The sequence below is a fragment of the Tachyglossus aculeatus genome, chromosome 8, assembly GCF_015852505.1.
Source record: "Tachyglossus aculeatus isolate mTacAcu1 chromosome 8, mTacAcu1.pri, whole genome shotgun sequence".
Taxonomy (NCBI): domain Eukaryota; kingdom Metazoa; phylum Chordata; class Mammalia; order Monotremata; family Tachyglossidae; genus Tachyglossus; species Tachyglossus aculeatus.
Genome location: NC_052073.1, coordinates 22,719,231 through 22,790,861, shown reverse-complemented (window position 1 = coordinate 22,790,861; position 71,631 = coordinate 22,719,231). Strand labels below are relative to the sequence as shown.

The 71,631-nt window shown below is 45.4% G+C and overlaps 2 protein-coding genes across 8 annotated transcripts; both read left to right on the top strand.

The window, feature by feature from the left end:
- The first annotated feature begins 1,706 nt into the window (after window positions 1-1,706).
- Window positions 1,707-3,663, top strand: ABHD16B (abhydrolase domain containing 16B). Its single transcript, XM_038750497.1, has one exon. It carries the CDS (start codon window positions 1,982-1,984, stop codon window positions 3,386-3,388), a length of 1,407 nt encoding a protein of 468 aa, XP_038606425.1. The 5' UTR covers window positions 1,707-1,981; the 3' UTR covers window positions 3,389-3,663.
- Window positions 3,664-19,010: 15,347 nt separating this feature from the next.
- Window positions 19,011-53,818, top strand: TPD52L2 (TPD52 like 2). Of its 7 annotated transcripts, none has more exons than XM_038749869.1 (9): window positions 19,011-19,105; window positions 29,189-29,331; window positions 32,666-32,814; window positions 37,203-37,262; window positions 43,798-43,899; window positions 47,930-47,956; window positions 49,432-49,476; window positions 51,065-51,113; window positions 51,972-53,818. In XM_038749869.1, exons 1-9 carry the CDS (start codon window positions 19,087-19,089, stop codon window positions 52,065-52,067), a joined length of 690 nt encoding a protein of 229 aa, XP_038605797.1. In that variant the 5' UTR covers window positions 19,011-19,086; the 3' UTR covers window positions 52,068-53,818. The 7 variants fall into 7 exon arrangements, with proteins under 7 accessions (XP_038605797.1, XP_038605796.1, XP_038605798.1 ...); XM_038749868.1 differs by lacking the exon at window positions 37,203-37,262 and adding an exon at window positions 34,261-34,320; XM_038749870.1 differs by lacking the exon at window positions 37,203-37,262 and adding an exon at window positions 34,261-34,320 and having other exon boundaries at window positions 49,435-49,476; window positions 51,972-52,067.
- The last annotated feature ends 17,813 nt before the right edge of the window (window positions 53,819-71,631 follow it).

The window sequence follows — 71,631 nt, the reverse complement described above, 5'->3', positions numbered from 1 at the left end:
AGCTATTACAGCAGGGAGAGGCGAAGATGGGTGGGGGGGACAAAATCGATAAGAGTAATAATGACGATGGACTTGGTTAAGTTCTCACTCTGTGCCAAGCACCGTTCTAAGCGCTGGGGTAGATACAAGGTCATCAGGGTATCCCACGTGGGGCCCACTGTCTTCATCCTCATTTTACAGATGAGGTCACTGAGGCCCAGAGACGTGAAGTGACCTGTCCAAAGTCACACAGCGGACAAGTGGTGGAGGTGGGATTAGAACCCATGACCTCTGACTTCCAAGTCCGGTTTTTCCATTAATAATAATAACAATGGTATTTGTTAAGCACTTACTATGTGCAAACCGCTGGGGTAGATACAAAGTAATAGGGTTGTCCCACGTGGGGCTCACAGTCTTCATCCCCATTTTACAGATGAGGGAACTGAGGCACAGAGAAGTGAAGTGACTCACCCAAGGTCACACAGCAAATGGCAGAGCCGGGATTAGAACACTCGACCTCTGATTCCCAAGCCCGGGCTCTTTCCATTAAGCCATGCTGCATCTGATGACCCCCAGGCCAGAGAGGGGTCGACTTCCCCCAATTGGCCTGGTCCCGGGGGCTAGCGAAGGACTTTGACCTGTCACTGCGGGAAAAGCTCCGGGTTCGAGTGCCCGCCTTATCTTCGCTGGGACCCCCCTCATTAGGGGGAACCCCCCCCCCCGACTCCCCATCACCCCACCCCATCAGCCAGTCCAAACACAATGAGAAAAACGACTTCACCGTGGTCATCCCCCTGCTCCAGGGAAGGGGAAAAGAGAGGGGCTGCCCTGGAGGGGATTTTTGGAGACCCTCCGGGGGTGGGGGGTCGCCCCCTCTTCGGGGGAAAGGCGTGGGATCCAGCTCAGGGAAACCCAGACGTGGGAGTCCCCAGGGACAGCCGGCCAGAACCCTAAAACGCCCTTCCTGATTAACTCAGGACTCCTAGACACATAGTGATGGTATCTGTTAAGCGCTTACTATGTGCCAAGCACTGTTCTAAGCACTGGGGTAGATACGAGATAATCAGGTTGTCCCACATGGAGCTCACAGTCTTCATCCTCATTTTCCAGATGTGGCAACTGAGGCCCAGAGAAGTGAAGTGGCTTGCACAAGGCCACACAGCTGACAAGTGGCGGAGTGGGGATTAGAACCCACATCCTCTGACTCCCAAGCCCAGGCGCTTTCCACTAAACCACCTGCTTCTCTAATCTGACCCTCCTCCACGGGTATGGAGAGAGAAATAACTCAGCCCCCTGGTATCCAGGGCGGGTTTCCTGCGTCCCCTCCGGCTCGCGGCCTGTGCTGAATGCTGGACGAGGAGAGAAGCAGAAGGCCAGAGGGAGAGATTGGGTGGGTAGGGAAGGAATCACTACTTCTGGGACCAGGACACAAGGCCCCACAGGTCCTCGAGCCTGAAAAAAGGAAATGGAGCACCACCTTGGTGCCGGATAAATTTGGGAGGGAAGAGTGGAGCCTCCGCTTCTCACTCCAGGCTTGGCCCTCTCAAATTTGGGGGAGCAGCTGAGCCCCGCAGCAGCCCCTCCTCCCCCTACCAGCAGTAAGAGGGGAGGGAGAGTGTCCCCGGCCCCTCCCCCCAGACTCAGTACCACCCTCCCAGTGTTGCCTCATAAAGCCTCCCCCCTCCCCAGAGGGCGGAGGTCACCGTGGAGATGGCTTCGTTCTGCCATTTCCCCGGGGCCCTCGCTGGGCACGGGTCAGCTCGCGGGGGCCCTTGACCATCTGGTGCGAAGGATCTTCAATGACGCTTCTTGACCTTTGCCTTTTCCCGAGATCGGTTCAGCCTCCTCCTTCTCTCTTCCCTGGGCCGGGCCTTCCCCCGGCTCGGCCTCCTCCTTCCCTGGGCCAGTCCACCCCCCCTCGGCCTCCTCCTTCCCTGGGCTGGTCCACCCCCCTCCGCTCCCCCCCAGGGTCCAGAGCCGCCTATGGACCCCGGGGTCCCACATGTGCGTGATCTGTTTTGTGAAGGCGCTGGTCCACGTGTTTAAGATCTACCTGACGGCCAACTACAGCTATGACTTCAAGAGCTGGCCCGTGGACTTCCGCTGGGACGAGATCAACAGCAACAACAGCCGCCACCGCGCCCTGACCTGCGCGGCCGCCGCGGCCGGAGTGTGGCTACTCCGCTCGGGCTCGACCCTGCTGACGGGCCACAGCCGGGCCGGCCGGGGCCCACTCCTCTGCGGCCTGCACCAGATCAAGGAGCTGCCGGGCCAGCTGGCCAGCTACATCCTGGCCCACTCGTTCGGCCGCTGGCTCATCTACCCGGGGTCCATGTGTCTGATGACCAAGGCGCTGCTGCCGCTGCTGCTGCAGGGCCAGGCCCGGCTGGTGGAGAAGTTCCAGGGCCGCCGGGCCAAGCTGGAGGCCTGTGATGGCAACGAGATAGACACCATGTTTATGGACCGGCGCGGGCAGCCGGGCCCTGACGGGAGGGGCCGGAAGCTGGTCATCTGCTGCGAGGGCAACGCGGGCTTCTACGAAATGGGCTGCCTGTGGGCCCCGCTGGAGGCCGGCTACTCCGTCCTGGGCTGGAACCACCCCGGCTTCGCGGGCAGCACCGGGGCGCCCTTCCCCCAGCAGGATGCCAATGCCATGGACGTGGTCATCAAATACGCCCTGCACCGGCTGCGCTTCCCCATCGGCCGCGTGGTGGTCTACGGCTGGTCCATCGGCGGCTTCACCGCCACCTGGGCCGCCATGACCTACCCGGACCTGGGCGCCCTGGTGCTGGACGCCACCTTCGACGACCTGGTGCCGCTGGCCCTGAAGGTCATGCCCCGCAGCTGGAAGGGGCTGGTGGTGCGGACCGTCCGGCAGCACTTCAACCTCAACATCGCCGACCAGCTGTGCCGGTACCCGGGCCCGGTCCTGCTCATCCGCCGGACCCAGGACGACGTGGTCACCACCAAGGCCCCAGACGGCACCGGGTCGCCCAGCGAGGTGGAGGGCAATCGGGGCAACCGGCTCCTTCTGCGGCTGCTGCAGCACCGCTACCCCAACGTCATGGGCCCCGAGTCGGTGGGGGCGGTCGGCCGGTGGTTGGGCGCCGCCAGCTTGGCCCACGAGGAGGAAATGTACAGGCGCTACCGAGTGGACGACGCCTGGTGCCTGGCCGTCCTGAAGGCCTACAGGGACCGGACCTGGCAGGACGGTGGCCCCGGCCGCTTTCCCTGGAGTGTCGGGGAGGCCTTGCCCCCCAAGAAACGTCGACAGCTTGCCCTGTTCCTGGCCCGCAAGCACCTGAAGAACGTGGAGGCGACTCACTGCTGTCCCTTGGAGCCAGAAGAGTTCCAGCTGCCCTGGACTCTAGACACGGGGATAAAGACGGGGACCGAGGGACAGAGATAGGGACCGTGGCCGAGAGAGAGAGAGAGAGAGAGAGAGAGAGAGGGACACAGACAGCCGGAGGGAACCAGAAGAAAAGAGCGGGACTTTCCCTCCTTTCCCAACGAAACCCGACCCACGGTGGTAGTGGTGGTTTTATGGGTGGGCATCATTTGCGTGTGCCTACCCTTTGTCTAGTACGTGTCCCGTTTCCCCACCCACTCACCCACAACCCCATACCCAGTTGGGGCTTCAGTAAAACTGCCACCGCAAGCACCAGGGCCTCGCCTGGAGTTTTCTTTCTTTGAGGAGGAAACGGGAGCGAAGGGAAGGAACCGAGGGGAGAGGAGGGAGAAAGGGAGGAGGAAGGAGTGAGACAAGGGCGAGGGAGAGGGGAAATGAATTCGTTAATGATGGTATTTGTTAAGCACTCACTGTTCTAAGCGCTTGGAGTAGCTATAAAATAATCAGATTGGGCATAGTCTTTATCCCACCTGGGGCTCACGGTCTTAATCTCCATTTTACAGAAATAGGGAGCGAAGGGAAGGAACCGAGGAGAGAAAAAGGAAATGGGAAGGAAGAAGGAGTGAGGCAAGAGAGAGGGAGAGGGGAAATTAATTAATTAATGATGGTGTTTGTTAAGCCCTTACTCTACGTCAAGTACTGTTCTAACGTTGGGGTGGTTACAAGCTAATCACACTGGGCACAACCCCTATCCCAAATGGGGCTCACGGTCGTAATCCCCATTTTACAGATGAAGTAACTGAGGCCCAGAGAAGTGAAGTGACTTGCCCAAGGTCACACAGCGGACAACCCAGGTCCTGCTGACTCCCAGGCCTTTATCTACCAGAGACTAAAAAGACCACGCTACGATTAATGGTTAAGTGAAGAAAAAACAAGAGGTCTCGAGTTTGATCATCACCATCATCATCATCATCAATCGTATTTATTGAGCGCTTACTGTGTGCAGAGCACTGTACTAAGCGCTTGGGAAGTACAAGTCGGTAACATATAGAGACAGTCCCTACCCAGCAGTGGGCTCACAGTCTAAAAGGGGGAGACAGAGAACAAAACCAAACATACTAACAAAATAAGATAAATAGAATAGATATGTACAAGTAAAATAAATAAATAGAGTAATATGTATGCAAACATATATACATATATACATATACGAAGCCACCCGGCTTCGGTCAGCTGTCCGGGATGCCCAGGTGGCATGGCGGGCAAGGGTCCTGCTTTTGTCACCGGGCCACCGAGGGACACACAGAAAGCCCGATGCTTTCTGAGGCAGTTGGGAGGCCTCAGACAGTAGCCGTGGGTGAGGGCAGAGAATTGGGGACTTCCCCGTGGCGAAAACCGGAGTCCCTGTCCCGAGGAGGGAGGGGTGGGTGATGGACCACAGAATTCTGGTCTGGGGGAGGGGAGAGATAAGATGAGATGAGATGAGATAAGATAAGAACTGGACTCGAAGATAAGGTATTTGGGGAGGGCTTCTGGTTTATAATAATAATAATGGCATTTATTAAGCACTTACTTTGTGCAAAGCACTGTCCTAAGCGCTGGGGAGGTTACAAGGTGATCAGGTTTTCCCACGGGGGGTTCACAGTCAATCCCCATTTTACAGATGAGGTAACTGAGGCCCAGAGAAGTGAAGTGACTTGCCCAAAGTCACACGGCTGACAGTTGGCGGAGCTGGGATTTGAACCCATGACCACTGACTCCAAAGCCCATGCTCTTTCCACTGAGCCACGCTGCTTCTCTATGCTTCTCTATGCTTCTTTATGTCTCAAAGGATACTCCAGCCGTGGAAATGAAGCACAGAGCAAAAGGCCCGTAGCTTAAAAGAAATCAGTAGCGAATTTGTTGGAAATCAGGCAGAGGGGCTAAAAGATCATTCACCCACTGCCCTCTGGAGTCTAAATAGGGAGGGGAGGCAGGAGCAAGGGTCTGAATTATGTTTAAGTCCCCTCTAGACTGTAAAGGTGTCTACCCACTCTGTTATATTATGCTCTTTCAAGAGTTTAATAATAATAATAATAATGGTGGTATCTGTTAAGCGCTTACTATGTGCCAAGCACTGTTCTAAGCGCTGGGGGGATACAAGATGATCAAGGTTGTCCCAAGTGGGGCTCAAAGTCTTAGTCCCCATTTTACAGATGAGGGAACTGAGGCCCAGAGAAGTTAAGTGACTTGCTCAAGGTCACACAGCTGACAAGTGGCGGAGCTGGGATTCGAACCCATGACCTCTGACTCCCAAGCCCGTGCTCTTTCCACTGAGTTCTGCACACAGTAAGTGCTCAGTAAAAGATTTTAGAAAATGACTCTCGCAAGTGACTCTCCCAGCCCCAGCTAAGGAATGGTTTTCTGACCCCTCAACTGAAATGGTTGAAGAGCGAGCGGGTCATCTTTGCTGACCAGTGTGTAGGCTGCAGGTATTCGGGAAGGTATAGATGGAGACAGTATATACAGAATCTGCTCTGAGGGAGGAAAGGAAAGGAATGGATTTATTTATTTATTTTACTTGTACATATCTATTCTATTTATTTTATTTTGTTAATATGTTTGGTTTTGTTCTCTGTCTCCCCCTTCTAGACTGTGAGCCCACTGTTGGGTAGGGACTGTCTCTATATGTTGCCAACTTGTACTTCCCAAGCGCTTAGTGCAGTGCTCTGCACCCAGTAAGCACTCAATAAATACGATTGATTGATTGATTGATTGATTAGGCAGCAGGGAAGAGGCAGCCTGGTACCCCCAGTTCTGATATTGACACCTATCTACTTGTTTTGTTTTGTTTTTGTCTGTCTCCCACCTTCTAGACTGTGAGCCCGTTGTTGGGTAGAGACCGTCTCCTTAGGTTGCCGATTTGTACTTCCCTAACGCTTAGTACAGTGCTCTGCACACAGTATGTGCTCAATAAATATGATTGAATGAATGAATAAAGAAGGATTGTGGCTTAATGGAAAGAGCACGGGCTAGAGAGTCAGAGGCCGTGGGTTCTAATCCTGCCTCCGCCACTTAGCCTTGTGACTTTGGGCAAGTCACTTCACTTCTCTGTGCCTCAACTGCCTCATCTGTAAAATGGGGATTAAGACTGTGAGCCCCGTGTGGGACAACCTGATCACCTTGTATCCACCCCTGTGATTAGAACAGTGCTTGGGACATTGTACTTCCCAAGCGCTTAGTACAGTGCCCTGCACACAGTAAGCGCTCAATAAATACGACTGATTCATAGTAGGCACTTAACAAATACCATCATTATTATTATTAATATCTACAGCAACTCGGGGGAATCCGATTTCTGACTCTCAGTGGTTTCACCAAAGCTATTACAGGGCCGGGTGAACCTATCCGCCTCTTCTCCGCCGCCTAAACCATCCCCTGACAGTCTCAAGCAGGTGGCGGGAGGGAGGGGAGGTAGAGGAAATAGAGGAGGGGGGTCTGCCCTAGAGTTCCCCGAAATTCACACAATCAGGCACCCCCACCGATGGTATCAGGGTTCCTGTCCTTCCTCCCCTGCAGAAGGATTTGCAGGTGGATTCTGCCGCCCTGGTGCCCCTTTCCCCTCCTCCTTTTCCTCCTCCTCCTCCTCCTCCTCCTCCTCCCCAACCTCTTCTCTTCCGCTGATCTTTCCTTCCTGAATCAGAAGCAGGGTAGGGCGGAGACGCCAAGGGGTAGGAGGTGGGAGGAGGAGATGGAAGGATTCAAGGCCCAGCTTCTTCGTGACGCTACTGCCCTCTTTCCCTCGGTCGGACACACGACAGAGGCGCTGACCCTTCCTTCCCCGCAGCCTTTTCAGGCTCCTGCTTTATTATAATCATAATAATTATGGCATTCGGGAAGGAGAAGAATAATAATGGCATTTATGAAGCGCTTACTATGTGCAAAGCACTGTTCTAAGCGCCGGGGAGGTTACAAGGTGATCAGGTTGTCCCACGGGGGGCTCACAGTCTTCATCCCCATTTTCCAGATGAGGTAACTGAGGCACAGAGAAGTTAAGTGACTTGCCCAAAGTCACGCAGCTGACAATTGGCGGAGCCCAGAAGCAGCGTGGCTCAGTGGAAAGAGCACGGGCTTTGGAGCCAGAGGTCATGGGTTCGAATCCCTGCTCCACCACGTCTGCTGTGTGACCTTGGGCAAGTCACTTAACTTCTCTGAGCCTCAGTGACCTCATCTGTAAAATGGGGACTAAGACTGTGAACCCCCCCATGGGACAACCTGATCACTTTGTATCCCCCCCAGCGCTTAGAACAGTGCTTTGCACATAGTAAGCGCTTAACAAATGCCAACATTATTATTATTATTATTTGAACCCATGACCTCTGACTCCAGAGCCCGTGCTCTTTCCACTGAGCCACGCTGCGCTTACTGTTTGCCAGGCACTTGGGTGGATACAAGCAAATCAGGTTGGACACAGTCCCTGTCCCACATGGGGTTCACAGTCTTAATCCCGATTTTATAGGTGAGGTAACAGAGGCACAAGGAAGTTAAGTGACTTGCCCAAGGTCCCACAGCAGGCAAGTCAATCAGCTCTCTGCTCCCCTGGATTCCCCCACTCCCTCCCGGTTCTTCCCCACCTGCTCCTTCTCCAGCAGAGTTGGGTGCTTCCCTGCTGGCTTTTTTAAATTTTATGGTATTTTGTTAAGCACTCACTATGTGCCAGGCATTGTACTAAGCACCGAGGTAGATACAAGCTAATCGGGTTGAACACGGTCCCTGTCCAACATGGGGCTCACAGTCTTAATCCCCATTTTACAAGAGAGGTTACTGAGGCACAGAGAAGTTAAGTGACTTGCCCAAGGTCACAAAGCAGACAAGTGGCGGAGGTGGGATTAGAACCCAGGTCCTAGGCTCCCAGGCCCACGCTCTATCCATTAGACTTCACTGTTGTGGAAAAACTGGCTGTGGAAAACCAATCACTGCTCAGGCTCAGCAAGCCCTAACAGGCTAACAAGACTCTTCTAAGACTCAGAGATCTACACTCCCAGAGGAAACCTGTCTTGTTGGAAGGTGGGAGGGATCTCTGATTTACCAATCAATCAATCAATCATATTTATTGGGTGCTGACTGTGTGCAGATCACTGTACTAAGCGCTTGGGAAGTACAAGTTGGCAACATATAGAGATGGTCCCTACCCAACAACGGGCTTACAGTCTAGAAGGGGGAGAGAGACAACAAAACAAAGACTCTTTTTTAGAGTCTTTAGAGTTTGTTTTAGACTCTTTAGAGTCTAAAGAGTTGTTAGACATGTATCCTGCCTACAATGAGCTTACAGTCTAGAGGGAGAGACAGACATTAATATGCATAATTAAATTATTGGTATGTATATAAGTGCTGTGGGGCTGATCGAAGGGTGAATGAAGAGTGTAAATCCAAGTGCCAAGGTGATGCAGAAGGAAGTGGAAGATAGAGGAAATGAGTTCTATTTATTTTATTAATGATGTGCATATACCTCTCCCCCTCTCCCCCTCATTCCCCTCTCCATCCCCCCATCTTACCTCCTTCCCTTCCCCACAGCACCTGTATATATGTATATATGTTTGTACATATTTATTACTCTATTTATTTATGCATTTATTTTACTTGTACATATCTATTCTATTTATTTTATTTTGTTAGTATGTTTGGTTTTGTTCTCTGTCTCCCCCTTCTAGACTGTGAGCCCACTGTTGGGTAGGGACTGTCTCTATATGTTGCCAACTTGTACTTCCCAAGCACTTAGTACAGTGCTCTGCACACAGTAAGCACTCAATAAATACGATTGATTGATTGATTTACCTATAATTCTACTGATCTATTGATGCCTGTCTACTTGTTTTGTTTTGTTGTCTGTCTCCCCCTTCTAGACTGTGAGCCTGTTGTTGGGTCTATCTGTTGCCAAATTGTACTTTCCAAGTGCTTAGTCCAGTGCTCTGCACACAGTAAGCGCTCAATAAATACGATTGAATGAATGAATGAGGACTTAGTGAAGGCCTCTCGGAGGAGATGTGCTTTTAATGAGGTTTTGAAGGTGGGGAAAGTGATTGTCTGTAGGATATGAAGAGGGAGAGTGTTCCAGGCTAGAGACAGGACGTGGATGAGAGGTCAGCAGTGAAATAGGTGACCGCGAGGTACGGGTGAATAGGTTGACATTAGAAGAACAAAGTCTGGTGGGCTGGGTTGTAGTTCTTTCCTAAGGAGGTGCCTAAATCTTCCTCACCCTTACCTGAACCTTCCCTTCAAGCCCTATCCCTTCCACAGTTATTTTTTAAATCTCCTTAGGCGCCCTACCAGATATTTGACCTCAGACAACCGCTACCTGTGTCACTCCTTTGACAGGACCCTAATAATGACAATAATAATGTTTGTGTTTGTTAAGTGCTTACTCTGTGTCAAGCACTGTCTTAAGCGCTGGGGTAGATACAAGCTAATCAGGTTGATGGACACAGTCCCTGTCCCCAAATGGGGCTCACAGTTTTAATCCCCATTTTACAGATGAGGTAACAGGCACAGAGAAGTTAAGTGACTTGCCCAAGGTCACACAGCAGACAAGTCACAAAACTGGGATTAGAACCCAGGTCCTTCTGACTCTCAGGCCTGGGCTCTACCCACTAGACCATACAGAAATCGAACCTTGCCTCCCATCTTACATAGCCAGGTTTGGTCCTAGAAATACCTCATCCTCCATCCCCTTGAGGTTGTTCCAGTGAAATTGCCCATAGCAAAACCTGAGTGTGGAGTTATGGCAACCAAAGCCAGGAGGCAGTTCTGATCCATTCTACCCCCCACTCCCATCAATCAGCCCTGTGGGATTAGGCCAAAACATTCCTTGCCATGACCACTGCCTCCCCTTCTCAGTTCAGGAGGTAAAAAGGTTTTTGTAAAGCGAAAACAAGAGAACTGATTTCCTCCATATAGTACCTGCAGTCCAGCAGACTCAGAAGGGAAAATCCACCCAGTCAGCCAGAAATCCCTCCTGATTGTATACCCAAGTCCACTTTGGGACTGGGTCAGGACCAGGACAGGCTTGGGAGATCATCATCAATCAATCAATCAATCAATCAATCATATTTATTGAGCGCTTACTATGTGCAGAGCACTGTACTAAGCGCTTGGGAAGTACAAGTTGGCAACATATAGAGACAGTCCCTACCCAACAGTGGGCTCACAGTCTAAAAGGGGGAGACAGAGAACAAAACCAAACATACTAACAAAATAAAATAAATAGAATAGATATGTACAAGTAAAATAAATAAATAAATAAATAGAGTAACAAATATGTACAAACATATACATATATACAGGTGATGACAAGGCTCAGCACTGTTTACCAGGACCTTCACCATGTAGCATCGGGCTCCCTGTTGTAAGTGAAGAATTCTGCACAGTTCTGCTCTGGATCCACACAAATGTCGCACCCGCCGATAGCGAATGACAAAAATCCATGAGGATGCTTGTGCTTTATGGGGTAGATGAGAAGGGATGGAAGTAATCCAGAATGCTCTGGAACAGGGCTCTGGCAAGAAAATTAGTCAGAATGACTGTACCAGCTTGGCCATGGTGGCCTCAGACCTCACAGATCTGGAAGGGGAGCATTCATTCATTCATTCGTTCAGACATTGAAGCGCATTTATTATGCACTTACTGTGTGCAGAGCACTGTACTTAAGCGCTTGGGAAAATGGGTGCAAACTGGCAGCTTCAAGCAGCGCAAGCAATCTGCAACACCTCCTGCTCTCACAGTGAAGGGCAGCAGTGGGGGAAGGAGAAGGCAAACTGGCCATTGTAATGGCAAGGGGGCCTATGCTCAGATCCTACATTGCCCCCTCCTAATTTTGAGCTCAGAGTGGGACCTTATTAATATTATTATGGTATTTATTAAGCACCCGCTATCAAAAATCAATCAGTGGTATTTATTGAGTGCTCACTCTGTGCAAAGCACTGTACTGAGCACTTAGGAGAGTACAACAGAACAGAGTTGGTAAACACATTCCCTGCTCACAGTGAGCTTACAGTCTATGTGTCAAGCACTGTTCTAAGATCTAGGTAGATACAGATTAATCAGGTTGGGATAAATAGATACAGATTAATCAGGCTGGGATAAATACAAGTTAATCAGTTACCCCTCGCCTACACCCTGCCTCTGGCCTGGTACATCCTCCGACTTCATTTCCGACAGACGATCACTCTCCCCACCTTCAAAGCCTTATTAAAAGCCCAACTCCTCCAAGAGGCCTTCCCCAACTAAGCCCTCATTTCCTCTTCTCCCACTCCTTTCTGCGTCACTCTTGCATTTACATTCTTTATTCACCCCTTTCATTCATTCATTCATTCATTCAATCGTATTTATTGAGCGCTTACTGTGTGCAGAGCACTGTACTAAGCGCTTGGGAAGTACAAGTTGGCAACATATAGAGACAGTCCCTACCCAACAACGGGCCCACAGTCTAGAAGGGGGAGACAGACAACAAAACAAAACAAGTGGACAGGTGTTGTCATCAGAACAAATAGAATTAAAGCTAAGTACAGTGCTCTGCACACAGTAAGCATTCAATAAATACAATTGAATGAATCATTAACAAAATAAATAGAATTCCTCAGCCCAGAACACATGTATATATCCATAATTCATTTATTAATATTAATGTTTGTCTTCCTCTTTAGACTATAAACTTGCTGTGGGCAGGGAATATGTCTACCAACTCTGTTATATTGTACTCTCCCAAGTGCTTAGCACAGTGGTCTGTACCACAGTAAGCACTCAATACCATTGATTGATTGATAGGTAGGACACCGTCACTGTCCTGCGTGGGGCTCAGTTACCTCTCGCCCACATCCTGCCTCTGGCCTGGTACACCCTCTGACTTCATTTCTGACAGACGATCACTCTCCCCACCTTCAAAGCCTTATTAAAAGCCCAACTCCTCCAAGAGGCCTTCCCCGACTAAGCCCTCATTCTCCCATTTCCTCTTCTCCCACTCCATTTCCTCCACTCCCCCGGGCCTGGAATGCCCTCCCTCCGCACATCCGCCAAGGTAGCTCTCTTCCTCCCTTCAAAGCCCTACTGAGAGCTCACCTCCTCCAGGAGGCCTTCCCAGACTTGTACTTCCCAAGGAGGAAAAACAGGTATTTAACCTCCATTTTACAGTTGAGGAAACTAAGGCACAAAGAAGTTAATAGATTGGCCCAAGGTTACACAGAAAGCAATAGGCTGAGGCACATTAGAACCCAAGTCCTTTGACGCCCAGTCACACTGCTTCTCTGTAATAGGGAGCTTAGGACCCATCACTTCAATTTTGAGTTCATTTCAATGCCTCCAATAATGAAAACATTCCATCAAGCTTGTTGGTGCTATGTGTTCTCTCTCAGGGGCTCTTGTGGTTTGTAACTATAATCCAGCAGGGAAGAGGATCCTACTGAAGAAGGCAGAGACACTATTAGGACTTTGACAACTAATAACTATTCTTACTGAGCCCTAATTAGAAAATGTACTACTTTGGCTGCTATGCATTGTTCCCATAGGCCTGATACTTTCACCAAACCTGCATATTGAGGGTTAGTCCTCAATTGCAAATTGACAAAGGGATTAATGCTGTTTTAAACGTACAAATCCAGCAGGTCATTGGAAAATAATTGGCAAAAGATACTTGGGGCAGGATAACATAGCAAGAAATTCTGGCAGTGTTGGGCTTTCAGTTATTACCCATTCTCCTAGCATGTCTCATCCAGCTAAGCAGCGTGAGTAGGGGCATAGCATTACTGTAATGAGCTGACTGAGTTCTATTACTTTATTGTGTGAGATCCTTGAAGGTGACTTGGGTGAAGCTGCCAAATAGAAGGCTGACCACCCCCACAGCAGGGGTGACAAGCCCTCCTGACAGATATAAAGGGCAAGCCCCCAACTGCCATTAGAGTTCCCGATGTTGCCCTGTAATGAGTAAGGCAGAGCTTTGATTTCCGGGTATGGAGAACTAGGACTGGTGATGAAAAATACCCCTTTGCAGGATTCTGGATTTCAGGCAGTTTCGTTTATTGTGTGGGATGCAGTGAATGTGAGTCATTGCAACACAATCTGGAATTGCTCTTCTATTAATTATCATTATTGTATTTATTAAGTGTTTACTTTTGTGCCAAGCATGGTGCCAATCACTGAATTGTGTGTGTGTGTGTGTGTGTGTGTGTGTGTTTAGGAAAAGCTTGCATTTTATCTCTATTTTGCAGATGAGGAAACTGAGGCACATAGAAGTTAAAGGACTCCCCTAACATTAAACAGCAGATCAGTGGCAGAGCTGATCATTTCCAGGCCCATTTCCCCCTCCGACCCCTGACTAAATCAAACTTCCTCTCTAGAATCTAGGTGGATCTAGGATTCAAAATATCAGAGGATACTCCCTTGGGATGGAGAGTTGAGTAGAGATTAGAAAGAATTTAGGAAAGGAACAAAGGAATTTGCCCTCAGATTCCAGGTTGTAGTGTTTTCTTTATTCCTCATTAAGCCTGCATGTCCCATACCCTAGCCCAGGGCAGACCTTCTTCTTTGAACTTACCCTAAACCAGCTTTCATCTATAGGAAGGTTTAGATTAGTTTTTAGACTACTGGGCCCCTGTTTCCCCAATCTCCTCTCAATTTTTTTAGTAGAGACTTATCCTAGAGAGTAGCTCTGATTTTCTGAGAGAATCTCACTTTTTCAGCTGTGGGGAATTAGCTGGGCAATAATCTGGGGAAGGCCTCTCTGACTCAACTTTTGGCTTTAGTGTCCTGGGGGGCCATTTCTCACCCTTCCTTAGACTGAGCTGGGAACTGCCTCTGATCTGATTGTCTTTACCTACCTCAGCGCTTACTAGAATGCTTAGCACATCATTCAGTTGTAGTTTTTGATTGCTTACTGTGTATGGAGCCCTGACTAAGTGCTTGGGAGAATACAATATAACAATATAACAGACACAGTCCCTGAGGAAAATGAAGCAATTAAATACCACAATTATTCCTCTGAACTGAGTCCCGAACAAGCAACACCCTATCACACACACACACACACACACTCACACTCACACACTCACTCACTCACTCACTTTCTCCAATTCTCTGGGAATGGAGAAGGGAAGGTGATTGACCATTCTGAGCTGTCATCCAGTAGACAGACTCCTGGACATTCATTCATTCATTCAGTCAGTCATATTTATTGAGCGCTTACTGTGTGCAAAGCACTGTACTAAGCGCTTGGGAAGTACAAGTCGGCAACATATAGAGACGGTCCCTACCCAACAGCGCGCTCACAGTCTAGAAGGGGGAGACAGACAACAAAACAAAACATATTAACAAAATAAATAGAATAAATATGTACAAGTAAAATAGAGTAATAAATATGTACAAATATATATATACATATATACAGGTGCTGTGGGGAGAGGAAGGAGGTAAGGCAGGGGGATGGGGAGGGGAAGGAACACTTTGTGGGTGCTCAACAGACACTTTTCGGCACACTCTAATACTGGCCAGAGATACAAACACAGCAAAAACCCTGCTTTTTATTCCATCCCATTGCCCCTCATCCCTGTTAATGCAGCCTGCCTAAGGACAATATCAGATGGGCCTTCTCCCCCAGCCTCCCCCACCCCCAAAGGCTTGCCCTTAGTTATCTGCAGCTCCGTCCTCTGCAGACTGAGATAAGACGGAGGCAAAGAGAAACAATGAGCTTAGTTTGGGATCCAACCGGCAAGTGAAAGGCTGACTGACCCCTTCCCACCCAGTTTTTCTGTTTCTCTGGTTTCCCAGAGCTTGGGGGGGAACCTGCACTGTCCTCCCTGCCTTGAGGCAATGGAGAGGCCTGTAAGCAAGGAAGTCTCTCAAGGGGGTGGGGTGAGTCTGGTTTGGTCCAGCTCTTCACCCCTCGCACAGTCCCATTTATTCTCTCTCCTTACCCTCCTTTCTTTTCCTAGCCCCAGCCTTCTAAAGTCACAGTGGCTGAGGGGCTCTTTGGCTTAGAGGTCAGCAGGCAACTCGGTTTCTTTTTCAGAGGAGATACTTTTCCTCTCCTCCCCCAAGGCTGATTATCAGGTTACAGCCCAAGTCACCTCAGGCTGTGTTTCTCCAGATGGAGCAAGAAGTCATGGCATGGGACCATAGCCCCTTCTTTCCATCTTGTTCCCCCTGCCTCCACCTCATATTAAATTCAGACTTTTGACTGTGGGCTTCAAGGTTCTTCTCCAGATGTCCCCCTAAAATCTAGCTGCTCTCCTTTGCTGACTAGTGGAGTTAGTGCTGTTTGCTCCTCTTAAGCAAACCTTCTCACAATTCTTTATACCTCTTAACTCCTACCCATTACTTCCTTACAACATTCCCTCTGCCTGGAGTTCCACCCTCCTCAACCTCGCCAAGCCACATTTCTCTCCACCTCAACTTTGTGGATGACACCTCTCAGATTAGTTTCTTCTCTCCCCTCCTCTGGTCTTGCCATCCCTTCCAACTTCCAATTTTTATATTTCTCTTTTTAATGGTATTTGTTAAATGCTTACTATATGCCGAGCACTGCACTAAGCCCTGGGCTAGATACAAGTTAATCAGGTTGGACACAGCTCATGTCCCACATGGGGCTCCCAGTCTTAACCCCCATTTTACAGGTGAGGTAACTGAAACACAAAGATGTGAAATGACTTGCCCAAGGTCACACATTAGACAAGTTCTTCTGACTCCCGGCCAGTGTTCTATCCACTAGACCATGCTGCTTCTTTTGTAACACAATGTATCATATTCGATATATTTCTCTCCTTTATGGTCTTGTACTTTTCCTTAAGGGTATGATCGTGTCTTCATGTTTTCCTTTCCAGTTGGATTGCGAATTCTCCAAGGTAGAGACACTGATTATCTGTAATTCTTTGTAGGGCTTAATATAGTGCACTCATAAGTACTTCCAAAATATTGTTGATCCCGATGATCAGGACCAATATGGGGAAAAAGGGTGGAATGAAAGGAATATTTTTCAACATCACTTTGATTTCATCTGTTCTTCCCAAGTCATTCCCTGATCCACTTGACACACTGTGGCTATAAAGTAGCAATAGTATTTACTAAGTGTTTTCTGTATGTAGAGCACTGTATTAAGCTTTGAAGACATCACTGCCCCTCTTTGGGCTTCATATTCCCAACTGTAAACTGGGGAGAATCAGCCAAACATCCATGGGCTGGATGTCGGGTAGTATTTCCAGGCTGCTATGGGATCTGAAACCCATTCCCCTTCTCTAGGAATTGGGGGAAAAGACATGTTTGGAGGAAGTAGGTTGGGAGAACGTGTTGTTGGATAGGGACCATCTCTATATGTTGCCGACTTGTACTTCCCAAGCGCTTAGTACAGTGCTCTGCACACAGTAAGCGCTCAATAAATACGATTGATTGAATGAATGAATGAAGGAATGAATGAGGAGCCAAAGGAGAGGTAGCTTGAAGGTGTGGCCTAGGGTAGAGAGACTCAACCTAGAGAAGAGAAAGCAGGGAACAAAGAGTCAGATAAAGAGTTGGCACTCATTCACTCACTCACTCATTCATTCATTCATTGATTCATTCATTCATTCATTCATTCATTCATTCAGGCTTTGAAGGAAGGGGAAAGTAATACTACGAATTTTATAATTATGGTATTTGTTAAGTGCTTATTATGTGCCGAGCCCTGTTCTAAGAACTGGGGCAGTTCCAAGGTAATCAGGTTGTCCCACATGGGGCTCACAGTCTTAACCCCCCTTTTACGGATGAGGCAACAGAGGCACAGAGAAGTTAAGTGACTTGCCCAAAGTCACACAGATGACAAGTGGCAGAGTTGGGATTAGACCCTGTGGCTTAGTACAAAGAGCAGGGACTTGGGAGTCAGAGGTCATGGGTTATAATCCCGGCTCTGCCACTTATCAACTGTGTGACTTTGGGCAAGTCACTTAACTTCTCTGGGCCTCAGTTCCCTCATCTGTAAAGTGGGGATTAAGACTGTGAGCCCCATGTGGGACAACCTGATTACCTTGGATCTGCTTCAGTGCTTAGAACAGTGTTTTGCACATAGTAAGCGCCTAACAAATGCCATTATTATTACTTGTGTATATTTGTACATATTTATTACTTTATTTTATTAATGGTGTGTATATATAGCTATAATTCTATTTATTATGATGCTATTGGCACCTGTCTACTTGTTTTGTTTTGTTGTCTGTCTCACCCCTTCTAGACTGTGAGCCCGTTGTTGGGTAGGGACCATCTCTGTTGCCGATTTGTAGTTCCCAAGCACTTAGTACAGTGCTCTGCACACAGTAAGCGCTCAATAAATACGACTGAATGAATGAATGATGTGGCTCAGTGGCAAGAGCCCGGGTTTGGGAGTCAAAGGTCGTGGGTTCTAATCCCACCTTGGACACTTGTCAGCTGTGTGACTTTGGGCAAGTCACTTCAATTCTCTGTGCCTCAGCGACCTCATCTGTAAAATGGGGACAAAGACCGTGAGCCCCACGTGGGGCAACCTGATAATCTTGTATTCATTCATTCGTTCAATCGTATTTATTGAGCGCTTACTGTGTGCAGAGCACTGTACTAAGTGCTTGGGAAGTACAAGTCGGCAACATATAGAGATGGTCCCTACCCAACAACGTGCTCACAGGCTAGAAGGAGGAGACAGACAACGAAACAAAACACGTAGACAGGTGTCAAAATAGTCAGAATAGATAGAATGTTCTCCCCCAGCATTTAGAACAGTGCTTGATACATAGTAAGCGTTAACAAATGCAATCATTATTAGTATTATAGAGAAGCAGCGTGGCTCAGTGGAAAGAGCACGGGCTTTGGAGTCACAGGTCATGGGTTCAAACCCCGGCTCCGCCAATTGTCAGCTGTGTGACTTTGGGCAAGTCAATTCACTTCTGTATGCCTCGGTTCCCTCATCTGTAAAATGGGGATTAAGATTGTGAGCCCCCCGTGGGACAACCTGATCACCCCAGCGCTTAGAACAGTGCTTGATACATAGGTCATGGGTTCAAATCCACCACTTGTCAACTGTGTGACTTCGGGCAAGTCACTTCACTTCTCTGGGCCTCAGTGACCTCATCCGTAAAACGGGGATGAAGACTGTGAGCCCCCCGTGGGACAACCTGATCACCTTGCAACTTCCCCAGCGCTTAGAACAGTGCTTTGCACACAGTAAGCGCTTAAGAAGTGCCGTCATTATTAGTAGTAGTAGCAAGCGCTTAACAAATGCCATCATTATTTTTAGACTGTGAGCCCACTGTGGGGTAGGGACTGTCTCTATATGTTGCCAACTTGTACTTCCCAAGCGCTTAGTACAGTGCTCTGCACACAGTAAGCGCTCAATAAATACGATTGATTGATTATTATTATTAATGGGTGAATTTCCGGCCCGCGTCCGCCCGCGGCCTGGCCGCGCTGAGGAAACGCCTCAGGCCCGGCCCCTCCCCCCTCTCCCACGTGACCCGGGCTGCCGCGTGACCCGGGGGGACCACGTGACGCCGGGCGGCCGCGCGCCCCCCCCACGTGACCCGGGCTCCGCCAATGGGGAAGGGGCCGGCCGGCGGGGGCCGGGGCTGCGGAGGCGCTGATTGGACGGCGCCTGGGGAGGGGGCGGGGCTTAGCGCCGCCCCGCGGGGGAAGTCGGGGGGGGCGTCGCGTGAGGCGGCAGAGGGCGGCGGGCGGCGGCGGAGGTGGTCACGTTGGGCGAAGCGCTGCGCTCCGTCTCCCCCATCCCCCCCGGCCCGGACATGGACCCCGCCGGCGAAGGTACCGGGGCGGGGCAACAAACCGCCCCTCCAACCGCTTAGTCCAGTGCTCTCCCCTCAGTAAGCGCTCAATAAATACGATCGAATGAATCCGACTCTATTTATTGAGCGCCACCCTAAGCGCCTCACAGGAGGCCTTCCCAGACTGAGCCCCCTCCTCCCCATCCCCCCCGCCTCACCTCCTTCCCCTCCCCACAGCACCTGTATATTTGTTTGTCCGTATTTATTACTCTATTTTATTTGTACATATTTATTCTATTTATTTTATTTGGTTAATATGTTTTGTTTTGTTGCTTGTCTCTCCCTTCTAGACTGTCAGCCCACTGTTGGGTAGGGACCGTCTCTATAGGTTGTCGACTTGTACTTCCCAAGCGCTTAGTATAGTGTTCTGCACACAGTAAGCGCTCAATACATACGCATGAATGAATTCAGGAGGCCCCTCCTTCCTCTCCCGCGCCTTACCTCCTTCCCCTCCCCACAGCACCTGTATATATGTTTGTCCGTATTTATTACTCTATTTTATGTGTACATATTTATTCTATTTATTTTATTTGGTTAATATGTTTTGTTTTGTTGACTGTCTCCCCCTTCTAGACTGTGAGCCCGCTGTTGGGTAGGGACCGTCTCTATATGTTGTCGACTTGTACTTCCCAAGCGCTTAGTGCAGTGCTCTGCACACAGTAAGCGCTCAATAAATACGCATGAATGAATTCAGGAGGCCCCTCCTTCCTCTCCCCCGCCTTACCTCCTTCCCCTCCCCACAGCACCTGTATATATGTTTGTCCGTATTTATTACTCTATTTTATTTGTACATATTTATTCTATTCATTTTATTTGGTTAATATGTTTTGTTTTGTTGCTTGTCTCTCCCTTCTAGACTGTCAGCCCACTGTTGGGTAGGGACCGTCTCTATAGGTTGCCGACTTGTACTTCCATAGCGCTTAGTACAGTGTTCTGCACACAGTAAGCGCTCAATAAATACGCATGAATGAATTCAGGAGGCCCCTCCTTCCTCTCCCCCGCCTTACCTCCTTCCCCTCCCCACAGCACCTGTATATATGTTTGTCCGTATTTATTACTCTATTCATTTTATTTGTACATATTTATTCTATTTATTTCATTTGGTTAATATGTTTTGTTTTGCTGCTTGTCTCCCCCTTCTAGACTGTGAGCCCGCTGTTGGGTAGGGACCGTCTCTGTATGTTGTCGACTTGTACTTCCCAAGCGCTTAGTACAGTGCTCTGCACACTGTAAGCGCTCAATAAATACGCATGAATGAATTCAGGAGGCCACTCCTTCCTCTCCCCTGCCTTACCTCCTTCCCCTCCCCACAGCACCTGTATATATGTTTGCCCGTATTTATTACTCTATTTATTCTATTTGTACATATTTATTCTATTTATTTTATTTGGTTAATATGTTTTGTTTTGTTGCTTGTCTCTCCCTTCTAGACTGTCAGCCCACTGTCGGGTAGGGACCGTCTCTATATGTTGTCGACTTGTACTTCTCAAGCGCTCAGTACAGTGCTCTGCACACAGTAAGCGCTCAATAAATACGCATGAATGAATTCAGGAGGCCCCTCCTTCCTCTCCCCCGCCTTACCTCCTTCCCCTCCCCACAGCACCTGTATATATGTTTGCCCGTATTTATTACTCTATTTATTTATTCTATTTGTACATATTTATTCTATTTATTTTATTTGGTCAATATGTTTTGTTTTGTTGCTTGTCTCTCCCTTCTAGACTGTCAGCCCGCTGTTGGGTAGGGACCGTCTCTAGATGTTGCCGACTTGTACTTCCCAAGCGCTTAGTACAGTGCTCTGCACACAGTAAGCGCTCAATAAATACGCATGAATGAATTCAGGAGGCCACTCCTTCCTCTCCCCTGCCTTACCTCCTTCCCCTCCCCACAGCACCTGTATATATGTTTGTCCGTATTGATTACTCTATTTTATTTGTACATATTTATTCTATTTATTTTATTTGGTTAATATGTTTTGTTTTGTTGCTTGTCTCTCCCTTCTAGACTGTCAGCCCACTGTTGGGTAGGGACCGTCTCTATAGGTTGCCGACTTGTACTTCCATAGCGCTTAGTACAGTGTTCTGCATACAGTAAGCGCTCAATAAATACGCATGAATGAATTCAGGAGGCCTCTCCTTCCTCTCCCCCGCCTTACCTCCTTCCCCTCCCCACAGCACCTGTATATATGTTTGCCCGTATTTATTACTCTATTTATTTATTCTATTTGTACATATTTATTCTATTTATTTTATTTGGTTAATATGTTTTGTTTTGTTGACTGTCTCCCCCTTCTAGACTGTGAGCCCGCTGTTGGGTAGGGACCGTCTCTATATGTTGCCGACTTGTACTTCCCAAGCGCTTAGTACAGTGCTCTGCACACATTAAGCGCTCAATAAATACGCATGAATGAATTCAGGAGGCCCCTCCTTCCTCTCCCCCGCCTTACCTCCTTCCCCTCCCCACAGCACCTGTATATATGTTTGTCCGTATTTATTACTCTATTTTATGTGTACATATTTATTCTATTTATTTTATTTGGTTAATATGTTTTGTTTTGTTGACTGTCTCCCCCTTCTAGACTGTGAGCCCGCTGTTGGGTAGGGACCGTCTCTATATGTTGTCGACTTGTACTTCCCAAGCGCTTAGTACAGTGCTCTGCACACAGTAAGCGCTCAATAAATACGCATGAATGAATTCAGGAGGCCACTCCTTCCTCTCCCCTGCCTTACCTCCTTCCCCTCCCCACAGCACCTGTATATATGTTTGTCCGTATTGATTACTCTATTTTATTTGTACATATTTATTCTATTTATTTTATTTGGTTAATATGTTTTGTTTTGTTGCTTGTCTCTCCCTTCTAGACTGTCAGCCCACTGTTGGGTAGGGACCGTCTCTATAGGTTGCCGACTTGTACTTCCATAGCGCTTAGTACAGTGTTCTGCACACAGTAAGCGCTCAATAAATACGCATGAATGAATTCAGGAGGCCCCTCCTTCCTCTCCCCCGCCTTACCTCCTTCCCCTCCCCACAGCACCTGTATATTTGTTTGTCCGTATTTATTACTCTATTTTATTTGTACATATTTATTCTATTTATTTTATTTGGTTAATATGTTTTGTTTTGTTGCTTGTCTCTCCCTTCTAGACTGTCAGCCCACTGTTGGGTAGGGACCGTCTCTATATGTTGTCGACTTGTACTTCCCAAGCGCTTAGTACAGTGCTCTGCACACAGTAAGCGCTCAATAAATACGCATGAATGAATTCAGGAGGCCTTCCCAGACTGAGCCCCTCCTTCCCCTCCCCACAGCACCTGTATATATGTTTGTCCGTATTTATTACTCTATTTTATGTGTACATATTTATTCTATTTATTTTATTTGGTTAATATGTTTAGTTTTGTTGACTGTCTCCCCCTTCTAGACTGTGAGCCCGCTGTTGGGTAGGGACCGTCTCTATATGTTGCCGACTTGTACTTCCCAAGCGCTTAGTACAGTGCTCTGCACACAGTAAGCGCTCAATAAATACGCATGAATGAATTCAGGAGGCCACTCCTTCCTCTCCCCTGCCTTACCTCCTTCCCCTCCCCACAGCACCTGTATATATGTTTGTCCGTATTGATTACTCTATTTTATTTGTACATGTTCATTCTAATTATTTTATTTTGTTAATATGTTTCGTTTTGTTGTCTGTCTCCCCCTTCTAGACTGTGAGCCCGCTGTTGGGTAAGGACCGTCTCTGTATGTTGTCGACTTGTACTTCCCAAGCGCTTAGTACAGTGCTCTGCACACAGTAAGCGCTCAATAAATACGCATGAATGAATTCAGGAGGCCTTCCCAGACTGAGCCCCTCCTTCCCCTCCCCACAGCACCTGTATATATTGTTTGTCCGTATTTATTACTCTATTTTATTTGTACATATTTATTCTATTTATTTTATTTGGTTAATATGTTTTGTTTTGTTGACTGTCTCCCCCTTCTAGACTGTGAGCCCGCTGTTGGGTAGGGACCGTCTCTATATGTTGCCAACTTATACTTCCCAAGCGCTTAGTACAGTGCTCTGCACACAGTAAGCGCTCAATAAATACGAATGAATGAATTCAGGAGGCCTTCCCAGACTGAACCCCTCCTTCCCCTCCCCACCGCACCTGTATATATGTTTGTCCGTATTTATTACTCTATTTTATTTGTACATATTTATTCTATTTATCTTATTTTGTTAATATGTTTTGTTTTGTTGTCTGTCTCCCCCTTCTAGACTGTGAGCCCGCTGTTGGGTAGGGACCGTCTCTATATGTTGCCGATTTGTACTTCCCAAGCGCTTAGTACAGTGCTCTGCACACAGTAAGCGCTCAATACATACGGTTGAATGAATGAATGAATGACAAGTTCTCTTGTGCGGCTCAACCCCATCTCGGCCCTCTACCTTTCCAGGGCCCGGCCTCCTCTCTCCCCGCCCCCCCCCACCCCCCCATTAAATAATCAATCAGTGCTATGTACTGAGCGCTTACTGTGGGAGGAGAACTGTACATTGTGATACGTTGTCGTATTTATTGAGCGCTTACTGTGTGCAGAGCATTGCAAATCATTCAGTCGTGTTTATTGAGAGCTTACTGTTCATTCAGTCGTATTAAGCGCTTACTGTGTGCAGAGCACTGTACTAAGCGCGTGGAAAGTACAAGTTGGCAACATATAGAGACGGTTCCTACCCAACAGCGGACTCACAGTCTAGAATACTATGTGCGGAGCACTGTAAATCAGTCATTTATTGAGCGCTTACTGCATGCGGAGCACTAAATCATTCAGTCATATTTATTGAGCGCTTACTGTGTGCGGAGCATTGGAAATCATTCAGTCGTGTTTATTGAGCTTTTACTATGTGCGAAGCACTGTAAATCAATCATTTATTGAGCGCTTACTGTGTGCGAAGCACTGTAAATCATTCAGTCGTGTTTATTGAGCGCTTACTATGTGCGGAGCACTGTAAATCATTCAGTCATATTGAGCGATTATTGTGCGTGGAGCACTGTAAATCATTCAGTCATTGAGCGCTTACTGTGTGCGGAGCACTGTAAATCACTGTCATATTTATTGAGCACTTACTGTGCGGAGCATTGCAAATCAATCAGTTGTGTTTATTGAGCGCTTACTATGTGCAGAGCACTGTAAATCATTCAGTCATATTGAGCGCTTACTATGTGCAGAGCACTGTAAATCATTCAGTCATTGAGCGCTTACTGTGTGTGGAGCACTGTAAATCATTCAGTCATATTTACTGAGCGCTTACTGTGTGCTGAGCATTGCAAATCATTGTCATATTTATTGAGTGCTTACTATGTGCAGAGCACTGTAAATCATTCAGTCATATTGAGTGCTTACTGTGTGTGGAGCACTGTAAATCATTCAATCATATTGAGCTCTTACTGTGTGCGGAGCACTGTACATCATGATTGGTTCAATCGTATTTATTGAACGTCTACTATGTGTGGAGCACTGTAAGTCATTCAGTCATATTTAGCGCTTACTGTGTGTGGAACACTAAATCGTATTGAGCATTTACTGTGTGCGGAGCACTGTACATCATCCATTGTCATATTTATTGAGTGCTTACTGTGTGCGGAGCACTGTGAATCATCCATTCAGTTGTATTTGTTGAGTGCTTACTGTGTGCGGAGCACTAAATCATTTATTCAGTCGTATTTGTTGAGTGCTTACTGTATGCGGAGCACTGTAAATCATTCATTCAGTTGTATTTATTGAGTGCTTACTGTGTGCAGAACACTGGACTAAGCGCTTAAATCATTCTAAGTGATTAAGTCATTAATCTTTATGCGGAGCACTGTAAATCATTCAATCATATTGAGCGCTTACTGTGTGCGGAGCACTGTAAATCATTCGTTCAGTCGTATTTATTGAGTGCCAACGGTGTGCGGAGCACTGTAAATCATTGTCGTATTTATTGAGTGCTTTGTGTGGAGCACTGTAAAGCATTCAGTCATATTGAGTGCTTACTGTGTGTGGAGCACTGTAAATCACGATTCGTTCAGTCGTATTTATTGAGCGCTTACTGTGTGCAGAGCATTGTACATCATGATTCGTTCAGTCGTATTGAACGCCTACTGTGTGCGGAGCACTGTAAAACACTGTCATATTTACTGAGCACTTGCGGTGTGCAGAGAACTGTAAATCATTCATTTAATCGGAATTATTGAGCGCTTACTGTGTGCGGAGCATTGTACATCATGATTCATTCAGTCGTATTTGAGTGCTTACTGTGTGCGGAGCACTGTAAATCGTGATTCTTTCAATTGTATTTGAGCGCTTACTGTGTGCGAAGCACTGTAAATCATGATTTGTTCAATTGTATTGAGCGCTTACTGTGTGCAGAGCACTGTAAATCATTGTCGTATTGAGCGCTTACTGTGTGCGGAGCACTGTAGATCATTGTCATATTTATCGAGCACTTACTAAGCAGACTAAGCCCCCCTTTTCCTCTGCTCCCCCACCCCTCCCCATCGCCCCGACTCGCTCCCTTTGCTCTACCCCCCCACCACTTGCATATGTATGTATTTATAATTCTGTTTATATTCACGATGGGTATATACCTATAATTCTTTGTATTTACAATGATGCTGCTGATGCCTGTTTACCTGTTTTGTTGTGTGTCTCCCCTCTTCTAGACTGCTGTTTGTTGCTGAATTGTATTTTCCAAGCGCTTAGTACAGTGCTCTGCACACAGTAAGCAATAAATGCGTCAATGAATGAATAATGATGATGGTATTTATGTGCTTACTATGTGCCAGGCAGTATACTAAGCGCTGGGGTGGACACAGGCCCTGTCCCACATGGGGCTCACAGTCTCAATCCCCATTTTACTGTTGAGGTAACTGAGGCACAGAGAAGTGAAGTGGCTTGCCCAAGCAACACACAGCAGACAAGTACCCACGACCTCTGGCTTCCAAGCCCGTGCTCTTTTCACTAAGCCACACTGCTTCTCAATCATTATTCAGTCGTATTTATTGAGCGCTTACTGTGTACCACACTGCTCCTCAATCATTATTCAGTCGTATTTATTGAGCGCTTACTGTGTACCACACTGCTTCTCAATCATTATTCAGTCATATTTATTGAGCACTTACTGTGTACGGAGCACTGTAAATCATTATTCAGTCATTTATTGAGCCTTTACTGCATGCAGAGCACTGCAAATCATTTTTCATTCAATCGTATTTATGGAGTGCTTACACTGTGCAGGGCACTGTACTAAGCACTTGAGAAAGTACAGTACAGCAATAGAGACAGTCCCTGCCCACAACAAGCTCACAGTCCAGAGGGACATTGTGGTACTTGTTCAGTGCTTACTGTGTGCCCAGCACTGTTCGAAGCACTGGGGAAGATACAAGTTGATCAGGTTGGACCCAGTCTCGGTCTCACGTGGGACTCACACTCTTAATCCCCATTTTACGGGAGGAAACAGGCCCAGAGAAGTGAAATGTCTTGCCTAAGGTCACACAGCAGACATGCGGTGGAGCCAGGATTAGAACCCACGCCCGTCTGACTCCCAGGCCCGTAATAAGTGCTTGGGGGAGAGTACAGTGTAGTAGAGTTGATAGGCCCACACATCCCTGCCCACAGAGAACTTACACTGCAGTGGGCTGCCCTCTCCCTTAAAGGTTCCCTCTCTCATTATCCGCTTCCCGGTTTCCCGTCTTTCTCCCGCTTGCACATAGAATGAGCTGGAGATGTCCCCTTGGGCTCTTTGAGTCATTTCTCCCCGGCCAGGCCCTCACTTTCCCTTTCCCCCAATTTTGCCTTCCCTTCCCCCTCACCTTCTCCTCCTTTCCAGGGCCCTAAGCCTGTTGCTTAAGAGGTACTTTACTTATACCAGCGCTTAGAACCGTGCTTTGCACATAGTAAGCGCTTAATAAATGCCATCATTATTATTATTCCTCTGACCTATTTTTTTCCTGGGGGTTGTCTCAGGGTGGGGATTGAGGGGTGGTCTAGGTGCACCCTCTTTGCTGGAGCTGATTATATTTGGGAAAACACCTAGGGTGTTGTTGATTCTCAGTAAGCACATTAATAATCATTCCTCTTCACTTTTCGCCCCCACCCATGGCCTCTGTAGCATACACAGCCCCTGTCGTACTCACTCTTGGCCCTGTGGTTGCAACCAGTATTCCTGCGGGTTGCCTAATGGAAGTCACGGAACTGGGAGGTGGAGTGTGACGACGGCACACCCAACACACTAAGCTTGTTTCTGCAATTTGTCTCAGATCAGGTTGGGGTAGCTGCTTCTCTTTAACTTTGAAGTGGTATTGCTGAGGGATGAGAACTTGCAAGGCTGGGTAATTCCATAATAGCTTTACATTTTGATAAATGTGGAATAACTAGAGAATATGCCGTAGGTGTAGTTATGGTACTGTTACACTGAATGTTGGTGCTCCTGACTGGTAGTTATTCCACAAGTACTTGTAGGAGAAGGTTTGCATTCTACCATGTCCAATGCTGCATTTCTTCCAAGAAGTTTGTTTCCTAAAATGAAGCCGACAGAAAAAGGTTTGTCTCTCATCCCAGATTTTTATGGTACTTGCTTTAGGCTGGGACAGGGCACTTCTTACATGCCAGTAGTTGAAAGTGGTTAGTGAAGAGAATCCAAGCCAAACAGCTGATTCTGAATTTTTTTGAAAGTAAAAGGAGCTTATTTAGGTGTCATACTTTAGCAGTTGATAGACTTTAAAGAAAAAAATGTGGAGAACTGAGTGTGCGCCAGTGAAGGAGGGAAGAACTGGTATTATGATAAATTTGTAAGAACTGTTAGCACAAACAATGTGGTACTGAGGTAGCCTGACTCTCTTTGCCTGCTCAGGTTGACATGTGTTTTATATTGTAGTGAGAGACTAAGTAAAGCTAACATGCACATCTTGAAGAGACAGTGGGCAAGTCAGGGCAAGACATTAACATCACACACCCCGATACCCTCCCGAACCAAAAGTGCTTGTGTCCCATACTTGTCTGTACCCTGTTGTTTCCGTTAGAAGGCCTGGTTGGTCCCAACCTACTTTTCATGGGTGACTCAAATTGAGGGCACGATTAGCTTTTATTGTTCTCAGTAGCCTATTTGGCCCACCGAGATTGCTAGAAAATGTATTTGGCAAATTTCACTATTGAGAATGTGCAAGGATTCTCCAGTGCTGATGTGTGTTCCCAGGCTGTGGCAGTCCTGATGATGCCTCCATTGAGTCTGACTGAGGAGACATGCCAACCATCCTGTCCAGAGTCCAGGTGGCCTATTAGTAGTTCATTCAATGGGCCAAACCCTTGCAAGACTCTCAGGAGGGTATGTGTATGCGTGGATAATATACAGTAGATGAATCACGTCTTGGGGATTGAAAAGAAATAGAAAGATTCTCCCAAGCACTTAGTGCAGTGCCCTGCACATAGTAAACACTCAATAAATACTAATGATTGATTCAAGACAATATTAACCAACTTAAGGCCAACAGGGTTCCTGAATATAGGGCTTGACATGATGCCTTGGATAGTAGGACTTAATATTATTAGGTACTTTGCAAGTTGATGGTACGTTTGTGCAGAAACTCATGGGCAGGTGTTTGTATGTGTAACTCAATATGGCAGTGCTGTTGAGCAGAATTTGAAGATGGGAATGCTGCTGCCCTATTAGGCTCTTTCATTAAAGAAACAGCAACACTTGCAAAATTTGTTAGAACTTGACATGTTTATCTTTTGAGGGTTTACTCCCTCCAGGGGGATAATTTTCACAGGTGGGATTAAAGGCTGAGTGAAGGCCTTTCAAATACTCACAGGTATGAAAAATGCATTTCAGTAAACAAGAGTTGCTTGACTTGGTTCTCAGACTGTCTCATCGCCCCCCCCCCCCACCCCCATTATATAAAGACATTCTGCTTGGATTTTTGCAGTTTACTTCCCTTTTACCTGGGCACCCTAACTAACCCCAGCCCTCCTTTTCCTTTCCTTAATCATAGACTTTATGGAGATGTGAATCCGCTTATGTGACTTGTACAATTTGCTTCGTGTTTGTAACAGATATCAACCTGAACTCAAATAACCGAGGTCTGTTGGACTTTGTGGTAAATGACCCGGTGAGCCCAGCTGCCCCTCCCAGGACTCCTGCTCCTGAGGGGCTGACTGAAGCAGAAGAGGAGGAGCTGAGATCTGAGCTCACCAAGGTAATATAGTCTTGCCTTTGTTTACTCCTTCTATCCTTACATACATATATATACACATATATATAGTTGGAGCATTCTGTATTTGTGCAAAGTAAGCCTAGCAGAACAGGGATTCTACTTAGGAATGGTTAGCAATTGGTAATATTACTGTAAAAAAAAAATGTCCTCGGATAAGAGCCGTTATCTACTCTTTAGGAATGAGTCTGGGATTGAGATAACAAACCGGTATACCAAAGAGCATGGTCAAAATACTCCCTTTCATTGACTTTTAAAAACTAAGAATAGGCTGAGGATGACAAGATACCTGTTTAATTGTACTCATCAATGTTTAAAACTGTTATTTGCTTTACTAGTAGTATAGTTTCCATCCCAAGACTACAATTAGAATTGGTGCCCTTGAAGTATGATACAGTACATCCATTGCATTGCTTTTGATTGAGTCAGACTTTACTGCTGAAAATTTTGATATCCCAAGGCCTAGAGCAATAGCCTAACTAAACATTTGGGCAAACATTCTGAAACTTATTTAATGACCTATTTTAGCTTGGAGCCAAGCACCCAGTAGGAGTCACAAACAACTGCTTTGATATTATTTTTCTTTAAAGGCTGAATCTTATCCTGACCTTGTGAATCCCATTTAACAGACCACAGTAATGCAATGCACAAGCAAAATGCACTTTACCCAACAAATGCAACTCTTAGTTGGGGAGAGGTTAGAGAAGACTTAGCGGTACAAAGGAACTGCAGCTTGGCACTTTGATTCAGAATGGTTGGCTAGAAAACCTAAGAGCTACCATGGTGGAATGCTACGTTGAAGGAGATCTTTTATTCCTAATGTCACTTTAAATGCTGTCATAGATTACTGGGAGATAATTAGGCTCTGCATTTTAGTGTTATTGTAATTTCATTTGTGATCTGCCTTTTGTTCTACTGTGACTCTTTGGGATTGGTATGTAACAGTATTCAGTCCTTTTTGAAGCATGAACTGGTGCCCTGCAAAACTTTCAATTTTGGGACTTTTAGTAGGAACTTTTTTTTCTATCATTAGAATTGTAATTGAATGAGAAATTCAGTTAAAGTGTTGTATAAAGTTTTGATCAGGATTATCAACACATTATAATTACGATTATTAATAGTGTTATTTTAGCTTTCTTGTTTTGAACTCCATTTCCTACTGACCATAACTCATGTACATCCTGACTTCTTTTAAGAATCAGAACAATGACATACTGTCAAAATAGCAAATTTGCCTGCCAAGTGAAGGCTTTGAATGATAACATGAAGTTTAGTTTCTCTTTACCATTTGAATAGTTATCTGCCTGGGAATTTTCTTTCTATTGAGGACTAGGTGTTACTCAATCTCCAAGTCTTAAACAAGCAGAATCCAAATAACTAAAACAAATTTGAGTTAAGTTTCCATTCCTGGCAGTGTTACTGTGCGGGGCAATGCGGGACAAATATGCAATTGAACTGTTTAAAATCGATCTCTAAACCGAAGGTAGTGCTTGTAATCTTTCTAGAGATAGCTTCCAAGGGGGTCTTCCCCAATTAATTTCTAATCTCCCCAGTTTACACCTCCACAACTGATACTTCAGTGCCACCTAAACCTTGAAGTACTTTCTATTTCCCGTAGCATGTATGCACAAATCCTGCATACCGTATTCATTCATTCATTCAGTTGTATTTATTGAGTGCTTACTGTGTGCAGAGGACTGTACTAAGCGCTTGGGAAGTACAAGTTGGCAACATATAAAGACGGTCCCTACCCAACAGCGGGCTTGCAGTCTAGAAGGACTTATTTACTAAGCACAAACTCTTGTATATGTCCCCCTTTCCTTCTTCCTATTATCCATAATTTGTTTTAGTGTCTGCCGTACCCATTAGATAGGATTCCTACTTGCAAGGAGTTTCCAATATACTAATTTTATTGTACTCTCTGAAGCGCATAGTACAGTGTTTATTTGTTGAGCGCTTACTGTGTGCAGAGCTCTGTACTAAGCACTTGGGAGAATGAAGTACAGTAAAGTTGTAAGTCATATATCCCCTGCCCACCACGAGTTTACAGTCTAGAGGGGGAGACAGACATTAATATAAATAAATGGTCATATTTGCCTTTAATATGAATATATTGTTGTTGCTTCCTACATCCGTCACCAAAACCTGCTGGTCTCACCTCCACAACATCGCCAAGATCCGCCCTTTCCTCTCCATCCAAACCACTACCTTGCTGGTTCAATCTCTCATCCTATCCCGACTGGATTACTGCATCAGCCTCCTCTCTGATCTCCCATCCTTCTGTCTCTCCCCACTTCGGTCTATACTTTACACTGCTGCCTGGATCATCTTTGTGCAGAAACACTCTGGGCATGTTACTCCCCTCCTCAAAAATCTTCAGTGGCTGCCTGTCAACCTACGCATCAAGCAAAAACTCCTCACTCTCGGCTTCAAGGCTCTCCATCACCTCGCCCCCTCCTACCTCACCTCCCTCCTCCTACCTCACCTCCCTTCTCTCCTTCTCCAGCCTAGCCCGCACCCTCCACTCCTCTGCCGCTAACCTCCTCACTGTACCTTGTTCTCGCCTGTCCTGCCGTCGACCCCCGGCCCACGTCCTCCCCCTGTCCCGGAATGCCCTCCCTCCGCACATCCACCAATTTAGCTCTCTTCCTTCAATGCCCTACTGAGAGCTTACCTCCTCCAGGAGGCCTTCCCAGACTGAGCCCTCTTTTTCCTCTCCTCCTCCCCATCCCCCCCCGCCCTACCTCCTTCCCCTCCTCACAGCACCTGTATATATGTTTGTACAGATTTATTTCTCTATTTGTTTTACTTGTACATATCTACTAGCCTATTTCGTTGATGATGTGCATCTAGCTTTACTTCTATTTATTCTGATGGCTTGACACCTGTCCACATGTTTTGTTTTGTTGTCTGTCTCCCCCTTCTAGACTGTGAGCCCGTTGTTGGGTAGGGACCGCCTCTATAGGTTGTCAACTTGTACTTCCCAAGTGCTTAGTACAGTGCTCTGCACGCACTCAATAAATACGATTGAATGAATGAATGAATCTGGATTGGAGATTGTATGTTTTGTGTAGGTGATTAAAAGAATGCATCAGAAGACCCTTCCAAAAGTCCCACTGCTTTAGGGTTTTATGTTTACTACAGGCTTGACTCTCACAACTGCATATTTTATTATCAGAAAGTCCTATAATTCCCCAGAGCCCTGGTGGTGAAGTCTTCTCTGCTCCATCCTTGAACCTCCTCTGGTTTTAAGCATAGTGAGGTAAAATACCTTCTGCAGCAGTAACCACTAACTGTGACAACTGCTTGCTTTTTGTAGGTGGAAGAGGAGATTGTGACGTTACGCCAAGTCCTTGCGGCCAAAGAGAGACACTGTGGAGAACTGAAGAGAAAGCTGGGCTTGACCCCCTTGGATGGTCTAAAGCAGAACCTGTCGAAGAGCTGGCATGACGTTCAAGTCTCCAATGCGTAGGTGTTCCCAGTAGTCCTTATAAATGGAGCTGCACATTTAAGATTAGACAACCGTTCCCTCAGCCCAAATTCCCTAGGCCTCGTTATTGGAGTGAAAGTATGTAAAGTCTTGGGGCCAAACACGAGGCAAGAAATAGGTAAAATATACCCTGTTTTAGTGGTTTTTTTTAAAGGTAATTAAGTTTTAATTCTATCTGGAATTGTCACGGAGCTGTATCTCTACTGAATAAGTGCAAGCTCATTGTATAGATGTTTCAAGTAGGATTCAAAGGCTAAATGGCTTCTAGGAGGCCAAATTTAAGGGTACCCTTCTGCTCACTAGCAGAGACCTACTTTCCTTGACCATGCACGTAATATAGTGTTTTGTTAATTGAAGACATGCCCTTATTATAAGAGCTTAGTCACCCAAGTTTGGAATCTCCAACCCAATCACTATTCTAGTCTTCTACCAAAGATGTCTATTTTCGTCTCTCACACTAAGACTCTGGTTCATTTGAGGAGTTGCAAATTTTGATGAAGCGTAGGGGTTGGGAAACGGCACAGCTAACTTTCCATTATAGAACTCACTGTTGAGGGTTCTTCATTTCTATCCCTAGCCATTTGGAGGTAGGTGGGAAAATAACGGTTTTAAAAAAAAACACCGTAGCTTCTATTTAGAGGCTACATCCCTGCCGAAAGACAGACTGAGTTACAGTTCATAGACATCACTCCAACACAAAGCAGCTGGGTTTTTGCGAAGAAATTTCAGCGTTCAAGTCATGTGAGGTCCAGTGATGTGGTTTGCGATTTCCCTTCCCCACTCCTCTTGTGGTTATCTCAAGGCTAGATTGTATAATGGTGGCTATTTGCAAGGTTGGATAGGGATTACCCCCGTTGTAATTGAAAAAGGACTTGCTAGTTCACCTGGGTTTTAAATATGGGTTTCCTCATCCATCTGTGGCTGTTGGACATGTCTTAAAGGAACACTCCAGGGCGTAAATAATCAAGTATCAAATGTCCTGAGCTATTAATTGAAAATATAAGGAACGGTTGGACATGACGATCCTTGTTCTAAACTGTGAGTATGAAATTTTTGTCAACAGCCTCTGTGCCTCACTCCTGCCATTTCATACCAGAAGCAGTGTGGCTTAGTGGAAAGAATATGGGGCTTGGGAGTCAGAGGATGTGGATTCTAATCCTGGCTTCTTCAGTTGTCTTCTGGGTGACCTTGGGCAAGCCACTTAACTTCTCTGTGCCTGTTACCTCATCTGGAAAATGGGGATTAAAACTGTGAACTCCACGTGGGACAACCTGATTACCTTGTATCTACCCCAGTGTTTAGAACAGTGCTTGGCACACAGTAAGCGCTTAACAAATTCCATACTTAAACATTTTAATTGAGAATTACGGAGTTGTAATTCCTTTCCATTCTAAATAATTCACCATCAGACTTTTTATTTCTAGCTATGTGAAAACATCTGAGAAACTTGGAGAGTGGAATGAGAAAGTGACACAGTCTGAGCTGTGAGTTCCTCTGGCCAGTCAGCACCACCCTCTTCCTCCTTATTCTTTCCTGTCAGCCCTTTTCTCCTCTTTTAGCAGTTGGTTGCACTTACGTAAAAGCATGTAGTGAAGCCTTTCTGAGTGTCTCAGTTTAAAAATTAAAGGAAACGTCAGGGAAAGGTCCAGATAACTGTAGCACATCAGGATAGGTAAAGGAAACTCCCATCAGTTACCAGTCCACACTTCACATCTCATTTAGCTTTGCTATTCTGCAGTCTGATCTCAGGTAGTCATTAGGCTAGGATTTGCCAAAGTGACATTTGAATAGTACATAGTTCTCTATTTTGGGGGATTTTTTTGTTTTTAATGGTGGGAATTCCTGAATGTAAATCCTGGAAACTGGTATAAAGCCCTTTCCCATCACTCCTCCTCACTAGTGTAAACATTCACCAAAACTGTGGTTTCATAGAATGTTTTTGTTGTACAAGAATTGTGACCGTAGTTCTGTATTGTGCCTAAATCAGTTCAGGCGTTATGTTGGACTTTGAGTAACAATTGAAGTTGCTTGTTATTAATTGCAAGGGATTATTAATCTCCTATGGTCATGCAGCTAAATGTCAGTTTGTGGGTAGGGCATTTACCAGAAGCTGATAATTTATTACTGTTGTTTGTAATTCAGGCCGCAGAACACTTCTCTAGCTAGGCATCTTTGAGGCCTTGTCAGCAGTTTAATGGTATCTTCAGTTGTCTTGATTTAAATCTGGTCAAACTTTATTTGAAAGGAGTGGCGGGTCATTAAAACTTGTTCTGAAAGATTTTTTCCAACCCTTGTTTTGAAGGAAGTGCTTCTCTGATTGCCAGAGAACATGGGCAGAAACTCCCTTGTGTGAGGAAAGAAATTGGCACTGCTCACTGGCTCAGGATTTAACAGTTTAACTGAGGATCCTTGTCTGACTGTGCATTTGCCATTTTTTGTACAACTGATTTGTTGGTAGTAATTTGATAATCATGACAACCTGATGGGAGGTTGGAGACCTCAGTTTTATAGCCCGTCTTTGTGCCTGATACCCCATTATCATTTGTGTCTCAATATTCGTAATAGTGAGCATCCTCTCTCTAGGTCGTTAAAAGCTCTCTCTGCCATAGTTGTTGGACAAATACAGACTGCAGACTTAATTTGAAAAGTGCAGTAGGGTGTATTTTTATTATCAGGTGAAACACAGAAGCGATTCAGCCTCTATTTTCTTGTGACTAGGAAGGGATTTCCCCAGAGAGTACATTAATTACTGACAAGTCTTATCTTGAATGCCAGGTGTCAATGTACTTAATTAGTATTACTGAAACCTCTCTTCTTCCTTTACGCTTTTTTCTCATCCAGTGTAAAACTAGGTGCCAGGAATGGGCTGAATGTCAGTTGAACATATGCCAGTCAAAGATCTGGCATGAGGCTATAGTGATGTTTTTTTATAATTGATTTGGATCAGCTCTTTCTCCCAGTTCATAACAGTAGTTTTTCTCGGAAGAGACATTGTCAGGCCACTCTGGCCCTAGGATGAAGTTTTAGGAACATGGGCCCAAAGTGACTATTGTTTTCAAGGTTGTTTAGAGAAGCACTGGAGGGAAGTAAGGAATTCAGAGTGCCCCATTTTCTTTCCTGTAGATAAGATTTATGCACTGGGATGGAAAAATGTATCTCATCTTTTCCACTAGTGCGTGCATGCACCGTGTGTAAGTTCAGATACCACATCTAAATGAGTCAGTGTCTTATGATTATTTCAGTATTTGAAATTGACGAAACAATCGAACAGTTACCAGAGTGAGGAATTATCCTTAACAGGTAAATGCAACTCAACAACACAAAAGACATCAAGCTAATTTTACTCATCTTCTTGGGACTACCTGCTAATGGTAGTGTCATCCCCAAGGTCTCTCCATAGATTTTTACACATTTTCTCTCTCTCTCCTGTCTCACACTCCCTCAGTTCTTTCACTTCAACTTTTCATAGAGCTCTCATTCCCCTTTACCCTAAGAAATGAGACTTTCCCTAGGGCTATTTTGGAGAAAGTCTCTATCTAAAACTTAGCTCCTATTTGTCCTTTTCTCTGATATTTTGTCATGTGAATCATTAGGTCAAGAATACCAAGAACTCACCTTGTTTTGGCATACTCTGATCAAAACACTTTTATCTCAGTAAAAAGTGGAACTTAACTGTTTTATTAAAAATTCACTTTAATTCTTGTTCTTCTAAAGCATATTTTCTCCAGGTCATTTCTATTTCATATCTGACAGGAGCCAAGAGATGGAAATCTCAAGTTGTTAAAATTCTGAAGAGATTCTAGTATTGTGGTGCATGTACTCACTCTATGTAGGAACTCATGAAGCTGTGATAGATGAGATTGTGTACTTACTTTAAGTTCGCTGGTTAGACATTTGGGTTATCTGGAAGATTAGAGATTTTGGTGGATGCTTTGCCAAGATTTATGTATTTTTGCAAATTCAGTCTTCTGATCCGTGGGAAAGACTAATTGAGATATTTAGATTTTTGTGGGGCGGCGGGGGGGGGGGGGCGGTGGAACAGTATTTTGCGTGACAATTCCAGACACTCTAAACTGTACACTTATTTCCAATATCTATCAGATGGTGGGAAAAATTGTGAAGATAATGCTTCCAGTAGGGTTCGAATGAGGGGGAGAGAGACCCAAGAGAGTGGAGATGTTGTGCAGTCACAACTGATCAGGGCTCCCCTGAAAAGAGGAACTTGCCTGGTATCAGCACTGAGTTTTCAAAATCTGCAGAAAGATTGTATTGCAATGTGTAGAGCTGTTATTGGATTTAAAGAATAGAGGGAAAGTGGATGTCCAAAGGGTCAGTACCTTCTTTTCTAACATCCATATGTTTGTAGATATCTTTCAGCAAGCAGCACATTGGAGGACTGGAATGAGAAATTAACCCAATCAGAAGCGTGAGTGTCTGAATATTTAGCGCAATTTAATTTTTTCCAATTAATGTGCATTTTTTTATATAAATCTCATTTCAACTAACAGTTTCTGGCTTCACCTAACTGCTTCTTTGATTCAGATTACTTCTATGAAGGAAACCATGCTTCAGAACCACTGATGGTCACATCAGGGTAGTTCTTTTCATAAACTGATTGCTGTCTAGAATTCATTCTAGCCTCATTTCCATGCTAACTATGGAAGTTCTTAGATGAATGAGTTTGGATCGTTGGTAGTAAGGAGATCTGCTTATGTGAAGTAAGTTGGTTGGTGTTCATTGTCACTTAAGGGCAATGATGCTTGTCACCAAAGAATCCCACCTTGCACTTTGCACAGACAAGACAATCACTGAGTGGACATGGAAATCAGATAGAAATAATCAAATGAAAAAAGCTCAGAATCAGTACATCAGCATTATACATCCCCTTTTCAGGCTTTTCACTAGAGGAACATGAGTTATTTTTGAGTGGATGGTCCCCCCAGCCCCGCCCCATCTTCCTCTTATCTTTCAACTTCTTTTATCACGTTAGGAAAAATAAAGATAGGACTTTGTCCAGATTTCTTCTCTAAAACCTCTGCAACGTATCTACATGAATGGAGCCTAAAAAGTTGTCAAGTCATTCTTTGTTTTTTGGTGTGTTTTTTTTAAACAAAACCAAACTTGAAGACCAGGATTCAGTTGGAATTTCTAAAACTAAGTTGTTAGGACATTAATCCATAAAACCCAGCATGCTAACCATTTTATGATGACAGCAAATGTGGATTGGTTACCTGACAGTTATTGCATTTCTTAAGTGTCTTTAGGAATTTCAGTGGTACTCAAAAAGCTGTTTGAAGAATTTAAAAAGTTTCCTGGAAGATTGTTGTACCCTCCAGCATGGATGAGTAGAATAGATTGAATAGAAATAGAAAAAAATCTTCATCTTTTCTCTGCCTCATAGATGTTGGGGAATAGATCAAAGAAGAGCACCCACTTATCGTTCTGAATCAACCAACTATGTTGTCAGTAAGCAGTCTCGGAATCTTGATTAAGTTTTCAGGGCAGCCAAATTTTGGAGCAGTTGCTAGAGCCTTAGCACCAGATGGTGTCTCGTGCTTTTTTTCCAAGTACTTCTCCTGTGTTTGTGCTCTGAAGATCAAGTTCACTGGAATATGCCAAGATGTGAAGCCACATTACAAACTGTGTAGGACCAGGATTGCGCTGTTTTTCAGTAGCTGGTTCTGAAGGACTCTGGTTAGAATCTTACCAGGAATGGGGGCTCGGTGAGGTGCTGTGATAGTTGCCACAGTCTGAACTTTCACCTTTCTTTTTGAACATCAGCGGCATTTATTGAGTGCTTATGTGCAGAGAACTGTACTAAGTGCTTGGGAGATTCCAGTACAATAGAGGAGGCAGATATGTTCCCTGCCCACAACGGGCTTGCAGTCTAGATGAATAAAAATTTATAATATGTAATTTAAAGATATGTATATCAGTGCTGTGAACTTGAGGGTGGGGCAGATATCGAATGCCCAAAGGTCACAGATTTAGGTGCATAGATGATGGTGTTGGTGTAGGTGATGGCATTTCCACCAAGCTTCCTATGTAGAGGATTAGCTTGTGTCAACTTTTATCCAACAGTGTATTCACTCCATGCTTGCATATCACAACAGGTACATCATCAGCTCTAGAATTTGTCCATTTTCAATTGCTGTGACAGCAGTAATGATTTCTGTTATAGTGTTTATATGGCACTTGCCCCAGGTACCAATGCAATGATTAAGACAAGGGGTAGAAAACTGAGTATAGAAGGTCGTCATATCCTTTAAGAGATGATCGGCTAGTGCATATGGCATCAGCTTCAGATTTAAATGAAAGGTTTTGGATCAGTAATCTTGTCCAGACTTTTATATGGTTTTATATGGTTGTAGGACTCGAATTTATCATAAACACCCAAAATTGACTCTTTGATCAGTCCCATCAACATAGTTTAACAAGTCTTATTCACCTTCGAGTGAAACAAAAGATTCTCAAGTGATGAAGTGCTGGAAAGAAGTTAGTCAACTAGCATTCACCCCAACAGAACTTAATTGAGTGGGGCAAGTAAAGAGAAAGATTAGAATCCCCAGACAGCTACTGTATATGAGCTGAAATGGGGCAACAAAAACAGTGGGTTCAGAGGAATAATAATAATGATGATTATGGTATTTGTTAAGTGCTTATTATGTGTCAAGCACCATACTAAGTGCTGGGGTAGATATAAGGTTGGACCTGATCCCCCAGGAAGACTCAGTTCAGTGGGGAATGAGAATTGGTATTCAGTTCCTAGAGGCAAAGAGAAGTTAAGTGACTTGACTGAGATCACACAGCAGGAAAGTGACAGAGCTGTAATGAGAACCCATGTCCTCTGATTCCCAGACCCGTGCTTTTTCCACTATTCCACATGCTTCTCAAAGGATGCAGTGAAGCCCACCCTCAGATGACATTATGTGACAGATCCTCATGGTGCACTGCAAATCAAGAAGGAGCCAGGATCTTGAGTGGATCTTCAAGAAGATCATGAGAAAGGCAAAAATCGCCAGGTGCTGCAGAAGTCAAGACAGCAGTAAAGCTGAGGGTGGGGCTATCAGGCTCAATCTGGCCCCTTCAGCCACACCTGCACCCGTGGGTCAATTTCATGGGCATCTTTTTTTTATGGTATTAAGCGTCTACTATGTGTCCCACACTGTTTAAAGTGCTGGGGTAGATAAAGGCCAATCAGATTGGACATAGTCCATAGCCCACACAATGCTCATAATCTTATCCGCATTTTGCAGATGAGATAACCGAGGCATGGAGAGGTTAAGTGACTTGCCCAAGGTCACCCATGTTGCCCAAGTTGTGACTTGCCCAAACTGTAGAGCTGGGATTAGAACCCAGGTCCTTCAACTCCCAGGCCCTTGCTCTTTCCACTAGGCCATGGTCTTCAAATATGAAGATGCTATCCCCAAGATAATTTTGTACCCAATTCATTAAATTAAATGAGCCCCTTCCTTCCTCTCCCCCTCGTCCCCCTCTCCATCCCCCATCTTACCTCCTTCCCTTCCCCACAGCACCTGTATATATGTATGTATGGTTGTACGTATTTATTACTCTATTTATTTATTTATTTATCTTAATTGTACATTTCTATCCTATTTATTTTATTTTGTTGGTATGTTTGGTTCTGTTCTCTGTCTCCCCATTTTAGACTGTGAGCCCACTGTTGGGTAGGGACTGTCTCTATGTGTTGCCAATTTGTACTTCCCAAGCGCTTAGTACAGTGCTCTGCACATAGTAAGCGCTCAATAAATACGATTGATTGATTGATTGATTAAATAAATGGAATATCAATGAGTGGAGGTGGATTTAGGAGAAAATAAAGCATCAAAATAAGTAAAAGATAGTGGAGGAGGACACCCTTATTTCTTTCTTTGCCAGATGTGGGTTGTGAAATTGGGGGCCAGGTTCATCTGGGACTGAGCTCCAGCTTTGGCTGTTAATTGCTACCATCTCCCCAGGGTTTCAAAGAAGATTTTAGTACAGAACTTGCTGTTCTGTACTAAGAGCCTTTGAATTATCAAGTGCCTGTCAGTGAGGGGGTGGCTGTTTAGAACTGGCTCACTGTCGAGGTAGATAATGGTAGATAAGTTCATTATATTGGATGCAACAAAAAAACTGCAGATTAAAAAATTGCCACGGGGGGGAAGGTCATACTACAAGTAATATGTCCCAGATACATAATAGTCCATTCTTTCTTCAAAGAAAATGTAAAGATTTTTTTCCTTCTAAAGCGGATTGAGTGTTTACACTCAGTGGAGCATTCATCATAGTTAGTCAGCTTTTGTTTAATCATTAGTCATTTTAAAAATTTGCGTTTTAATTAAATGCTCTGTGTTGGTCCTGCAAGTCACTCTCTGAGTGAAGTTTGAAGTATTAATTTGGATTATTTACCTTTTTGATCAGTGATTACTCAAGTCATAAAAGGAAATGCATTGATTTTCAAGGCATAAGAACAGGTTTTTGGATTGTTTCTTTCTCAGCAGGGTTTCTTCACTTCTAGTAGATATTGGGCTGCCTTTTTTTTTGTTTAATAAATACGACAACTTTTCTTTGATCCAGGGAAATATTATGTTAACATCCCAGACTTGGAGTTTTGGGAGGAAGAGAATTCTGAGGGCAAGTTTATGTGCGGAATTATAGGAATCTTATTAGTCATTTCCTTCCAGGATTTTAGTATTTTTTTCTTCGATCAAAGTGCATTTTGCAGTGTTAAAAGGAATTGTTTAGAGGTGAAATTTGACTGCTTCCTGACCAAACGGAAGGTTAAGAACAAGTGGTTCAAAAACCAAAAGCTGTAGTATAAATAATATTTGAGAGCCCACTGGATGCAGTGCACTGAAGGCACACTAGAAAGAAGAGATATATTTCCTGCTCGTTTGGCTCTTACACTTTAAGGGGGTAGTGGGTGGGGAGGAAGAGGCTTAAGCATTTACAAATAGAGTGATCAGGATGAAAAATTGAATATGTCATTGAAAAAACATACTCAAATGTGGTTGGGAACTGAAGATGGCTGATGAGTCAATACCACTAAGTTGGGTTGGGAGTTAATTGGGGAAAGTTTATGTGAAGAGGTGGGATTTGGGGAGGGCTTTGAAAATTTGATTATTAATCTCTTTGTTTAGAAGACATAGTCTTGTTTTGGATGGCTTCATGATTACCTGGGTTTCAGATTTAAAAAAGAAATTAGTGCAATTTATTTCAGTGATGTAGTACTGAATAGTAAGTGGAAATTTGTTACTTTGGCAGTTGCCTGTTCCTTTGAAAATTTACTAGTGAAGTCAGGACCTCCTTGTGAGTGCTTTTGGATGTTACATGAGTGAGGTAGCCATTTGTTAAGACACCATGTTGGGAGATCAGTACGGCCTCAGGACAATCTAAGCATTATGAAAGCCAAAGTGTTATCGCTACAGGGTAATTATAGTCCGATTTGCCTCTCTCTTTTTTAACGTATCCTTTCAGAATGAGTTGCTTCTGTTGGAATGAAAATCGAAGAATGGGAGGGTTTCTAGAATACATGAAATTTCTCTCATAATTTGACATTAGAATCTGTGAATATGGAATGAAGGCTTCAAGCTTTTCTCTCACTTCTAACTTGGACCCTTAGGCCTTAAGGAATATGACTGGCTTGTGCCTTCTTAAAAATATGAATAGTTTCTAGTTTCTCATTGATACTCTGTCTTGGATTTTGGGGTGCTGGAGATTATTGGGCTGCAGCGAGGCGTAGTGGAAAGAGCCCGGGCTTGGGAGCCAGAGGACATGGGTTCTAATCCCGCCTCCCCCACTTGTCAGCTGTGTGACTTTGGGCAAGCCACTTCACTTCTCTGTGCCTCAGTTACCTCATCTGTAAAATGGGGATTAAGACTGTGAGCCCCACATGGGACAACCTGATTACCTTGTATCTACCCTAGCGCTTAGAATAGTGCTTGGCACATAGTAAGCGCTTAACAAATACCATAATAATAATTATTATTGTTATTCATTGTGACCTGCTGGAAATGGTTGATGGTTGAAAGTTCTAACTTACTGTAATGATGGTATATTTCACATGGAATATTAACTTTTTTTCAGTTTTCATGATATTTCAAATGGGTTTCATCATATTCAACTTGTTTTAAATTGCCAGTTAGATTATTCAGTCAGGCAATAGCCACAGCCTTCAAGTATGTAATGGGTCGATGGGGTAATGTGCTATTCCTGGTGAGGAGGGCAAGACCGAAACATTTAAAATTCTAGTTGTAAATTCAAGGTGATACATTGACAAATGGAGGGTTTGAAATTTGCACTGTAAATGAGAATATTAATAATCTATTGTGTCTGTGTGGACTCCATGTGTCTGTGTGGACTCCATTCCGAAAAGGAAATAGACAGGGAAAGAGAATCTTTTAAAGTTAATGTGAACCAAGGAAGATCTCACCCTTTTTAAGTCCTACTGATAGCAGAAAGTGGACTTAGCACACTCACCTTCTGCTCTTTTCTCATAAGTGAATGAGGAGGGGATTGATTGTTTTGCAAAATTTTTATTTCATGCAATTTTTTAAAAGTGTGGTCAAAGGTAACTGAAGGGATTTTTCTGACTCCTGTCCCTGAGTGGGTACTAATCATCCTAACTCACTTTTGTGAGACCGATTTTGTAGAATTTCTCTCTCATTTTAGGGATAGAAACTTAGTAGGGTGGGAAAAAAACTTCCTTCTAATAAAACACCAAATCATTTTCATTGGCACCTTAAACTGAATCCCTTAGGTTACCAAAATCAAAGAAACTGGTTTTCAGTTGCTGCAATGCTGTTCACTATTAACCTGTTGTAATTACTCCTTCTGGGCACCTTTTTCTGATTCTGGGCATTTTTTCCCAGTTGCTGTAATGCTTTTCTCTCTGCTTGCTGGGTGGTGGTGTTCCCTTTCCATATCTGGTGCATTTAACATGTTTTTCTTTTGTTTAGTTACAAGAAGACTCAGGAAACTCTCTCTCAGGCAGGGCAGAAGACTTCAGCTGCTCTGTCCAATGTGGGCTCTGCTATCAGTAGGAAGTTTGGTGACATGAGGTAAGTTCCACCCACAATTTCCCTTGAGCTCTGAGGTTCTATTAGGCATCATTAACCCATCACAGTAGGCTCTTAGGCTTTTCTAGCCCTGGGGTTCCAATAGAGAAAGGTTCATTCAAAGAAAATGTGCAGTAAATGTTTTGGCCAACTGTGACTTAAAAGTGAAGTGTGACCTATGGGGGTGAAAAAAGGAGAGGAAAAAGTCTCGTCTTAATGTTGGAGAGTTTTCATTTGTAGACCTGAAAGGTGGTTGCCATGCCAGGTCATCAGTAAAGGCTATCTCCGTTCTGCTGGGAATTTCAATTATTTAAGCTGACCTTGCTCTCCACCACCAGGGCCAGGTTAAAGTTTTTATGGATTTGGGACCATGGAAGCTCAGTGGACACCCGAGGCTCAATTTCTCCCTGAAGAGTGGATAAGCCCCTGCGGGTACTACTAATGCGCTTCCCTCCCTGTCATTACATGTTCTGTTTGTAGCACAATGGCAGCCGTGGTGGAAGTTAAAGCTTGTGGGGCTGATGAGGTGCTGTCAATTGTCAGTGTAAACTCCTTAGTAGCCATAGGGGATTGGGGTGCCTATGAGGGCAGCCCTGCCCATTTTAAGTGGCTATAATGTATCCTATAGTGGGCCCTTTCCCATATTTAGATTCTGAGTTCAACAGTCATGCTGTGAGGCCCTAATACAGAACATTCATACTCATAATCCATGTCCTCAATGAAGTGCTATAATGTATCCTATAGTGGACCCTTTCCCATATTTAGAGTCTGAGTTGAACTGTCATGCTGTGAGGCCCTAATACAGAACATTCATACTCATAATCCATGCCCTCAATGAAGTGTACTTCTTAGCTATAATTCACATGATACAGAAACCCATTTATGATCGTTGCTTTTTATTTTTCTGGAGGATTTTCCCTTCAGGGAAAAAGGGGTCTTATGTTTTTGTTTTTGGGGTTTGGGGTTGGTTTTGTTTTTTATTTCGTTAGCCTTGATTTCATCGAGGGAGACCATGCTGGATTCAGAAAATTAGGGGACGTTGAAATCGGTAGTCGAGCCCCTGATAACATTTTAAAATCTGTGTAAGACTTTGGACTCTGGTGCAATTGACTACAAGGTGGTAACACAGTGTCTTTGTTAGGGTTTGTATTTTTAAGGTTAACCACAGCATCTTAGTTTTGATCCTTTCTTGTGATGTTTTTAATGTATTTTTTCCTTAGGGTGTTAAAACTTTTAACGTCTTTATTCTGGGTGTATTGCTTTAGAACTATCCAAATGTATAACGTATGTGCTGCACAATGGCATTGCATCATTTTCTGCTGAAACAGAAAAACAAGCAAACTAAAACAGGATATGTTGTCGTGGATTAGCTGGGTTCGACAGTGGCTAGTACAGTGGTCTTCACAAAGGCACTCAGGACTGTTGAAGGACTAGTCCATTGCTGAAATCATTAGGATTTCGGCTCCATTTGGTGGTTAGGGAGTCAGTATGCTTATCAGGGTGTATCTAGGGGCAAAAAAGACCTCCTACTCCCCTTTATACTGCCTGTGGGTAAAGAAGCCATTCTGAAGTATTTTGAGAAAGGGGAGCTGATGCCAAAATCATTAAGAATTGTAACAAAACTCAACTCCTGGCTGTTTAAATCCTGTAACTGCATTTGGAATTAGATTGGACAGTTCCCTCATCACAGCAGTCCTCTTTGGAACTCATCCTCCTGCCTGGTGGTGGAATTCAGGTGGTAAGCATTGGCAGTAACCTCTGATCACATGCTGTTAGTATCATTTTCTCACTTATCATAATTGGGCTCTTCTGACAAGACTGGTGTTCTAGGGTTTTGGAGGGTGATGTACACTAACTATAACTAAATTTTCCAGTAGAACCTTTCAGATTCCCAGCTTTCTCTCCCAAATGTGACTTTTTTTTCCATTTTTGCAGAAGTAGAAACCTGTTTTAATGCCTTTGTTACCACTTTCAGAAAATAGCCTCTTCAAATTATGACTCTTGCAATATGTTCATGTCTCTGAAATATTCTTGGAGTCAGAGGGCCTGCTCAAAAACTTCGAAGCAACATGATTTGCTTTCTGTACTAGTCCTTTGGAAGAGTTCTCCTGAAGTTGAGTAAGAGATCCTCTGGGAAGCTACCTACCAGTCCTTAAAGCTCTTAAATAGCTGGCCATTTTTTTTTGAGGTGTGACTTTTATGGGTTGCTTAAACTAGGCAGAAGCATCTTGAACTCATGCTAAATTCAAATGTTGCAACAGAACTAACCCATGCCCTTTTCCTGTTAGAATTTATATTTTTCCCCCTTGCTGGAGGCAAATTCCAGGTTGTCGATTTGTAAAGACAGTGACTTTCAGGAAGGAGAATAGGCTTTTGCTGACCTGGTTCCCTTAAGAGCACTATGAATCATTGTTGACTATAATGCATGTGATCATAGATTACAGGGAGTGCTGTAAATTGCCTGCCGTGAACAAACTTCCTGTGATTAGGTGAAATATTCTTATATTTTCTTTTTACCAGTCTATCACTTTCCCTCTGTCTTATTGCAGCATTTGTCATAGAGTGTTTGGAGAGTGAGTCTTTGGAACTAAAACTGCTTTCTTTGAATTTCTGTCTTTCCTCCAAGCTAAAGTATGTGAAAGAGCTAAATTTTATACCTTCCAATCAATGTCAGTAGTTTTTTTATTGAATGCTTACTCTATGCTAAGCCCTGGACGAAGCCCTGGACGAAGCCCTTGTGAATGTGCAGTACAGTAGAATTGGTAGACACAATCCCTGCCCACAAGAATCTTCACTCTAGAAGAGGAAACTTGTAACCGAAATAATTTTCCAACTTCCCTTATCTAAGTTGTCTTTAGAATTACCTTCTCATGTACATTCCCAAGTGTACAGTACTCTACACAATAAGTGCTCAGTAAATAAGGCGATTGATTAAACCCACATGAGTCAGTCTTAAGTCTTCTAGGGAAACCATTCTAGGTGGATCCTGTTTTAGTTATAACTTTCCTAGTGCTCAAAGCACTTGCAGAATCTCAACTGTTTAGGTATGTAAACTCACAAATCAACTACAACAGCTTTTGGGAATCTGGAACTATGTGCTTGGATCACTAGTCTCCACCTTACCTTAAATCACGCATGAATGTTAGGGTCCCCTTTACTGCTAGGATTAGAAGGGTATCAATTTTTGTTCTAAACAGTAAAGGCCCATTTTAATATAGATATAAGGAGGCAGGAATAACATCCCTATTATAGGCTACATCTGCCTCCCTGCCTCACCAGACTGAGAAGTCTGTTGGAAACAATTCCTAGGAGCTTGGGAGGATGGGGAAGGTGAGTTGGCCAGGTAATTTTTTTAAAATGGTTATTAATCTCAGATTTTAGCCTTAAGGAGAACTAAATCTTCACGTGTAACGAGGAAGGCATATGTTTAATAAACTGAGTTTCCTAAACAGTTTAACACAACCTATTTAAGAAGGGGGGGAAAACTGTAATGGGTTCAGTTAGCTCCCAAAGTTTTCTATTTACTTTTCTCTGTTCTGGGAAAAGGTTATGAATGCAGAGTTACCACCTTGAAAACAACTCTTGTAATAGTTGTTAAATGTGAATTGGGTTCATGAGGCATTGGGTTTGTTGCATGAATATCTAACTATGCATTAATTCTTAGCGTGACATCCCTTTAAAGGCCTGAATGTAGCACAAGAGTTTATTTTCACGCTGAGCTGTGAGCCTTTCTTTAGCAATACTAGCACTTAAAGCTTCCAGGTTTTGGGGAACTTGTCTTTTAAGATCTCCAAGATGTTGTAACTAACTTACATACAGTTAAACTTTTCACCCCTTCAGAAGTCCTTTTAGGCATTAGGGCTTACAAAAAGGTATTTAAGTTTAGAGTATATGACTCTTGGTAATGGTAATGAGAGCAGGTTATTTCTCCTGGATTAGGGGTTTGAGAGAACAGGGTTAGGGAGCTTGATTCCCTACCTAATGTTATATTTCCTCTTTTCTCTTGCTATCAATTTTTTTTTTTTATTTTTAGGGCCCATCCCTTCTCATATTCCTTTAGGTAAGACTAACCTTCCATGAACACCATAACATACACCAGGCTTTCTCTGGAACAGTGCAGAACAGAGCTGACAGAGATTCTGACTCAGTCCTCTTCTTTAAAGGCTGAGGCAGCAACAGAGGGTTTGAGTCCCAAATGAGTCTGGAGTCTTCCCCTCTGCTCTCACTCTCTGAGCTCTCTCTCTCTCATACATCAGCACCATCTTTAGACAATTTTATTAACATTGTTTTAGGAATGACATCTCACAGCTTTAATCTGCAATGTCAGAAATGAGCCCTGTGACTAATGTTGAAGCTATTGACCTGTAATCATTCTTGACAGGCTTGTCTAATGTGTGTGCTTTTTACCCCTCCTCTTTTAAAGTACCACTCAAAACTCATTTTAGGCCAGATACATTTTAGTTTGATTCCCTGGAGCAGGTTGTGTTGAACTGGCATGTCTTTGCCTAAATTAAGTGAGCAGGTCCAATCTCCAGTGGCATTGCAGAAAAGCTTTAAATAGCATGCTATCCATTTCATTCATTGTAGAGCATCATTTTCAAGGTACTGGCTATGCACTGACTCCAACAAAAAATATTTCTGTTTGAAAGAACCGTAGTGACATCCGTTACTGAAGTTCTCTAGTTTGGAGTGCCCTCTTCCTTATTTAAACCACTGTTTTCACTGTTCTTCATTCTTCCAAGAAGCATATATTCCTGTTTCCATGGTCATTTTTAGCTTTATTTAGTCCAAGGCATTTGGGTGTGCTTTCCACACTGGAGCTAAAGAAGGGATCTGTTGAATTTAACCCATAGTTCTAAATCATCTCTAGTCTGGGAATAACTCTTTCCTACAAAACCTTATATCAGAAATTAATGGGCATTTTTAGAAACCAAAAATACTTTGTGCTCTGTGCAAGCCAAGTATGTCGGTGCAAACAACAACAAAAAAATCATCTTAAATAGGTGAGACCATTTTAAGCTAAGATATATCTGACAGCACTGATGAATTGGAAACATTTTGATCCACCTCTAGGTACCTAGCATGGTCCTTTTAATCTTTTTCAAGAACTTTGTTTAAATTGCTGTGAACTGTCTAAGAATGTTAGGTTGTTGCACCATGAAATATGGGCAGTCATAGATATTTCAACACTTCATAATGTGATCAACATTTTCTTCTTGTTCTAGACTTCCTGAGTTGTGGTGCAATATACCAGCCATAGTAACCCCAGAGGACTTTTAGGAAAGGTGGTAGGGAAAGAATAGATTGAAATGTAAGATCTTTGTCATCTTAGCAGGAAGCCGAATAGTTTGGCAGCAAGCAAACTGTTAAATTGGGTGATGATCAACACTTTCCTTTAAATGCTCCTTTTGGAAAGACTTCTTTTTGTACATGAAGCAAAGTTTAGAATCACCCGTGAGTGAATGCTAGAGATTTTTCATTTCTGTTTGAATTGCATTATTAACTTTTGCTTCCTTTTCTGATAACGCTTCCAAGTAGCAGTTACTCCATCCGTCATTCAATAAGTATGCCAGTCATGAGGTAACGTATAAATTATCTCAGCAAGCCACAAAGTGTGTGGGTTTCTATGTAGAGAGTATGTAAAGTGGGGGTGGGATTCAGCCACAGTTTATTTTCCAAAGATGATTATCACAGGACATGGATTTTTCTAACCTCAACACCACTTCTCACTACTCCTTTATCTTTTGAAATCTCAAGACAAAGAGTGATTTTTCTTGCCCAGGGTCTGAAAAGACCTCGAGTAGTGGTTGAGTAAGACATTCCTAATGAGCTCTCCAGAGAAAATTTTTTCTCCTGCCAAATTGTGCTGCAATTTTGTACTTTAAAAAGGTCCCTAAGGAGCCCAGACTCCAGTCTCCTGCTTTGTCAAGCTAGGTAAATAGTACGTCACAACAAAAGCATCGTATCCATTCCTGTTAGATACATCCAGGATCTCTCTCTTTTGGTAGATAAGGAAGAACTAGTAAACCTTACATCATAATTGGGAGCCTTTCTGTTTCAAACTGGGGAACATTTCAGGAGCCACAGAGACTTTGCTATGTAATTTCCTGCTGAAAGACATTGGAGGTGTATTCTTCATTAGATATTGAGCTCTTTAGTGCTCAGTAAGTTTCCATTTTCATATTTAAAAAAACACTCATAGCCACCGATAAAACTGACATGGATTCCACATTCATAAGTTTTCACACACTTAGCCAATGCTGTGGAGGTTGTGTATGCATTGTATTGCACATGGTCTGGCTTAGTAGGGAATGGAACTATTTTTATGAAAGAGGGTCTCCATGAAAGAGTTTGAGTGGTGGCATATTCTCTGTCTTCCCTCTTCTCTGTTTCCCTACTTAGCAGCAGTAGTCCTGGGTTTTGTTTTGTTTTTTCCCCGCCACCCCACTTCCATCCACCGCCTAACAAATCCACTAGGGTATAGATTAAACTGGGTCTATTAGGCTAATCTTAGGTTTCCATTCTCTTTAAATAACACTGCAGGGATTAGGGCCCGAAATATATTCAGACAGTATAAAGGAGAAATAAACTTGGTTTTTCATATAGCGGCCCTTTCTGTTGCAGTTCCCATCAAAAGAAAATCTCTGATTACTTTTGATGGCTGCAACTTCAGACTGCCAGCATCCCGACATGCTATGGTGAGGATTATCCTGCTGAGAATAATGGATGAGCCCTGGTCCTGAGAAACTGCATGAAGGAAGTGGCGCCAGTTCTCGTGATTTGCCACTTGCATCCCTATCAGTCATGTTTCTGCATCTATGTTACTGCAAACTCAGCAGTTCAAACTTCTGCAGTTAGTTGTAGGCTGGAATAGCCTCCATTAGAGATCATGACCTCAAATGTGAGGCCTTTACATGGAGCCTGTTTCTTTTTCTGGGCGCCACACTAGGGTATTCATTTTTAAATTGTTTTAAGTGGCATCTTGTCTTTACGTTTATAGATGGATATTTGCTAGTTCGAATGCATGTTTCTGGGTTGGTCATGTTTCTGCTGTGGTACTCTTGCTCCTGGCAGTCCTCCTATCTTTCCAGTGCACCTCCAAAACGTTTACATATAATTACCCCTTAATTTAGATTTCTCTTCCCCTTTCTCTCCCTGTCATGTAAAGGAACTCTGCAACCTTCAAGTCTTTTGAAGATCGAGTTGGGACTATAAAGGTAATGATGGTTTTGACTATTCTCCTAAATTTTCCTGGCATAAGACTCCATTATTACTATCATTATTATTGATTTTATTATTAATGATAATAATACTTGAATTTGTTAAGAGCTTACTGTGTATCAACAAGCACTGGTTTAAGTGCTGGGGTAGATACAAGGAAATCATGTTAACGCGGTCCCTGTCCCACATATGGCTCACAGTCTAAGTAGGAGGGAGAACAGGTATTCAGTCCCCTTTTACAGTTGAGGAAACTGAGGCCCAGAGAAGTTAAGTGATTTACCCATGATCACACAGCAAGTTATTGTCAGTCGGGATTAGAACCTAGGCCTTCTGACTCTCAGGCCCTTGCTCTTTCTACTAGGCCGTTCTGCATCATTATTTACAGAGCATTTACTGATTGTATTCATGCATATCTCAAATGTGCTGGACGTATGTCTGTTCCTATCTTTTACTGGCTGATTATTTGGATGCCAGTATCGTAGTGACTAGTTATTTGAAGTTAGGTTAGTGCAAATAACCAAAAAAAAAAAAGTAGGGATAACCAAACAAAATGAACCGTGCCCTAGTCTTAGACGAAACCTAATTGTATTTTTTTTTTCTATCTTTCAGTTAGCTGACCAACGTTCCTCTCCATTAGTTTTTATATTTGGCTTTCTGTAAGCTCACTGTGGGCAGGGAAAGCGTCTACCAACTCTATTATGTTGTACTCTCCCAAAAGCTTAGTAGAGTGCTCTGCACACAGTAAGCACTCAATAAATACGATTGCCGTATCTTTCATTATTTCATTCATTCAATCATTCATTCAGTCGTGTTTAATATGATGTCCTCTGCCTCTCTCGTGTCTCTTTTTGCAGTCCAAAGTCGTGGGTGGCAGGGAGAATGACAGCGACAACCTCCACTCTCCAACAGGAGCTGGTGACAAGCCCCTGCAGGACAATATTCCTTTCTAACTCCTCTCTGTGACTTTACCCTGCTGCACACTGAGTGCAAGAGCCTCCTCCAGTTGTCACAATAGCAACTCCACACACACACACACACACACAAAAAAAATCAGAAAAAATCCAGGAAGTGGATAGAGTCCAGTTTTGAGAAATCACACCCATCAGAACACAGACATTGCTGGATTCAAGTAGAGTAGAGAACACAAAGTTTTGTACACAGATATTTTACACTAAAGTTTATAGATGAAATGTATCACTGTGCTGTCCTTTCCGGGGGCACGTTGAAATGGACAAGGCTTTTATTTTGGGTCCCGAAGGGGCCAGTTGAGCCAAAGCTCGAGCTCCCATTTGGAAAAATATAGAAACTCCACTGTATCCAAATGGATGATTTTTCTGTTTGGGAACAAGAAGGGGCAGTTCCGGAAGAAGCTTCATTTGAAAACTTGCATTCCTTCCTCTACCCCCCCATAGTCTTAAGAATTCAAAGTCACCTGGAAGGTTCTGACTGGTCTCTACTTATTTCAAAGTGGTCAAAATGTGAAACTGTCCATTTCCCCCAGAAAGGAAACTCAATTTAGCAGCTGCCTAATTATTACACTAATGCTCTAGCTTTAACAAAACTAAAGTCTTTATTTTTTAAAATGCAGTGGATTTTTCAAGAATCAAAGCTAAACAAAACAGCTTTAGCCTCATAATTCAAATAATATTATCTTGGACTCAAGCTGAAATGCAAGCCTTACATCGCCTTATGCTTTACTTGTTTGTAATCTTTTTATATCTAGAGAAAAATAAGTATTCTGAAACTGGGTTTTGAGCATTGTATGGACTTTTGCATTTAACCGTTGTGGCAGCATGCCTGTGCTGATTGGTATGTTTATTTAATTCACCCTGCCTGAGAGTATAAAACTTGCTTCTCTGTTCTCTGGCTTGTTGCTACATCAGCTTTTATCTGGTTATTGCTTTGGGCAAAGTGGCTTAAGGGCCTCTGAAGGGAGGGACGGCTCAGCCAGATTAGAGAAGGATAAACCCTGGTTTTAAACAACACTTGGCCATGGATTAGGTAAGAGCAGCCCACCTCCATCCTCTGTCATATGGGCTCTTCTGATTGGGAATAATTCTAATTGATTTTATATTATTGGGTAGTGAGTCTGTCCCTGCCATGGTTTACAGAACATTTATTCCAAACCTAGATGTAACGGAAAGGCAGGCTAGATCTCTCTTGGATCAGGCTGGAATGAATTTCACAACTGGAAGGGACTTTGTCCAGGATTTTTTGAACATGATACCAACATTTCTCAGGAGATACCTTTTTTTTTTTCCCTTTTCAGAATGCCGTTTCTTGGCAGCATCTTGTTGGTATGCCTAGTGTGAAGGCTCTCAGCATTGGGACTGAAATGTTTAGGTTCTCTTGAATACATATCAAACTCACTGACGGAAGGATTAGTCCCTCTGGTTTAAGGTTGACTCCATTTTGTTGAGCCTTCATGCTCTCTCTGCTCTAAAGAAGCAAGTTCTGATACACTTGCATCATCTTATCAATCCAAACACCCCTTTAGAGGTTGCATTCCATGCAACATTGAGGCAGATGTAGTCGGAAGCATGCTGTGTAACTGTCGTTTTACTGAGTTTTATTACTTGTGGCTTAAAATGTCAGATGGGGGAACGGAGAGAAGATAGATGCAGGGGTGGGAATTGATCTCGTCCCCATTACAACTGAATATTGGGTAATGTGTCAATAAATCATTCCTTTGGGGGGAAAACCAGCTTGTGGAGTTTTCTCTTTTTGGACTTGAGTCTCCAAATACTGCAGAAATGTTGATGTTTAATCACGTGTAGCTTTAAGGTGTTTGTAGCTCTAAGATGTTATATTACAAGGGCAAAAAGCCCCTCAGAGACCTATAAGTACAATCAGGATTCAGACCATTGGTTTGGGGATTTCTGGATGGAGAACTTTTGAAGCAACAATCTTACTCCGTTGTAGGAATACTCTGATCTGGGACATCGCCTGACATCCCCAATCCCAAGTAATTTTTTTCCTCATATATGTGAATTGGGTGCTCAGAATTGTTCCCGTGGGGAACACTAGTTGCTCACCTTTTCGTAGTTGAGAAGGCAGAACTTGAAGTGTGGCGAAATAGTCCTGAAGATGGCCCCAGAATCCAATGAAAGGAGAGAATTGGTTAGTGTTTGATAGTTAATATTATCTGGGGGCTTCTGTTGGACAGATGTAAAATTATGTTTGACTTCAGTTTTATTGTACTTCAGTCACAGTAGGTAGGCATGGTCTTGAATATTTAGCCAGCTCCCTAGTGTCTGGTCCTATCTTGCATCAATCACTCAAACCCAAAATCTGAGTTCCTTCTGTGGTGAGGCCAAGCACCACACACAATTTCAAGCTAAGATGACCCAGTCTTGATCACTAAAATTTACAATCTGAAGTCAATGTTTTACAGTACAGTCAGAACAAATACTCAGGACACGTATACAGAGAAGTATCTGTACAGAAAGTGCAGAGGGGAAACTAAATGTCCAATTTCCAAAAAAATTGCAAAACCTTCCATTCCAGCTCCCTTTCCACTCTGACCTAAAAGGAACGGGCAAACACTAAATTGTCATTTTGAGATCAGGCTGAAAGTTGTTGGAATTAATTGCGTAGGGTATTAGACCAAAGTGTGGTGTTATCTTGCATTTTTTGCAGTTAATAGCTAGTCTTTGGGAAGGCTAGGGACTTTTCCTTTGGATTTTAGAGATCGCTAAAAGACTCGTGCTTAGGTTGGAAGCTGAAAAAGTTTGAAGTGAGATCTGTCAGGTGGATGTGCTCTCATTTGAATACCTGGGACAGACTGTGGGGCAGATCATGGCTCCAATGCTGCTACTCCTTGATGTATAACACGCTCCCTGATAAAAACATTGGCATTTCCAGAGCACTAGCAATGCATTAATCAGTGGTATTTACTGAGTGCTTACTTACTGTTTGAAGCACTATCCTAAGCTCTTGGGAGTGTGCAGCAGAGTTGACGGGCACATCCCCTGCCACAAGGATCTTACAGTCTACGGGGGGAGAGAAAAATCCTTAAATCCTTAATTTCAACGTCCTGAAGCTGAGGCACAGAAGTGGAGTGATTTTACCCAAGGTCAAACTTCAGACCAGAAGCCAAGCTGGAATCCATGTCTCCTGACTCCCGGTCCCACGATCTTCCAAGCACTAGGGCATAATGCTTCTCCATGCAGTTGTTGGAATGGCAACATGATTTATATTTGTCCTATGCAGATTCCAATCAATAATACGTTTTGTCCCATGTATACTTGGCCACAAACTCACAGCATACACAAAGGTCTGTTGATGCTTGGAAAAGGTGTGGAAAGCAGTATGTCTAAAGAGACAAGTGAATCTGTGACCACTTTCTCATGGCAATGTCTAAAACTCAGGAAGAATTTAGAGACGGTGGATTTTGCACAAAGGATCAACTGAATCAAAATCAAGGCAGCCAAAACATGGATCCACATAGAAGAAATCCTACTCCCTCCTACTTAGACCGAACCCCATTTGGGTGGAACGGAGACTGTCCAACTTGATTTTCTTGGGTTTATCTCAAAACGTAGTACAGTGTTAGGCACGTTGTAAGCATTTAACAAGTACCATAAAAAATGGAGGACCAACTTTGAACAGAAGGTAACTATGATGTAGAACCGATTCCATAAGGCAGCATTGAGCTGTATCTGTGAGCGAATGTTAAAATTATACTAACTGCCAAAGGATAAGAGGGAGATGAATAGGGCATCCCTAGCATGACTGGTAACTACTCAGGATTACAGACTCTGCTTCCTAATACTGTTCCATGTCTATTTACCTTGATGGGAGTATTAGGAAATAGTTTTGGTGAACCCACTGGTGAAATTGAGTCTCGTGGTATTAATCAGGCAGTGGGGAACTACTCAGGGCATATTTTAGTACTTTGTTTTGCAAAAACCAAATGATGCAAACAAGGCATTTAAATGATGGAACATGGGGATTGAAGTCACTCCAAGGGCCAAGACAATTGACTTACAGGCAGTGTACTAAATGCTAGGGTAGATATCACTTTGGACTCAGTCCTTGTCCCACATAGGGCTCAGAGTCTTAGTCCCCATTTTACTTGGTTATATTATACTCTCCCAAGTGCTTACTGCAATGCTCTATACACAGTAAGCACTCAATAAATACGATTGATTGATTTTTATAAGTGAGGTAACAAACACTGACGAGTCTTGCCCAAGGTCACACAGCAGACAAGTGCTCTCTAGACTGTAAGTTTGATGTGGGCAGGCAATGTGTTTTGTTATATTGCATGCTCCCAAATGCCTAGTACAGTGATCTGCGCACAGTAAGTGCTTAATAAATTTGACTGAGTGGGGTTAGAACTCAGGTCTTCTGACTCTCAGGCCACACTCCTTCCCAAATTTACCACTGAACTTGATGAAACCCGACTGGTCATTTTAGGCTGAGATGAGCATTTTCCAAGACTTGTAGCAGTTTGGCAGAGATCATTTTGGCTCCACCTTGAGCTGTAAAGTAGTGATCATGCCCCTCCACCCCTCCCAGTCTTGCAGAGTGGTGCTGGGGAAAGGCTGACATCAAGCTGACCTTTCAGTTAATCACTTCAGATGCCATCCCTTCTGCCATCTATCCATTCGTGGTGTGACTCCCCGTTTAGTCAGTAAATCAATCTGGGGAGTTCTTTCTCTACAACACTTTCATTACTCCTATTATGTCATGGAGCCTGGCAGTCAGCATTGTTATTCACTGACATTTGTGGTGTTAACCAGACTGCCAATTTGAATTATGTTGCTGACTTGTACTTCCCAAGCGCTTAGTATAGTACAAGCAGTAAGCACTCAATAAATACGGTTGAATACATGAACTGAAAAATAGTAGTTGGAGTGTTGGGTGGAAAAAGTTATCTTGGGTTTGGAGTGGCTAGTCAGTCAACTCTGGTCCCCCATTTCTCCCTATCCTTGGGTTTGTAATGCTTACCCTCCCTGCGACAGCAAACACTTTTTTAATGGTGTGTAAGTGCTTACTATGTGTCAAACACTGTTTTAAACGCTGGGGTAGGTACAAGTTAATTAGGTGAGACACAGATCCCATCCCGCATGGGGCTCACGTTTAAGTAGGAGGGAGAACAGGTATTTAATCCCGTTTTACAGTTTGAGGAACTGAGGCACAGAAGAGTGATTTGTCCAAGGTCACATAGCAAGAAACTGGCCCAGCTGGCATTAGAACCCAGATCATCTGACTCCCAGGCTGGTGGCCCTTTCCACTAGGCCCTCCTGTTTCTCTAAAACACTTCTGCTCTTCCACCCTAGAAAATGAAAATTAATGAGCCTCAGCCTATCCGCTGAGGAAGCGTTATTGGTTTTGGTCCCACGTGCAAAAGATACGGCCTGATCCGTAAGACAGAGGCCGAGTCTGGGGTGAAATATTGGAAATGCAGATGTTACCTTTTGTGCAGTTATGATTAATAATAACAGTGATAGTATTTAAGTGCTTCCTAGGTGCCAAGCACTGTTCTAAGCACTGAGGGAGATACAAGGTAATCAGGTTGTCCCACGTGGGGCGCACAGTCTTAATCCCCATTTTCCAGATGAGGTAACAGGCACAGAGAAGTTAAGTGACTTGTCCAAAGCCACACAGCTGACAAGTGGCGGGGCTGGGATTAGAACCCATGACCTCTGACTCCAAGCCCATGCTCTTTCCACGGAGCCACGCTGTTTCTCTGATGAGTGATTAATGAAACCACCCGCTGGGAGGTAAGTCTAGCTTCAAATAGTAATAATAATGATGGCATTTGTTAAGCGCTTACTATGTGCAAAGCACTGTTCTAAGCGCTGGGGGGGATACAAGGTGATCAGTTTGTCCCATGTGGGACTCACAGTCAATGAAATCCTTTCGTTGCTCCCATAAAAACTGCAGGTGCCCAAAGGCCTCTTGATGCTGTTGTCTTTTTCTTCTCATAGCACCCAAGGGTAATGAGCAACTTGTACTTCCCAAACGCTTAGTACAGTGCCCTGCAGACAGTAAGCGCTCAATAAATACGATTGCTTGAAAGAATGAATGAGCAGCAAAGCGGGGCGCGGCCTCTCCGACTGGCTTTATCAACTGCATCCAGGGCCCAGCGCTTGGCACATAGTAAGCGCTTAAAGACCAACATTGTTGTTGCATCCAAAGCTTTGGGGAAACGAGCACATTTCAAGCAGCTGGTGAAAGCCCTGATGAGTTGTCACATGTCGAAGGAGGCGACGTGACAAGTTTGGTTTCCTAGAAACCAAATTACACTCCAGCTGTGACAGCCTCCTGCGCGCTCCCGCCTGCGCGCACACGTGCACGGGCCCCTTCCCTCTTACAGCACGGATTCCCCACGTCATTCAATCGTATTTATTGAGCGCTTACCGTGTGTAGGGCACTGTGCTAAGCGCTTAGGCTCTGCGCTTAGGGAAGCAACGTGGCTTAGTGGAAAGAGCCCGGGCTTGGGAGTCAGAGGCCGTGGGTTCTAATCCCGACTCCGCCACTTGTCTGCTGGGTGACCTTGGGTAAGCTACTTCACTTCTCTGGGCCTGTTACCCTCTGTAAAAATGGGGGTTAAGACTGTGAGCCCCATGTGGGACAACCTAGGGACCGTCTCTATATGTTGCCAACTTGTACTTCTCAAGCGCTTAGTACAGTGCTCTGCACACAGCGCTCAATAAATACGAATGAGTGAATGAATGAACCTGATTACCTTGTCTCTACCCCAGCGCTTCGTACAGTGTTTGGCACATAGTAAGCGCTTAACAAATACCATTATTATTATTATTATAATTATTCATTCAATCATATTGAGCGCTTACTGTGTGCCGAGCACTATACTAAGCACTTGGAAAATACAATTCGGCAACATATAGAGACAGTCCCTACCCAACAACAGGCTGACATTATTATTATTACGCAAGGGTTGGTGAGGGGGGGGGAATTCCTGTCCTACATAATAATAATTAATAAATATTAGTAATAAATAATAAAAATAACGAATAAATATAAATAATTATAATAATAATGATGATGGCATTTGTTAAGCACTTACTATGTGCAAAGCATTGTTCTAAGCTCTGGGGAGGATACAAGGTGATCAGGTTGTCCCCCCGGGACTCAGTCTTCATCCCTATTTTACAGATGAGGTAACTGAGGCCCAGAGAAGTGAAGTGACTTGCCCAAAGTCACACAGCTGACAAGTGGCGGAGTAGGGATTTGAACCCACGACCTCTGACTCCAAATAATAATAATAATAATAATAATAATAATGGCATTTATTAATGAGGCAACTTCTCTGTGCCTCATTACCTCATCTGTAAAATGGGGATTAAGACTAAGCCCCACGGTGGACAACCTGATCACCTTGCATCCTCCCCAGTGCTTAGAACAGTGCTTTACACGTAGTAAGTGCTTAACAAATACCATCATCATTATTATTATAAATAGAATTATATATACACATTAATAAAATAGAGTAATAAATATGTACAAATATACACAAGTGCTGTGAGGAGGGGAAGGGGGTAGGGCAGAGGGAGGGAGTGGGGGGCGATGGGGAGGAGAAGGAGCAGAGGAAAAGGGGGCTCAGTTTGGGAAGGCTGAATAATGAGTCTGCACAAACATATACAGGTGCTGTGGGGAGGGGAAGGAGGTAGGGTCAGGTGGATGGGGAGGAGGAGAGGAAAAGGGGGCTCAGTCTGGGAGGGCCTCCTGGAGGAGGTGGTGTCTCAGTAGGGCTTTGAAGGGAGGAAGAGAGCTAGTTTGGTGGATGTGTGGAGGAGGGCATTCCAGGCCAGGGGTCGACGGTTGGACAGGTGAGAATGAGGCCCACTGAGGAGGTTATCATCAGAGGAGCGGAGTGTGCGGGCTGGGATGTAGAAGGAGAGAAGGGAGGTGAGGTAGGAGGGGGCAAGGGGATAATAATAATAATGTTGGTATCTGTTAAGTGCTTACTATGTGCCAGGCACTGTTCTAAGCGCTGGGGTAGATACAAGGTAATTAGGATATCCCACTTAGGGCTCACAGTCTTCGTCTCCATTTTACAGATGAGGTAACCGAGGCACAGAGAAGTTAAGTGACTGGCCCAAGGTCACACAGCTGACAAGCAGCAGAGCAGGGATTAGAACCCACGGCCTCTGACTCCCAAGTCCGGGCTCTTTCCACTAAGCCAAGCTGCTTCTCAGCGTGGAGAGCTTTGAAACCAAGTGAGGAGTCTATCCACTTAGCTGCGGGCCTGCCTCTTTTTCATGTTTTCCCCGGATTTTTCCTAGCATTAGTGTCTTCTCCGGAGAATCAGCCGCCTCGATGATGTATCCAAAATGTACTAATCGAAGTCGAGTCATTCGGCCTTGCAGAGACCACTTGGGCTTAACTTGCTCCAAAGTCCATTCGTTTGTCTTCGGGGCAGTCCGGGGTATTCGCAAAACCAACACCACATTAGGATTGTCTCTGTGTGTTGCCGAATTGTACTTTCCAAGAACTTAGCATAGTGCTCCGCACACAGTAAGCGCTCAATAAATGACTGAGTGAATGAATGAAAAGCAATGCTGCTTTTCTACCCTTCTCTCGGATCATCATCATCAATCGTATTTAGTGAGCGCTTACTATGTGCAGAGCACTGTACTAAGCGCTTGGGAAATACAAATTGGCAACACATAGAGACAGTCCCTACCCAACAGTGGGCTCACAGTCTAAAAGGGGGAGACAGAGAACAAAACCAAACATACCAACAAAATAAAATAAATAGGATAGATATGTACAAGTGAAATAAATAGAGTAATAAATATGTACAACCATATATACATATATACAGGTGCTGTGGGGAAGGGAAGGAGGTAAGATGGGGGGATGGAGAGGGGGAGGAGGGGGAGAGGAAGGAAGGGGCTCAGTCTGGGAAGGCCTCCTGGAGGAGGTGAGCTCTCAGCAGGGCCTTGAAGGGAGGAAGAGAGCTAGCTTGGCGGAGGGGCAGAGGGAGATCCACACATCTCCCACTGGCAACACCACCGGATCGACCATTTGTATATTTTCGGGGCAATTGTTACATCACAATTTCCATCGCTCTGGCCTGGAATGCCCTCCCTCCACTCACCCAGCGCAAGCGCTTAGTACAGTGCTCTGTACACAGTAGGCGCTCAATAAATACGATTGAATGAATTAATGAATCCGTCAAACTAGCTCTTCTCCTCCCTTCGAAGCCCTACTGAGAGCCCACCTCTTCCAGGAGGCCTTCCCAGGCTGAGCCCCCCTTTTCCTCCCCACAGCACCTGTGTCTATTTGTACATATTTATCACTCTATTTTATTAATGATGTGTATATCTATAATTCTATTTATCCATTTTGATGCCTGTCTTGTCTGGTTGTCTCCCCCTTCTGTTGCCGAAGTGTACGTCCCAAGCGCTTAGTACAGTGCTCTGCCCACAGTAAGCGCTCAATAAATAGGATTGAATGAATGAATCTTCTGGACTCATGCGGCGTACTGCCCCGGCCGCTCCGCGCGGGGGCGCGCGTGCGCGCGGCCGGTGGGGGGGGTCGCAGTGCGCAGGCTCCCTCCCTGGCCGGCCGGGGCGCGTGCGTGTGGAGGTGCGGGCGCGCGCCTCAGTGCGCAGGCTCCTCGATTCCTGGGCCGGCCGGGGCGTGTGCGCGTGCGTGCGGAGGCGCGGGCGCGCGCGCGCGGCTGGCGGGGTCGCAGTGCGCAGGCTCCCCGGCCGGCGCGTTCCTCTAGGGCGCGTGCGTGTGAAGGTGCTGTCGCGCGCGCGCAGACTCGGCTGCCTCACTGGCGGGCGCGTGCGTGCGGAGGCGCGGGCGCGCGCGCCGCTGGCGGGGTCGCAGTGCGCAGACTCCTCGGCTTCCCGGCCGGCACGTTCCTCTAGGGCGCGTGCGTGCGGAGGTGTGGGCGCGCGCGCGCGGCTGGTGGGGTCGCAGTGCGCAGACTCCTCGGTTTCCCCGCCGGCACGTTCCTCTAGGGCGCGTGCGTGCGGAGGCGCGGGGGCGCGCGCGCGGCTAGCGGGGTCGCAGTGCGCAGACTCGGCTGCCTCACTGGGCGGCGTGTCCCTCCGGGGGCGCGTGCGTGCGGAGGCGAGGGGTCGCAGTGCGCAGACTCCTCGGCTTCCCGGCCGGCGCGTTCCTCTAGGGCGCGTGCGTGCGGAGGCGCGGGGTCGCAGTGCGCAGACTCCTCGGCTTCCCGGCCGGCGCGTCCCTCTAGGGCGCGTGCGTGCGGAGGCGCGGGGGCGCGCGCGCGGCCGGCGGGGTCGCAGTGCGCAGACTCGGCCGCCTCGCTGGCCGGCGCGTCCCTCCGGGGGCGCGTGCGTGCGGAGGTGCGGGGTCGCAGTGCGCAGACTCCTCGGCTTCCCGGCCGGCGCGTTCCTCTAGGGCGCGTGCGTGCGGAGGCGCGGGGTCGCAGTGCGCAGACTCCTCGGCTTCCCGGCCGGCACGTTCCTCTAGGGCGCGTGCGTGCGGAGGCGCGGGGGCGCGCGCGCGGCTAGCGGGGTCGCAGTGCGCAGACTCGGCTGCCTCACTGGGCGGCGTGTCCCTCCGGGGGCGCGTGCGTGCGGAGGCGAGGGGTCGCAGTGCGCAGACTCCTCGGCTTCCCGGCCGGCGCGTCCCTCTAGGGCGCGTGCGTGCGGTGGCGCGGGGGCGCGCGCGCGGCTAGCGGGGTCGCAGTGCGCAGACTCGGCCGCCTCGCTGGCCGGCGCGTCCCTCCGGGGGCGCGTGCGTGCGGAGGTGCGGGGTCGCAGTGCGCAGACTCCTCGGCTTCCCGGCCGGCGCGTTCCTCTAGGGCGCGTGCGTGCGGGGTCGCAGTGCGCAGACTCGGCCGCCTCACTGGCCGGCGCGTTCCTCTAGGGCGCGTGCGTGCGGAGATCGCAGGGCGCGTCCCTCCGGGGGCGCGTGCGTGCGTGCGGAGGCGCGGGGTCGCAGTGCGCAGACTCCTCGGCTTCCCGGGCGGCGCGTTCCCCTAGGGCGCGTGCGTGCGGGGGCGCGCGCGGCCGGCTCGCTGGCCGGCGTGTCCCTCCGGGGGCGCGTGCGTGCGGCGGCGCGGGCGCGCGCGCGGCTGGCGGGGTCGCAGTGCGCAGACTCCTCGGCTTCCCGGCCGGCGCGTTCCTCTAGGGCGCGTGCGTGCGGAGATCGCAGGGCGCGTCCCCCCGGGGGCGCGTGCGTGAGGAGGTGCGGGCGCGCGCCTCCCCTCAGGCCTCTCTCTCTCGGTCCTCCCGCCGCCGGCTGAGGGACGAAGGAGGAGGAGGAGGAGCAGCAGCATCATCATCATCAGCACCAACAGCAGCAGCAGCAGCTCAGGCCTCGGGGTGCGGAAGAGGAAGAGGAGGAGGAGGAAAAAGGGGACAAGGAAGCAGGTGAGGAGCCCGAGGAGAGGGCCGTCCTGCCCTCCTGCCCCCACACGCTCGGGGGCTGAGGGACGGAGGACAAGATGGAGGAGGAGGAGGAGGAGGAGATGATGATGCCGCAGCGCCCGGGCACCGCCGCCGCCGCCTCATGACAGGGGACGAAGGGCGATCGGGGCCTGAGGGGAAAGATGGGGGAGACGCCCAGGCCCAACGGAGGGCCCTGCCCTGGTTTGAGGCGCCGGGGGGGGAGGGGGCGCCGCCTATTCATTCATTCATTCATTCACTCATTCATTCATTCAATCGTATTTATCGAGCGCTCACCGTGCGCGGAGCACCGGACTAAGCGCCTGGGAAGTCCAAGTTGGCAACGTACTCATTCATTCAGTCGTATTGATCGAGCGCTCACTGTGCGCGGAGCGCTGGACTGAGCGCTTGGGAAGGGCCAGTTGGCAACGTGTTCATTCATTCATTCAGTCGTGTTTATCAAGCGCTTACTGTGCGCTGAGCACTGGACTGAGCGCCTGGGAAGTCCACGATGGCAACGTATTCATTCAATCGTACTGATCGAGCGCTTACTGTGCGCAGAGCGCTGGACTGAGCGCTTGGGAAGGACCAGTTGGCAACATGTTCATTCATTCATTCAATCGTATTTCATCATCATCCTCAATGGTATTTATTGAGCGCTCACTGTGTGCAGAGCACTGTGCTAAGCGCTTGGGAAGTACAAATTGGCAACATATAGAAACAGTCCCTACCCAACAGTGGGCTCACAGTCTAAAATTATCAATCAATCAATCGTATTTATCGAGCGCTTACTGTGTGCAGAGCACTGGACTGAGCGCTTGGGAAGTCCAAGTTGGCAACGTACTCATTCATTCAGTCGTATTTATTGAGCGCTTACTGTGTGCAGAGCACTGGACTGAGCGCTTGGGAAATACCAGTTGGCAACATATTCATTCATTCAATCGTATTTATCAATCAATCGTATTTACTGAGCAATTAATGTGTGCAGAGCACTGGACTAAGCGCTTGGGAAGTCCAAGTTGGCAATGTACTCATTCATTAAGTCGTATTTATCGAGCGCTTACTGTACGCAGAGCACTGGACTGAGCACTTGGGAAGTACCAGTTGGCAATGTACTCATTCAATCGTATTTATCAATCAATCAATCAATCGTATTTATTGAGTGCTTACTGTGTGCAGAGCACTGGACTGAGCGCTTGAGAAGTCCAAGTTGGCAACGTACTCATTCATTCAGTCGTATTTATCGAGCGCTTACTGCGCGCAGAGCACTGGACTGAGCGCTTGGGAAGTACAAGTTGGCAACATACTCATTCACTCATTCAATCGTATTTATCAATCAATCAATCGTATTTATCGAGCGCTTACTGTGCGCAGAGCACTGACCTGAGTGCTTGGGAAGTCCAAGTTGGCATCGTACTCATTCATTCAATCGTATTTATCGAGCGCTTACTGTGCACAGAGCACTGGACTAAGCGCTTGGGAAGTACAAGTTGGCAACATAATCATTCATTCATTCAGTCGTATTTATCAATCAATCAATCGGATTTATCGAGCGCTTACTGTGTGCAGAGCACTGGACTGAGCGCTTGGGAAGTACAAGTTGGCAACATAATCATTCATTCATTCAGTTGTATTTATCAATCAATCGTATTTATCGAGCGCTTACTGTGTGCAGAGCACTGGACTGAGCGCTTGGGAAGTACAAGTTGGCAACATATTCATTCAATCGTATTTATCAATCAATCAATCAGTTGTATTTATTGAGCACTTACTGTGTGCAGAGCACTGTACTAAGCACTTGGGAAGTCCAAGTTGGCAACATCTAGAGACGGTCCCTACCCAACAGCGGGCTCACCATCTAGAAGGGGGAGACAGAGAACAAAACAAAACATATTAACAAAATAAAATAAATAGAATAGATATGTACAAGTAAAATAAATAAATAGAGTAAAAAAACCGTACAAACATATATACACATATACAGGTGCTGTGGGGAAGGGAAGGAGGTAAGGCGGGGGAGGGTGGAGAGGGGGAGGAGGGGGCTCAGTCTGGGAAGGCCTCCTGGAGGAGGTGAGCTCTCAGTGGGGCTGTGAGCGCTTACTGTGTGTGGAGCACTGTACTGAGCGCTTGGGAAGTACAAGTTGGCAACATATTCATTCATTCATTCATTCAATCGTATTTATCGAGCGCTTACTGTGTGCAGAGCACTGTACTAAGCGCTTGGGAAGTACATGTGGGCAACATATTGATTCATTCAGTTGTATTTATTGAGCGCTTACTATGTGCGGAACACTGTACTGAGCGCTTGGGAAGTACAAGTTCGCAACATATTCATTCAATCGTATTTATCGAGCGCTTACTGTGCGCAGAGCACTGGACTAAGCGCTTGGGAAGTACAAGTTCGCAACGTATTCATTCATTCAATCATATTTATCGAGCGCTTACTGTGTGCAGAGTATTGGGCTGAGCGCTTGGGAAGTCCAAGTTGGCAACGTATTCCTACATTCAATTGTATTTATCGAGCGCTTACCGTGTGCAGAGCACTGTACTAAGCGCTTGGGAAGTACAAGTTGGCAACATATTCATTCATTCAATTGTATTTATCGAGTGCTTACTGTATGCAGAGTACTGGACTGAGCGCTTGGGAAGTCCAAGTTGGCAACGTATTCATTCATTCAGTCGTATTTATCGAGCGCTTACTGTGTGCAGAGCTCTGGACTAAGCGCTTGGGAAGTCCAAGTTGGCAACATATTCATTCATTCGATTGTATTTATCGAGTGCTTACTGTGTGCAGAGCACTGGACTAAGCGCTTGGAAAGCCCAAGTTGGCAACATACAGAGATGGTCCCTGCCCAACAATGGGCTCACAGTCTAGCCTATTCTGACATGGGGGGCGGTGGGAAGAACCCCCCGAAAAGGAGGAGTGGGCTACGGGGTGTGTGTATGAGGGGATTTATTAATAATAATAATAATAATAATAATAATAAGTATGAGGAGGAGCCCGTTTGTCCTGACGATTTTGCCACCTGTCTACATGTTTGGTTTTACTGTCCGTCTCCCCCTTCTAGCCGTTGTTGGGTAGGGACCGTCTCTATCTGTTGCCCACTGGTACTTCCCAAGCACTTAGTCCAGTGCTGTGCACACAATCAGCGCTCAATAAATGCGATAGAGTGAATGAATGAATCCTTCTAGGCTGTGAGCCCATTGCTGGGTAGGGACCGTCTCTATCTGTTGCCCACTGGTACTTCCCAAGCGCTTAGTCCAGTGCTGTGCACACAGTCAGCGCTCAATAAATACGATTGAATGAATGAATCCTTCTAGGCTGTAAGCCCATTGTTGGGTAGGGACCGTCTCTGTCTGTTGCCCAGTGGTACTTCCTAAGCGCTTAGTCCAGTGCTGTGCACACAGTGAGTGCTCAATAAATACGATTGAATGAATCCTTCTAGGCTGGGAGGCCGTTGTTGGGTAGGGACCGTCTCTATATTCATTCATTCGATCGTATTTATTGAGCGCTTGCTATGTGCAGAGCACTGTACTAAGCGCTTGGGAAGTACAAGTTAGTAACATATAGAGACGGTCCCTACCCAGTAGTGGGCTCACGGTCTAGATGTTGCCCACTTGTACTTTCCAAGCGCTGAGTCCAGTGCTGTGCACACAGTCAGCGCTGAATAAATACGGTTGAGTGAATGAATGAATCCTTCTAGGCTGTGAGCCCATTGTTGGGTAGGGACTGTATATTTTTCCGACTTGTACTTTCCAAGCGCTTAGTCCAGTGCTCTGCACAGAGTAAGCGCCCAGTAAATATGAATGAATGAATGCTTCTAGGCTGTGAGCCCATTGTTGGGTAGGGACTGTATATGTTGCCGAATTGTACTTTCCAAGTGCTTAATCCAGTGCTGTGCACACAGTAAGCGCTCAATAAATACGATTGAATGAATGAATCCTTCTAGACTGCGAGCCTGTTGTTGGGTAGGGACTGTATATGTTGCCGAATTGTACTTTCCAAGCGCTTAGTCCAGTGCTCTGCACACAGTAAGCGCTCAACAAATACGATTGAATGAATAGGGACCGTCTGTATCTGTTGCCCACTTGCACTTCCCAAGCGCTTAGTACAGTACTGTGCACAGTAAGCGCTCAATAAATATGAATGAATGACTGAATCCTTCTAGGCTATGAGCCCGTTGTTGGGTAGGGATTGTCTCTATCTGTTGCCGAATTGTACTTTCCAAGCGCCTAGTCCAGTGCTCTGCACACAGTAAGCACTCAATAAATACAATTGAATGAATGAATAGGGACCGTCTCTATCTGTTGCCGACTTGTACTTCCCAAGCACTTAGTCCAGTGCTCTGCACACAGTCAGTGCTCAATAAATACCATTGAATGAATAAATGGGGACCGTCTCTATCTGTTGCCGATGTGTACTTCCCAAGCTTTTACTAATAATAATAATGGTATTTGTTAAGCACTACGTGCCAAGCACTGTTCTAAGCGTTGGGAGGGGGGGATACAAGGTGATCAGGTTGTCCCACGTGGGGCTCACAGTCTTCATCCCCATTTTACAGATGAGGGAACTGAGGCCCAGAGAAGTTAAGTGACTTGCCCAAAGTCACACAGCTGACAAGTGGTGGAGCTGGGATTGGAACCCAGGACCTCTGACTCCCAAGCCCGGGCTCATTCCACGGAGCCACGCTGCTTCTCTATATGTTGCCAACTTGTACTTCCCAAGAGTTTAGTAATAATAATAATATTGATGACAGCATGCATTAAGCACTTATTATGAGCAAAGCACTGTTCTAAGCTATGGAGAGGTTACAGGGTGATCAGGTTGTCCCACGGGGGGCTCCCAGTCTTCATCCCCATTTTACAGATGAGGGAACTGAGGCCTAGAGAGGTGAAGGGACTTGCCCAAAGTCACACGGCTGACAAGTGGCGGACCCGGTATTTGAACCCATGACCTCTGACTCCAAAGCCCGGGCTCTTTCCACGGAGCCACGCTGCTTCTCTAGTACAATGCTCTGCACACAGTAAGCGCTCAATAAGTATGAATGAATGATGATGGGATGTGTTAAGCGCTTCCTAGGTGCCAGGCACTGTTCTAAGCACCGGCCTTGTGAGGGCCCCAAAAGGACTGGCAGTGGGGTAGTCCCCAGGGGGCAGGGTGGGGTGGCTGCCTGGGTGTGCCCAATGAAACACCCACTTTTGGGGTACCGCAAAAAAACCCTCCCCATGATTTGGGGGTGGGGACAGAGTGCGGGTGTTTCCTCCCGGCTTCCCCCGTTGGGGAGGGTGGATGGCGAGGCCCACCCTGTGCCGCCTGGCTTTCGTGCAGACGGAATTTAAAATAAAAATAAAATCGCCCGAAACAACAGCTTCAAAAGAAAGGAGAGGAAAGACAGAAAAACAACAACCACCAAACAACAACCAGATTCTGTTAGTTTAGTCTGAGAAGCGTAAGCTTGTTGGGGATGAATAACTGCTGGGGAATTCCAGGGGTTTTTACGTGCCCAATGTAACTGCGTTCGATTTTTTTTTTTAAGAAAAAATTAGGATCAGCTAAGAATATTACCCATTTTACTGTCGTGGTCGTGAGGATCCTTGGGAAGATTGGTGTTTTTGTAGCAGAAATGACTCATGGAAAACATAATTTATTGTGGGCTGGACAGATGGAAGATGTCTAGATGGGGCCTCTGATGTTCTGATTGTATGCCCCGTGATGAAATAGAGATTTCGAGTTGGTGTTACTACCGACAGACTTGTGTGTGGTGTTTATGTCTCATCGGCATCTTGCAATAAAATATGTAGACTGAGAATATACTAATGTCAGACTGGCAGTGTCTGAGAGCAAGGTGAAAGAAATAGATAACTGACCCTGGATCTCTGTGTCACAGAAAGGTGTCGGCCCTCTTTGGCTTGGTGAGGATACTCTTGCTCCTTAGGATTTATTGGTGTATCAGATTTGTTGAGACTTATACTGAAAGTCATCCGCTGTAGCTTAAGATGTAGGACGTGTAGTAGTTTTAATATCAGATCTCTTTTTGTTGAGGTTTTGGCTTTTCTCGAGAAAGATAAATGAATGTTTTCATTTCTTATAATTGCAGAAGGGAAAAGAGGAATTCCTTATTTTAAGGGCCCAAGGTGGAATCCCGTCAGCTGGAGATGACATTAAGCTTTTCGGTTTCTTGTCAACTGCCTTTGGGTTGCTTGGATTGCTGACTGTCAGACACAGTCTGATGCTCATAAGCGTTTTAGGGGTTGCTTTTCCTTCCCAAGCATCTGTGTGGTTATAGAGTTGATAGTTAAGAAAACATTTTTGAGTGGCTGTTGAGAAACTTCCACTTAGCTGCAGGGAATCAGGTAAGATTAACTGCCAAAGGAGGTCTGTTAGTTACTGTGCTGCAGGTTTTTAAGGTAAAGTTTAATTTTTGTCACATGGAAGGTATGACTTAAAACCATTAAATATTTAAATGTGTGTTGATGAAAGTGAGTGGAAATGGGTAAGGAAAGACTTCCATCTAGGACAGTATTTCAGGCAGCTGGCAGAGTGGAATGCCAGCCTGGCATCAATCTCCAGACCAAAGTTAAGATTTCCAGATGGGTGATGGTGATCCACCTACTTTTATGGCTGCAAAACTGGGACTTTCAGATGGGGACTTGAGTGGTGTCATCACCCATACCCAGGATCAAATGGCAAGATGTCAGCAGCAACAGCAGTGAAGGCCTGGAGCCCACCCCACCTACCAGATCAAAAATGACATCGATTGCCACTCCATTACGCTTGACTGGATATGTGCAAAAAGGTGATGACAGCCAAGGACCCAAACCATTGGTATAGAGTGAGTGGGGTGGGGTGACTAAAGCCCTAGAGGGCAGAAATGAAGACAGAGGAACTTCAATCCGTATAGCATGGGAATTGACTGCCAGGAGGCAGGCAAGAATGAGATCATTTTGGCATGTGGAGTTACAAACTGTCACCTCCCCACAAAGAGTAGTAAACTGAGGGTCACATATTGGATTTGGTGGATACGTTCCTACCCAGGGCTGGAACAGGGGTGATGCAGGGCAACGAGGAGGTGTCATCAAGGGGCCGTCCCTATTATCACCCCTTCTAACTGTGGAAGAACAGCTGATGGTAGGTGTCCTTCAATCCGTAATTAAGATGCCCCCCTTTTTTTTTGTTCAGGACTGTGGGTATTTGCCCAAGTTGTCTCCCTCTTTCTCTGCCCCTAGTTTCACACCCACACACTGGTATTCAAAGACATTGCTGCAGACTGTCAGCTACCCTGCATGTGCTCAGGTATCCCTAAAGGACAGCCCCTACGCACAAAAATAGAGCAGAGTACTTTTTTTAACCTTTTACCTCCTCAGATGAATATCATATACCATAGTAGAGCTAAGCAGCGTGGTGTAATGGTGAGAGTATGGGCTTGGGAGTCAGGGGACCCGAGTTTTAATCCCACTTCCGTCACTCGCCTGCCGTGTAGCCTTGGACAAGTATTTTAGCTGCTCTGTGCCTCCATTTCCTCATCTGTAAAATGAGGAGAAAATCCTGCTTCCTCCTTCTTGGACCTTGACCAGAAAGTGAGACAAGAACTGTATCCATCCTGATTATCCTGTATTCAACCCGTGTGTTTAGTAACAGTGCTTGGCACATAGTAAACGATCTAAAAAACCATAATAATCACTATTATTGAAACTGGTTTATGGTTCTTCAGTAAATGTTTCAAGATCGTATTTGCCTCCTTTTTCTTCTTTCTCCTGTTATTTGTTTTAGTGTCTGTCTCCCCACTAGCTTTATTAAAAACACAGCTCCTCCACGAGGCCTTTCCCCAGCTAAGCCCTCATTTCCACTTCCCCCAATCCCTTCTCTGTTGCCCTTGCACTTGAATTTGCAGCTTTTATTCACCCCTCCCTCAGCCCCACAGCACTTATGTACATATCTGTAATTTATTCACTTAAATTAATGTCTGTATCCCTCTAGACTGTAAGCTCCTTGTGGGCAGCGATCGTTTCTACTAATGCTGTTATAGTGTACTGTCCCAAGCACTTAGTACAGTGCTCTGCACGCAGTAAAGTGCTCAATAAATGCAACTGAATGATTGTAAATACCTTGAGAGCAAGGATTATGCCTCCTAACTCTATTATACTCTTCCAAGTGCTTGTACAG

Excerpts from the sequence above, each read along its gene's own strand:
- ABHD16B (XM_038750497.1), top strand. The coding sequence starts at position 1,982 with ATGTGCGTGATCTGTTTTGTGAAGGCGCTGGTCCACGTGTTTAAGATC.
- TPD52L2 (XM_038749869.1), top strand. Across the intron at positions 32,815-37,202 it reads GACGTTCAAGTCTCCAATGC|ATATCTTTCAGCAAGCAGCA; the intron begins GTAGGTGTTCCC and ends ATATGTTTGTAG. Across the intron at positions 47,957-49,431 it reads CCCTTCTCATATTCCTTTAG|TAGCAGTTACTCCATCCGTC; the intron begins GTAAGACTAACC and ends AACGCTTCCAAG.